Consider the following 72,089-nt stretch of genomic DNA (forward strand, 5'->3'; position numbering starts at 1 on the left):
ATGGAGGAAGAGAGTTGGGGGGAAAAGGAGGGAGAAGGGAGGGAGGGTGCCTAAAGGAAAGGACACCGGAAGTGGGGGGGGGCAGGATCAAAGTTGATAGGAGGGGTAGATGGAGGGGAGGAGGATATCATCAGGGAGGGGGAGCTGGCGGAAGCCACCTTGGGAGAGGGTAAGGAGGGTGGAGAAATGGAGGCCGGGTGGGACGTGGGAATACAGCTGCGGCAGCGGGCGGGGGTGGGATGGGCGAGACAAACAGGTGAGGAGGATCGAGTTTGCGGGAGGTGTACAGGATCCATATCCTTTCAAGGAAAACGAGGAGGTGGGGGAACGGAATGAGATCGTACAGGATCCGCGTGGGGGAGGGGAGACGGATGCGATAGGCGAGGCGGAGAGCATGGCGTTCAAGGATTTGAAGGGATTTATAAAAGGTAGGGGGGGCGGAGATCCAGGCCAGATGGGCGTAACAAAGGATAGGGCGGATGAGGGATTTATAGGTGTGGAGGATGGTGGAGGGGTCCAGACCCCACGAACGGCCGGAAAGGAGCTTGAGGAGACGGAGTCGGGAGCGTGCCTTGGCTTGGATTGTCCGGAGATGGGGAGTCCAGGAGAGGCGATGGTCAAGGGTGACGCCAAGGTACTTACGGGTGGGAGTGAGGGCGATAGGGCGGCCATAGATGGTAAGATAGAAATCAAGGAGGCGGAAGGAAGGGGTGGTTTTGCCTACAATGATCGCCTGGGTTTTGGCAGGCTGAGCGGGATACAGGCCCTTAAGTACTCTATCGGGGACACCGCTATTGGCCGCTGCAAACACGTGTTCCTTTGTGGCGCCCTCACTCTAAATGCGGGCCAGGAGGCGCGCGCCGCCACAGCTTACGGCCTGATGGTGCAGAGACCCCTATGGGTCTTCGACGTCCATGACGTCTGATGGCCATTCAAATTCCACGGCGCTCGGTACCAGAACTAGTAAAAAGGAAATTATACAAAATACATGACATCAAATATAACAGAATTTGTTATAGCACAGTAACCGCCATCTCGCGTGGCAAGTGAGAGGTACAAAGTTCTTAATTTACGTAAAATATTACGTTGAAACCGGGAAGTCAAATACAGAAGTAGTTGTGATTGTGCAATACATGCCACGATTTAACGGGTCAAATTGTCATTAAACACAATTTTCTTTATAAAACAATATTTTAGTGTGCAGACTAACAATCTTTTATCTTATTTAACGACATGACGATACATCTCATTCATCCCGTTTGGACATGTTACCACAAAACAACATGTCCAATGTCCAATGTCCAGTGGACATGTTATTATGTGGTAACATGTCCAAAGGGGATGAATGAGACGTATCGTCATATCGTTTATCTTTTTTAACTCCCTACGGATAGAAAATATCAGGTCGATCGTACCTCTTTTTACTTATTCGATTCAGTGAAATTCTTTCAAACATACCATAAGGGATATTCCTCTGCAGTTTCAGCAAAGCCCTTTATTGCCTTTTTTGAAGATGGGAACAATGTCTCCTCCAATTGTGAGGTATTGTACTATTTCTCCACACACTTGACAGTACTCTATACAGCCACTGCATTCCCACTGGACCAGCTGATTCTTCATCAAGTTCAAATGGCTCCGAGCACTATGGGACTTAACTTCAGAGGTCACCAGTCCCCTAGAACTTAGAACTACTTAAACCTAACCAACCTAAAGACATCACACACATCCATGTCCGAGGCAGGATTAGAACCTGCGACCGTAGCGGTCGAGCAGTTCTAGACTGTAACGCCCAGAACCGCTCGGCCACCTCGGCCGGCTACTTCATCAGGTTCTCGGGCTTTCCCCCCATTCATCTTCTTCAGAGCTATTTCTATTTCTTCCCGTGTAATTTGCCCAAATTCTGTAAAAGCGGTGGCTCGTTTTTATTTTACATGTTACTATTTCTTGCTGTAGGGGCTGGGATTTTTGTTATTTTTTGTCTAAACCAGCAAGGCAAAACAGAGGCCACTACTTCCACCACATCGAGTGGATTTAGCGCTCACGTACTCACACTGAGCCGTGAACACTTCCCAGTTTATCAATGGGGAATAGTTGAACTGTTATCGATGCCATGCGTGCAATGGTCCTGCCAGGCGCGCGATCTTTATACTATCGTTAGTATAACACTAGGGGTGAGTTCACGTAAGGAAAGAGAGAGAATGTAAGATTAACGGACTCATTTATTCATTTATTAAACAGTTGAGAATCGAACAATAATACAACCAAATGGGGGTGGGGGAAAGAAAGATTCGAGTTCAGCAGCCTACCCCAACGCACGTTCATAACACGCCACGATAGCAGGAGGAAAGGAATTTTAGTAACGATCGCCGTATTATCAAATAGAATCCCATTTAGTAAAGGAAGGGGTTGCGGGCATGCAACGACCACCACCAGGAATTAGCCTAAAGACTAATAAGATGCTACTGTGCGTGAATCGCGAGGTAGTCTCCCGTATTGAAGGAATAAAACCCGCAAGACGCGAAACTATCCAGAATGACCTATCAGGTTCCCTCTGGGCCACAGGGCGTGAATCTACAGTGCACGTCGGCGCTCATGCTTACCGAACTTCATCTCCTGGAAGCGGCACCTCCGGCCTCCAGCACGGTCACACTAGAACTGCCCTACTGCCCCTTTGTCCACTCGCCATCCGCGGAGGGCGGCTGGCGCCCACCCGCGAAAAACGGGCCCGCACCTGAACTGGCCAATCATAGGGCCGGAATTTCACAGGGAGGCGACCTCGCGACGTTAAAATTGAGCAGAAATAAAGTTTACGAGGTTGGTAAGGCAGGTTGGGGAACTGAGAACAGGAGAAACTTTGGCCACTACTGAACTTTCACAACGACACCACGTGCTACCCTGGCAATCGGAAAAGGGATGGGAAACGGGGAGCCATCATGGCTGCTAGGAAGACTGCTGCCCTCACCCATAAATAAAGAAAATTTCTAGCGACAAGCTCCTCTCACAGATCAGCGTGAGGCATGCTGTAAAAACCGTCAAATACATCAGGCAACCCATACACATTATTAATATTACCTGAATTATTACTTTACAGAGTACCAGAATGCTGGGATTAGAAATACGAAATACGAGCACTGAATGGTGAATGAAGTGCACGGCCTTCATCTGGTTCCCAACTTCTCTCAGTTTCTCCATTATTTGTTGTTTTCTCGTGTACCTGCTCCTCGGCGTTTAACAGTTTCTTAAAATGATCTCTCCAGTGATTTTTTTATATTCCCTGGATCTTCAGTCATGGTACCAGCCCCTGTTCCCATCTTTACTGGTATTTCAGAAGCCTTCCTTTTATTTTTCATCATTTTATAGAACATTTTCTTACTGCTCTTCACATATTCTTGAAGTATTTTTATAAACTGTTCCCATGGGAAGCATTTGCACCTACGTCCTCAATTACGTGCGGATGTATTCCAGCCTCTGTCTTCCCCTGTAGGTTTGACACTCTGCAGCTCCCCTGTAGTACCATACAAGTAATGATGCCTTAACACGTGTGCTGTAGTCCCGTCCCTTCTCCTTGTCAGCGTCAGAGCGCTGAATACGGGTGGCGGGAGTGCGTGAGCAGCAGCCGCTGTCCATCGTTCGCTTCGCCACGCGTCGCGGATGCACGCGGGCCGCCGTTTCCACACTCGGTATTCACGCGGCGCTCATTCGCCGACCGAGGAGAGAAAGTCTCTCTACAACTTCGCCACAACGTGGCAGCGCTAATGGTCACGTTAATCGTTGGAATGTTTTAGAATTAGAACATCTATATAGCTGTTCTTTTCTACGAAGAATGTGGTTCCTATACACCCGAAATTCACCAATGCGAGTGAGTATGACTATGTATAATAAAAATCAAATTAGTAATCGAATACTACATGTTATTGAAGATCATTGCTTTAACTGCGGAACTGTAATCTTGGGTGAAAGAACAGCTAACGAAATAATGCTCGAAGGAAGGAAGGAAGGAAGAAAAGATCAGATTTAATGTCCCATCGACATCATTAGAGACAAAACACAAACTCGGATCGTGTCAAGGATGGGGATGGAAATCGGTCGCACTCATTCAAAGGAACCATTCCGGCATTTGCCTGGAGTGTATTAAGAAAAACACGGAAAATCTAAATCTGGATGGTCGTCATCCATTTTTTTTTTTTTTTGCGCGACGAGTACCACTTTTTTTTCACACTGCTCGCTCACCCAACAGTACAATACCGCGACCAGTTTTAATTTTTTTTTTCTTTTTTTCCCCCGACACAGAAAACACACCGAAATAATACACTCAAATGGCAGTGTATTCCTTCAAAAACGAAAATATTCACTCTTTTTTTTCCAACGTACTTATTGAAGGCAATCAATTAAAGTAAAACAAAAGAAGTCACTTCCACGAAAGCAAAGGGGTGAAATCAGAAAAACGTATAGGAAGGAATGGGGCCTCAATTTTAACGTACTCACACATTCTTTCTTCCTTCACTTCTATATGGTGGAACATCTAAATGCACAGAAGTGTCCACAAAAATAAAAAAAAAAATTAAAAAAGGGGGGGGGGGCATGGCAACTCATCCAACGCAATGTCGATGAAAAACAAGATACAACATATTAGAAAAAAATTCACTATAACGGGGCATTCTGAGCCACGTCCAAAAAGCAGTGGTCTTATATTGGGAAAAGGCACACGGATCTGCGTCATATCCACTCACCATCACTTAGTGGACATAATGAGCAACAAGCCACATGATGGAATCGTTCTTCGATCGAGGAAAGAAGGTTGGTTGGTTTGGGGGATTAAAGGAACCAGGCTGCTACGGTCATCGATCCCTTTTCCCAAAATTTCAAACAGCCACACAAAATAAAAACGAACAATGGAAAAAGACGGCAGACGACACAGCACAAGAAAGACTTTGAGAGGGACTAGACAAAAGGAATTAAAATCACATAGAGTGTGACAGTGGTTGGCCGACCATAGAGACAAAGAACGAAAAGCCAACCACCGAGAAACACATTAAAACTCAGTCTAAAATCGTAGGCGAAAGGTCAGACTCAAGACAAAAAAAGACAAACACTTAGATTAAGTGATAAAAGCCCCCTGCCCGAATAAAACTCAAAACTAAGCCTGCCATAGCAGTATCATCTTTTAAAAGGGCAGGGAGCGTATCAGGCAGCGCAAACGTCTGCCTGAGCACATTTAAAAGGGGACAGCTCTACAAAATGTGGACCACCGTCAAAACGGATCCGCAGTGACAAAGGTGGGTCCTCACGTCGCAATAAGTGGCCGTGCATCATCCATGTGTGCCCAATGCGCAGCCGCCAGAGGACAACAGACTCCTTGCGAGAGACCCGCAAGGAGGAGCTCCAAATACCGGTAGCCTCCTTGATGGCCCGAAGTTTGTTTCGTGAAGGCAGGGCACGCCATTCAGTGTCCCAAAGTTAGAAAACTTTGCGGCGTAAGACCGCTCGCAAATGAGTCTCCGGGAGGCCAACGTCCAGAGATGGGTTACTAGTGGCCTGTTTCGCCAGGCGGTCAAGATGTTCATTGCGTGGTATCCCAACATGGCCTGGGGTCCACACAAAGACCACAGAGCGACCGGAACGGGCAAGAGTATGGAGGGACTCCTGGGTAGCCATCACCAGACGAGAACGAGGGAAACACTGGTCGATAGCTCGTAAACTGCTCAGGGAATCGCTACAGATAACGAAGGGCTCACCTGAGCAGGATCGGATATACTCTAGGGTACGAAAGATGGCGACCAGCTCAGCAGTAAATATACTGCAGCCAGCCGGCATGGATCGTTGTTGGTAGTGCTTTCATAGACTTAGAGCATAACTGACCCGACCAGCAACCATCGAATCGTCAGTGTATACAACGCAGGAGCCCTGATACGTGGCAAGGATGGAGAGAAAGCAGCGGTGAAAGGCTTCTGCATGGACTGAATCCTTTGGGCGCTGTGCCAATTCGAGCCAAAGGCAAAGGCGGGGCACACACCATGGGGGTGTACACAAAGGGGAACGGAAAGGAGGTGAAAAGAGGGAAAACCCCAAGCCCGGAGAGAAGGTCTCTGACACGGACGGTGATCGTACAACCCGACCGGGGCCGACTTTCTGGGAGATGGACGACCGACTGAGGAAACAGGAGACGATAATTAGGATGCCCGGACTAGCTACAAACATGTGTAGATAAGTGGCCAGTAAATGTTGGCGCTGTAGCCGCAGTGGAAGGACACCTACCTCCACAAGTATGCTGTCCACAGGGCTGGATCGAAAGGCACCAGTAGCAAGTCAGATCCTGCTGTGAAGGATTGGATCCAACACCTGCAACGCAGAAAGGGATGCTGAACCATAAGTCAGGCTTCCATAATCCACACGGGACTGGATGAACGCATGGTAGAGCCGTAAGAGGGTAGTTCGGTCAACGCCCCAGCTTGTGAGGCTCAAGCATGGCAGAGCATTAAGATGCTGCCAACAAATCTGTTTAAGCTGCCGAATATGTGGGAGCCAAGTCAACCAGGCTTCAAAAACCACACTCAAAAACCGATGTGTCTCCACCACAGCAAGAAGTTCGCCAGCAAGATAAAGCCACGGCTCAGAGTGAACTGTTTGTCGCCGGCAGAAATGCATAACGCAGGTCTTGGCAGCCGAAAACTGGAAGCCATGCGCTACAGCCCAAGATTGTGCCTTGCGGATAGCGCCCTGCAGCTGACGTTCAGCAGCTGCAATGCCAATGGAGCTATAGTAACAGGCAGAAGTCCTCAGCATACAACGAAGCTGAGACAGACGTTCCCACCGCCGCAGCGAGTCCGTTAATTACAATTTAAAAAAGGCAGACACTTAAGACTGACCCCTGTGGTACCCCGTTCTCCTGAACTCGGGAGGAACTATGGGAGGCCGCGAATTGCACGCGGAAGGTACGATGCGACAGAAAACTTCGTAGGAAAATCGGCAGCGGACCCTGAAGACCCCAACCATGAAGTGTAGAGAGGATGTGATGGCGCCATGTCGTATTGTACGCCTTCCGCATGTCAAAAAAGACAACGATGACGTGCTGACGGCGGGCAAAGGCTCTACAGATGGCTGACTCAAGGCTCACCAGATTGTCGGCGGCAGAGCGGCCTTTATGGAACCCACCCTCAGACGGAGCCAGGAGGCCCCGAGACTCGACTGCCCAACTCAACCGCCGACTCACCATGCGTTCGAGCAACTTGCAAAGAACGTTGGTGAGGCTAATGGGGCGGTAGCTGTCCACCTCCAAGGGTTCTTGCCAGGTTTCAAAACGGGGATAACAATGCTTTCCCGCCATTGCGATGGAAACTCACCCTCGGCCCAGATACGGTTGTAAAGGTCGAGGAGGCGTCGCTAGCAGTCCACTGAAAGGTGTTTGAGCATCTGACAGTGGATGCGATCTGGCCCAGAAGCTGTATCAGGGCAAGCGGCTAGGGCACTGTGAAATTCCCACTCACTGAATGGAAAACTGTAGGATTCAGGATGGCGAAATGACAGGCTCCAACGTTCCATCTGCCCTTTAATGGAGCGGAAGGCCAAGGGGTGATACGCAGAAGCGGAACTCAGAGCAAAATGTTCTACCAAGCGGTTTGCAATTACGTCGGAATCAGTACAAACTGCTCCATTCAGTGAGAGTGCAGGGACGCTGAGAGGGATCCGATAGCCATAGAGGCGCCTAATCTTGGCCCAAACCTGCGATCGAGAGATATGGAGCCCAATGGTGGAGACATACCGTTCCCAGCACTCCTGCCTGCGTTGGCGAATAAGGTGGCGGGCCCGCACACGCAGCCGTTTAAATGCGATGAGGTGTTCTATTGATGGATGTCGCTTGTGACGCTGGAGCGCCCGCCATCGATCTTTAATCGCACAGTCCTCCGCCGAGGGGACCCAGAAGAACGGGTAATGGCAGATTCTGCAGCAGTAAGGATACCAGTGGTGACCGAGTGAACCACCGCATCAATGGCTTCATTAGAAAGAGGTGCAATAGCGGTCATGGAGGAGAACAAGTCCCAGTCAGCCTTATTCATAGCCCATCGGCGAGGGCGCGCAGAAGAGTGATGCTGTGGCAGTGACAGAAAGATCGGAAAGTTGTCACTACCACATAGGTCGTCATGCACACTCCATTGGACAGAAGGTAAGAGGCTAGGGTCGATTGCGGAGTAGGTGCCATGTGGCACACTGAAATGTGTGAAGGCACCATCATTTAAGAGGGAAAGGTCGAGCTGAGCCAGTACATGCTCAACGGTAGCGCCTCGGCCTGTTGCCACTGATCCACCCCACAGTGGGTTATGGGCGTTGAAGTCGCCCAGTAACAGAAACGGGGGCGGCAATTGGGCTATCAGCGAAGCCAGGACTTGCTGTAAGACATCACCATCCAGTGGGAGATAAAGACTGCTAGTAGTAACAGCCTGTGGCGTCCACACCCCAACAGTGGCAGCCTCTGAAGGTGTTTGTAGAGGCACAGATTCGCTGCCAAGGGACTGAAGGATGTAGATGCAGACACCACCTTCCATAAGCTGCCCAGTTCCTATAATAACCCCGATAGCCATGGAGGGCTGGGGTTCGCTTTGCCAGACACCAAGTTTCTTGAAGAGCAATGCAGAGGAGAGGGTGAAGACTGATAAGCTGTCGGGGCTCAGCAAGATGTGGAAGAAACCGCTGCAGTTCCACTGGAGGATGATATTGTCCATGGCTGAGAAAGGCATGAAGGGACTGGGGAGGCAGATTGCGCCGCTGGGCCACCTGCTGCCCCCGATTGAGCACCTGTGCAAGTGCTATCCATTGTGTCTGAGGGACCGGCGAGATCGAGGTCCTCAGCGGACGCCATGATCTCCAGCTCATCCTCAGACGCAGAGCTCAAAGGGTGCGGTGGTGTGGGTGCCACCGCAAGTTCTTTGGCCTTAGAGGTCTTTCTCTTGGACTTCTCTCGCTGAACCATGGGTTTCACCAGCTGGGAGGGCTCCAACGATTCAGTCTCCAGGACGGAGGAGAATTGCGAAACCCTACAACCAGCCGCTGGTGGGAACTTATGCCACTGTCGGGCATCATTCTTCCCGCTGGTGGAAACTTGGGAAGGGAGGGACCGAACGGACCCCTTTCGAGCGAGAGTAGCCAAAGAAGTTGGGGGGAGGGTGTTGCTCCTGAGGTTGGTGGCGCAGGAGCAAAATTGTGGGTAGAGCCCTCCACGGGCAAGGAGGCATGTGGAGTTGTTCGGCTCAGTGATTTTGCTGGAATATGCTAAACTGATGGGGCTAACATGGTTGTCGTTGCAGTGGCATAGGAAGAAGTCATTCACACAGGATGGAGGCGTTCATATTTCCTCTTAGCCTCAATATAGGTCAGTCGGCCCAGGGTCTTATATTTCATGATTTTGTGCTCTTTCTGTAAGATCCTTCAGTCTAGCGAGCAAGGTGAATGAGGCTCTCCACAGTTGACACAGACTGGAAGCGGGGCACATGGAGTATTGGGATGTGATGGGCGTCCGCAATCTCGACATGTGAGGCTGGAAGTACAGTGGGAAAACATATGGCCGAACTTCCAGCACTTACAGCACCGCATTGAGGGAAGGGCTTGATGTCAGAACGGTAGACCATCAACTTGACCTTCTCCAGTAAGGCACCGGTAGCAACCTGATTGTCCCTCGGACCATGATGAACACTCTGGATGAAATGAACACCTCGATGCTCTAAGTTGGCGCGCAGCTTGTCTCCAGACTGCAAAAGTAGGTCCCTATGGAAAATAACACCCTGGACCATATTTAAACTCTTATGTGGTGTGATGGTACTGTTAACATCCCCCAACTTGTCACAAGCAAGTAACCTGTCTGACTGGGCAGAGGATGCTGTTTTCATCAAAACTGACCCAGATCGCATTTTGGACAAGCCCTCCGCCTCCCCAAACATGTCCTCTAGATGCTCTACGAAGAACTGGACATGAAAGACTCCCCATCAGCTCTCGTACAAACTAGGAACCAGGGCGAATAATTGTCACTGCCATCCTGAGACCTATGCTCCTCCCACGGTGTGGCCAGGGAGGGGAACGTTTTCGGATCGTACCTCTGAGCATTAAATTGAGCCTGAGAACGCTTAGAGGCTGCTGGCGGCTGGCCACCAGCAGGAGATGATGTACCACGCTTCATTACGGGTCATCCGCCCTGATGCCACCACTCCGACCAAGGGCCCTCCCCACGGGCGCCACCCAGCAAGGGCCACCTGGCAGGATGGCCATTGCCGGGAGTCCCGATGCCCCAGGGAGATAGGCATCTACTCCTTGGCATTCGTGGGGAATTAACGGCGCAAGCATCAGAACAGGGTACATGGTGGCCCCACCACAATGTACTGGCTACTGTGCTGGATCTTAGGTCCAAAAATGTCCAAGGTCGTCGTCTCAACAAAAAGCAACACTCCACAGCGCATAGTGGTAATCGCATCCAGGAAGGTATCCTCGCTCAAGAGATGGAAAACGAGCGGGACAGCACTGCAACGACGAGAAAGTCGGCTAAAGGTCTTAAAGCACGACGGATACAGTGCACCACGTAAGGCGCCCTTCCCCAATTGGCTCGCTCTTCGGAAGAATTTAGAAGGATGGAGGTCAAACCCGAGACAGGACCATCACGTAAGACCGAAACTTTTGAGACTCCTTTTAGTCGCCTCTTACGACAGGCAGGAATACCGTGGACCTATTCTAACCCCCAAACCCGCAGGGGACGATCGAGGAAAGAAGGTTGAACCGGGACGCACGAGAATCTCCCCCGAGATAGCTGCCTCCGACGTCCTGAGGAGAAAAGCTAGTTGTCGGCGAAGCCATCTCCAATGGTCATGACCGCAGGAAATCAACCAATGAAATAATGTATCAGTTTCATGGCAACGATTGCAGCGACCCGTTACACTGAGGCCAATACGAAAAAGTCGCACGTTGGTAGGTACAATATCATGAACAACTTGGTACCACGAGGACGCCACTTCCTTCAGGATAATCGGGAGGCTGATGTTAGACCAAACAACCTTCCAGTTCGTTTCTGGCGACGGGGCTTCCACAGAGGGAAGACTATAAGGAACTGGCCAGCGGCTTAGCTGCATTTTTAGGGAGAGATTCGCTTGGGAAAGGATATTTACTCCTAAATAACTGACCTCAAGAAAAAATTCCTAGACATGCCGTAATTTATAACTAATCCTACCAATATCTACTGGAGGTGTTAAACTCGACGGTCGGATACAGTCATAAAGGCGAGCTGTAAGTGACTGTGGAAGGGGGGGGGGGAGGGGGGCGTTGACACGTTAACACGGCGCGATGGATGAATAAGGCAGAAGCCTTAACCCGAATGTCAGGGAGAACCAAACCTCCCTGCAAACGACCGCTACGGTCGCAGGTTCGAATCCTACCTCGGGCATGGATGTGTGTGATGTCCTTAGGTTAGTTAGGTTTAAGTAGTTCTAAGTTCTAGGGGACTTATGACCACAGCAGTTGAGTCCCATAGTGCTCAGAGCCATTTGAACCATTTGAACCTCCCTGCAAACGGGGCCGCGCCGTGACCCCAAAACACACGCGAAATACAGAGTGGCGCCAGATAAACCTGCCAGTTAAACGTTGCAACTTGCGGGATATCATCGCAGGAAGTGGAAAGATTTGTGCAATAAAATAAGCCTGATTTAACACGTACGTTCCCATGGCCCGAACCTTATAAAGAAGTGAGAGGGATCGACGCTCGTGTTCATAATTGCACCCAGAATCTTACCGTGACAGACTTCCAGTTTATCGTAGCCATATTTAGTGGACAGCTGTCAATTATAACACCCAACGATCGATATCGGGTGACCTTCGAAGCCCATGGAATTTCAACAGCGTCAAATCCTCGCAAATTGAATAAACGACAGTTCTGGTCATTAACCCGCGCTCCCGTATGACGACAAAAGGCATCCAAAACATCCTTCGGCAGTGGTATATCAACATGGGTACGGAGAAGAACCATAACGTCATCAGCTTATGCACGAACGGTAAACGTTTCTCCCAGCAGCGACCAGCCACTCAAACGAGCAGCTATAGTTCGCAATAATGGTTCCAGAAACAGCACGTAGAGCGACATTGATAATGGACTCTCTTGAAGGACACCCTGACACACCGCGATGGAGGATGTAAGACGGCCATTTACGTCAATGGACGCCCGAATGCCAGTGATCAGGGAGCTAAACAGCCGTCGTACAGCATTGTTCAAACCAACAGGCGTCAATACTAGCATAAGGAAACCACGATTGACGTGGTCGAACGCTTGGTGAAAACAAAGCGCATGGCACGCGAATGGTGGAAGCAATCGCAATTAGCATAAAGCTCTGACTAGTGCTGGCAAAGTTCACGCATGGTATCAGATTGGGAGGACCACTCACGCCCATCTAGAGAACGAATGGTATAAAGACACGTCCTTTGAGATCGCTTGTGAAGCCGGAGAAGATGATAGAGGTCAACTTATCCTGTACGATAGAACGAGGCTGGGAACGCAGTCGGACCCCATCCATTTGCCTACGTTTGAGTTGGAGAAGTTTTGCCTTCACACGGTGGACGCCGACGACCCTCAAGGGGGCATCACGAGCGTTATCGTAAAGGTCGCGAAGGACTGCACAATAAAATTCCCTAGTGCTCCTTATTTAAGGCGCTTTTTCAGCGCTAAAATGCTTGTGTGTATTTCGAATCCGGGGTTTAGCAAAGGAAACCCATCATTCGAGAAGTGAGGAATAACGCGTCTGGGACTGGGTTGTCCGCCGCCATACGTTTGCGATGTCTTCCAGAGAGGGGTCCGTGAGATGTAGAGAGTTTAGCTTCCATAAAGGGCGCAAAAGATGGACCCGCTGAGGGACGTGGTTAAAAGTCATGGAAATAGCACAGTGAATTACATCAATCACAGGGATTACACCAATCAATAGAAGCTGACTACATATGGGGGCTGATAAATAAAAGCGGTCCAATCGGCTACTTGAAGTAGCTGTAAAAAACGTAAACCGCACCAATGTAGGATATCGGGAAACCCAAGCATCCTGGAGATACAAGGACGTCACCATATCATTAAGTTCACGATAAAATGAATAATTGGGGCTCTGATCAACACGGCGTAACACGCAGTTAAAATCGCCCCCTAACAAAACCTTGTGCGGGTTTCGTCGGAGTGAATAAACAACTTCTTCCTTATATACCGCGCGCGATCGGATGAACGACCGGATCCAGACGGAGCGTAAACAAAAATTAAGGTGAGGTCATAAAAACTACAGCATATTCCGCGACCATGATCTAGCATTTCGAAGTCCGTCAGCGGGATTCCATCTCGATAAAGAAAAGCCATATTGGTAGAAGTTTCAGGCGCGACACTGAAAAACATAGAATATCCAGGAACAAAATAACTCATGATGGTCGAAGTAGAGAGGATATAAAATTTAGACTGGCAATGTGAAGGAAAGCGTTTCTGAAGAAGAGAAATTTGCTAACATCGAGTATAGATTTAAGTGTCAGGAAGTCGTTTCTGAAAGTATTTGTATGGAGTGTAGCCAGGTATGGAAGTGAAACATGGACGATAAATACAGTAGTTTGGACAAGAAGAGAATAGAAGCTTACGAAATGTGGTGCTACAGAAGAATGCTGAAGATTAGTTCGGTAGATCACATAACTAATGAGGAGGTATTGAATAGAACTGGGGAGGAGTTTGTGGCACAACTTGACAAGAAGAAGGGAACGGTTGGTAGGACATGTTCTGAGGCATCAATACACTAAGCAGATTCAGAAGGATGTAGGCTGCAGCAGGTACTGGGAGATGAAGAAGCTTGCACAGTATAGAGTAGCATGGAGAGCTGCATCAGACCAGTCTCAGGACTGAAGACCACAACAACAACATCCAGGAAGACAAAACACACCAAATAATACCTCTTGTAAACACACGATAGCTTGGAAATCATGCAGTGTTTTATTTTTTTTTTTTTCATCTGTCTGCTGACTGGTTTGATGCGGCCCGCCACGAATTCCTTGCCTGTGCTAACCTCTTCATCTCAGAGTAGCACTTGCAACCTACGTCCTCAATTATTTGCTTGACGTATTCCAATCTCTGTCTTCCTCTAAAGTTTTTGCCCTCTACAGCTCCCTCTAGTACCATGGAAGTCATTCCCTCATATCTTAGCAGATGTCCTATCATCCTGTCCCTTCTCCTTATCAGTGTTTTCCACATATTCCTTTCCTCTCCGATTCTGCGTAGAACCTCCTCATTCCTTACCTTATCAGTCCACCTAATTTTCAACATTCGTCTATAGCACCACATCTCAAATGCTTCGATTCTCTTCTGTTCCGGTTTTCCCACAGTCCATATTTCACTACTATACAATGCTGTACTCCAGACGTACATCCTCAGAAATTTCTTCTTCAAATTAAGGCCGGTATTTGATATTAATAGACTTCTCTTGGCCACAAATGCCTTTTTTGCCATAGCGAGTCTGCTTTTGATGTCTTCCTTGCTCCGTCCGTCATTGCTTATTTTACTGCCTAGGTAGCAGAATTCCTTAACTTCATTGACTTCGTGACCATCAATCCTGATGTTAAGTTTCTCGCTGTTCTCATTTTACTACTTCTCATTACCTTCGTCTTTCTCCGAAAACCATACTGTGTACTCATTAGACCATTCGGTTCAGCAGATCATTTAATTCTTTTTCACTTTCTCTCAGGATAGCAATGTCATCAGCGAATCGTATCATCGTTATCCATTCACCTTGTATTTTAATTCTACTCCTGAACCTTTCTTTTATTTCCATCATTGCTTCCTCGATGTACAGATTGAAGAGTAGGGGCGAAAGGCTACAGCCTTGTCTTACACCTTTCTTAATACAAACACTTCGTTCTTGATCGTCCACTCTTCTTATTCCCTCTTGGTTGTTGTACATATTGTATATGACCCGTCTCTCCCTATAGCTTACCTCTACTTTTTTCAGAATCTCGAACAGCTTGCACCATTTTATATTGTCGAACGCTTTTTCCACGTCGACAAATCCTATGAAAGTGTCTTGATTTTTCTTTAGCCTTGCTTCCATTATTAGCCGTAACGTCAGAATTGCCTCTCTCGTCCCTTTACTTTTCCTAAAGCCAAACTGATCGTCACCTAGCGCGTTCTCAACTTTCTTTTCCAGTCTTCTTCATATTGTTCTTGTAAGCAGCTTCGATGCATGAGCTGTTAAGCTGATTGTGCGATAATACTCGCACTTGTCAGCTCTTGCCGTCTTCGGAATTGTGTGGATGATGCTTTTCCGAAAGTCAGATGGTATATCGCCAGACTCATATATTCTACACACCAACGTGAATAGTCGTTTTGTTGCCACTTCCCCCAATGATTTTAGAAATTCTGATGGAATGTTATCTATCCCTTCCGCCTTATTTGACCGTAAGTCCTCCAAAGCTCTTTTAAATCCCGTTTCTAATACTGGATCCCCTATCTCTTCTAAATCGACTCCTGTTTCTTCTTCTATCACATTAGACAAATCTTCACGCTCATAGAGGCTTTCAATGTATTCTTTCCACCTATCTGCTCTCTCCTCTGCATTTAACAGTGGAATTCCCGTTGCACTCTTAATGTTACCACCGTTTCTTTTAATGTTACCAAAGGTTGTTTTGACTTTACTGTATGCTAAGTCTGTCCTTCCGACAATCATATCTTTTTCGATGTCTTCAGATTTTTCCTGCGGCCATTTCGTCTTAGCTTCCCTGCACTTCCTATTTATTTCATTCCTCAGCGACTTTTATTTCTGTATTCCTGATTTTCCCGGAACATGTTTGTACTTCCTCCTTTCATCAATCAACTGAAGTATTTCTTCTGTTACCCATGGTTTCTTCGCAGCTACCTTCTTTGTACCTATGTTTTCCTTCCCAACTTCTGTGATGGCCCTTTTTAGAGATGTCCATTCCTCTTCAACTGTACTGCCTACTGTGCTATTCCTTATTGCTGTATCTATAGGTTAGAGAACTTCAAACGTATCTCGTCGTTCCTTAGTACTTCCGTATCCCACTCCTTTGCGTATTGATTCTTCCTGACTAATGTCTTGAACTTCAGCCTTCTCTTCATCACTACTATATTGTGATCTAAGTCTATATCTGCTCGTGGGTACGCCTTACAATCCAGTATCTGATTTCGGAATCTCTGTCTGACCATGATGTAATCTAATTGAAATCTTCCCGTATCTCCCGGCCTTTTCCAAGTGTACCTCCTCCTCTTGTGATTCTTGAACAGGGTATTCGCTATTACTAGCTGAAACTTGCTACAGAACTCAATTAGTCTTTCTCCTCTTTCATTCCTTGTCCCAAGCCCATATTCTCCTGTAACCTTTTCTTCTACTCCTTCCCCTACAACTGCATTCCAGTCGCCCATGACTATTAGATTTTCGTCTCCCTTTACATACTGCATTACCCTTTCAATATCCTCATACACTTTCTCTATCTGTTCATCTTCAGCTTGCGACGTTGGCATGTATACCTGAACTATCGTTGTCGGTGTTGGTCTGCTGTCGATTCTGATTAGAAAAACCCGGTCACTGAACTGTTCACAGTAACACACCCTCTGCCCTACCTTCCTATTCATAACGAATCCTACACCTTTTATACCATTTTCTGCTGCTGTTGATATTACCCGATACTCATCTGACCAGAAATCCTTGTCTTCCTTCCCCTTCACTTCACTGACCCCTACTATATCTAGATTGAGCCTTTGCATTTCCCTTTTCAGATTTTCTAGTTTCCCTACCACGTTCAAGCTTCTGACATTCAACGCCCCGACTCGTAGAACGTTATCCTTTCGTTGATTATTCAATCTTTTTCTCATGGTAACCTCCCCTTTGGCAGTCGCCTCCCGGAGATCCGAATGGGGGACTATTCCGGAATCTTTTGCCAATGGAGAGATCATCATGACACTTCTTCAAATACAGGCCACATGTCCTGTGGATACACGTAACGTAGCAAGCCGTAATTGGGAACGTATCTTATCAACTTTGTGGGTTAGAAGTGTAGACGCCTGGATCCGCTAACACATGTAAGGTCAATAAAACAACATCAAGGAAAAAGCACTATCACGTCCGTCCGTCCCCAACGTCTGGAGGCGCGGAAAATAAGGTACAGTCGTGGACAAAACGAGCGATACCCCTCGCCTTTTCGTTATGCTGATCCGCACGGCTTTAAAGTCTGCTACACAGCATAACAGGCAAGGCGACGAAGTGCTACCAACATACTATGCACTTGCGTGAAATTGACAAACTATCTGAACTTTTTTAGGCTGTTTTCAATAATTTGTAAGACTATATTAATGCTGATTAGTGTGTTAAATACAACACGTAAATATAAGACAGAATGAAGGAAGAAACGCTAATTGGTATGAACTGTACCAATAAAAATGAATTTCAACTTATCGAGATAACATAACTGTTTTAGTAAGACAAAGAACGCCGCATCGTTACGAATTAGCAAAATATTATCCGCTTTCGGCCGCGAAACGGTCTGTGTCAACGTTCAGACCAGTCATACTGGATTACCGTTGCTGACCTACCATGAAAGTGTGCAAATTTAGCAATGCGTGAAGATTCATAACGAAATTCAGTTAAAAATCATTCAGTGCCACACTTAAGTCAATTCCATTATTGACAGAAGCGGAAAAAGTAGGCAGTAACAAGTATGAAATTCTACAAGAGCGTCATATTGACATGCACAGGGCGGCATTACAGAATAAAGGTAGCGATAAAAAGTATTGAGGGCGCGAGAATTTCTTAAAATTGCTTTACTGATATTCTACCTGCCTCCATCGAGATTAGAACCGAAAACAAACCAGACCTTCCTTTCACTACGCTAGCAGACAACCCAGGCAAACAGCCCTCTATTATTACCCCAGACATGAATAAGCCGGCAATTTCGCAATGAAAATGGTAAAATGATCTACAGATTCTGTTCCATAGAGCTTTCTGGGCTCAAAAACATGAATTTTCTTCCTTTATGTCACCGCTTATGTGATAATCATTCGGGATGTTTATCGAAATAACAAAATACTCTTATTAGAGGGTAAATTTAGTGGGATAATTCTGCACCACCTCAGGAAATAAACGGCTACATAGCTGCCAAACATATTCTACACTGTTTCGAATTCTCCACTAGACTCGCCACAGCCAGAAAACGTTCATTAGCCTAAGTGTTTCTTAAGCTACCTAGCAATGGGAATGTTCGCACTTCTAAAACACGGTAGCATTAATACTGGGATGTGAATTACAACGTGTATAGGCAAATGGATTCTATTTGCATTCCTGTAAACGTGATTTGGATCGAAAGCGTAGCTACGATTAATATGCTGATGTATCGACTACAACTAGAACATTTCGAATAAAGAGTAGGGGGTGTTATTTATGCGGCTCTCATCTTCAGTAGCTGTCGTAGCTGTTTTCGTTGTTAGGATTTCGTCACCTAAACCGGTAAAAACGGAACCCTACTAGTCTCACTTTCTTGACCGTCTATCGGTCTACCCAACCTTTCAAACCCGTTTACCTCCAGAACGGGTAGACATAATAAGCGGAAATGTATCGCACTTCTTGCGGTAACCGGTGCCTTGGTGGTTTAAAAAAGTGAGCTTCTATGTCAACGCAATCTGAAGATACGGCCGTTTATGTAAAAAAATTTACGCGAAAGGTCAAAAAATGGCTTCAAGAACTATGCGACCAAACTGCTTATGTCATCAGCCCCTAGACCTAGAACTACTTAAACCTAGCTAGCCTAAGGACATCACAGTCCGCATCGACTACTCAGTTTGTATATTTTGCTTTTTTTTCATAGTTCCACACAACTTCTTCCTGTTTTCTCGATTGATCTGTGTTCAGTTTTTCAAGGCCTATCCACTGCGCCAACTTATAGGGAGGTTCCCTTGTTAGCTATGAAACAACTGTAGCGAAACGGAGCATCCTCGTTATCCATGTGATGGATAAGACGACTAATTCGCATCATAAATGTCAGTGTAAGCATCAATTTATGTTGGAACGTGCTTCCTGGACCAAATAACATACGTTTCCTACGTCTTCAATACGAATCATGAAGCAAATGTAATTTAAAGGACATAAAAATATCGAGTGATTTTACTAACATAATTATAAACCACCTACGAACATAAATCGATGATCACATAGTTGTAAAAAAGTAGTCTACAGTATTGCCATTGTCCATTAGACTAGCAGCAGGAAGAAAACGTACGCTCAGCTGTGATGAGATATCTTGCACTGACGAAGCTCGCGCTTCGAAGACAACACAACATCGTCTGCCACCATTTCATGGGAAACGAAATATCTCAAGTGTACAGCCTTAGACATAAAAACACCGCCGGCGCAAGCACCGTGCGATCCGCGATATGACGCCGTTGAAAGCACGGCTAACCCGCGCCGGAAAGCTGTTAATATCATCTGATGTTGCTAACAAGTTATTTACTTCTGGTGAATGATTTTCTGCGCAGTTCATTTAAGATAGAATAACTAAAATATATTTGATGTTACGGAAGACGAAGGACGCCTAATTCATTTCCCTCTCTTTACTTATGATGTTACATTCGCAATCTGAGCATACGTATTATCCATAACCACACTTTAGCGCCACACAGATACGTGAATGAAACACATTGGAGTACAGTTTTAGACATAAAAACTGACCGCCGGCCGCCTGCCACAGAGACTAAGTCCGAGTCTATTCACTTAACGTAGCCAATAAAACTGACTGGCCATCTGCACAATATGGCAACACTGTAAGATGCGGAAGCGTTAAGAGGAAGTGTTGTCTACTTCCGAGTTGTTCTCGGATTGTGTGAGCCCGTGGTCCAGTGCTAGCCGGCACGGTAGCTCAGCGTGTTCGGTCAGAGAGCCGGTTGGCCTCTGTAATAAAAAAACTGAGTGGAAGGATCAACCACCGAACTTGAACAGGATGTCCTGCGACGTCCGCAACGACCAAACACAACGATCAATAATGAACAATAAGAAAAAAAAAGAAAAGAAAAAATGGTAATCGTCATGCATTCTAAGCTTATGGTCGCCTGTTCGTGTCCAACTATTTTTTTTTACCACATTTCGGTCTAAAGTTATGATTCTGACTGAGCATCGAAGATAATTCGCTTAACATTCTACCCACCAGCAACGACAAGTATTCCAGAAACAATTCCGCAGGACAGCTCGTGGCTGCGCCGCGATCATAACAGCTTCCGTTCGAGCGTTTCCTCGCGCTGCAGCGGCTACCGGCCACCGGCCAGACGCCACCCGCCGCCTGAAATCCGGCGCCGCCCATGTGAACGCGGCGCCGCGTTGTCAGTGTATGTATCAACCGTCATTTTCGAATTTGAAGTTCTAGTTATCATCTTGCAGTTAAGCACTGGATTTTGCATACTTGAAAATCATGAACTACAGTTAAGCATTGTAAAATTGAGTCGCAAGTGGAAAAAGGTGTAACATCTGCAACACAACGTTTACTTTTGGTGTAACAGAGGGGTGAATGCAGTGGAGGCAGCTAGAAAGATTTGAACTGTGTTTGGAGCGAGTGCTTTTGGTAAAAATACGCCAGAAAAAGATATTCGTGTTTCAACAAAGATCGTTCTGGCATGAATGATTTTCCACATTAAGGAAGTCTCGACTACTGATAGATATGATAGATTACTATTTAACCATCATGCGATGTTTGCATTCAACAGGCAAAGTTCAGAAGTCTGGTGTAGGAGTACTGCATGATCTAATTCGAAACAACAAAAATCAATGGAGTGACTATTATTGAACGTCATCAGGTCACTCATCGACCATTCCTATGCAGTACTGTTACTGGTGACGTATTTTGTTGCCTTTATTGTCAACTTCCTAAGAAGAAATAAAGGCTGTGCCCCATCAAAAGACGTAAACTCGAGGAGAGAGTAACGTGAACATGATATTTTACATCTGATAATTCCAAAAGTGTGTTTTGGGCTACGAATTCTGCCCCCAGGGTGTGTGCAACACAGCTGGCATTTGTTGCCACAACTGAGACACCTTTCTTTCGCAGTGTAAGAAAATCGAGCAACAAAACTACATCACCTGTGCTACTGTATGATAACGCACTATGTTGATTTGAGAAACAAAACAATCCAGGAGATTGATAGAAAAGTCGTCTGTCAGGCACTTGTATTGATAGGGAAGTCCTCTCTCAAGCACTTGTCCCTCTCGTCATATATTTGTAAAATTTTACCTTTCCCGCTCTTGATCGATCAACCGTCAAGGCAATTCATTTCTAGACGGAAATACTCTTAAAACTACTCTGGTTTAATGACATCGTTAGAACCAGTAGGTTTCTACAGGCGTAGAATTTGTAAACAACTTTAGCATTGTCAGATCGTTTTAGATATCGTGAAAGAAAATTCTGCTGCTGATTAATTTCTCTTTGATAATTACTGTTGCGTTTAGTAAACTAATGGAAAATGCAATTAAAATATTCACTGTACTAATACAAATTAAATTCAGCTTCCTACAGAAACATCACGGCGGCAGTCTATCTTAATAAATTATTAAGTGTCTGTGAGACGATTGAACCTATTTTAACACGAATTAGTAGGATATTACCAACTTTTGACTTCGAAAAGATCTGTATTTATTTCATTTCCTGTACCATTCGCAAGTATTATGAAAATGTGACATTTCATAGGTAAAATTATGTATTCACAACAACAAAAAATATGTCGGTAGAAAACAAAAGTGGCATTATGAATTTGGCAGTACCGTAACGTTTTCGCTCTGACACTAAGAGTTACTGAAAGTAGCAAGACGAATTTTGCTCGAGCGTTGTCTTACGATTCCCTTATTGAGTTTTTATCAGCCTGCTTGTAGCTGTGCTACAAAAGAATTAAAAATCTGGCTTTCAGCGAGTCGCGAATGGCGAACGAAAGCAGCTTGCACTTGTTAGCTAAGCATGTTACCTGGGAACTGGTTTTTTCCTAAACTGGGAAGACGTCCATTTGTGGTTGAATTGTTGGCAAATGTCAGTCAGACGTGTGGCGTTGGTCTAAGCGTTTCGGTGTGTAGAATTTGTACCAAAGATTTTTCTACAGGTTTTTTCTGCCCAAATAGAGAGTTGAAGTTTCCCATTAGTATTTTCACGTCATCCTGGTGAATTTTGCTCATAGTATTTTCGACTTGGTTCCAGAATTTTTCCCATGCACTTCTAAGCGCTACAGTCTGGAACCGAGCGACCGCTACGGTCGCAGGTTCGAATCCTGCCTCGGGTATGGATGAGTGTGATGACCTTAGGGTAGTTAGGTTTAATTAGTTCTAAGTTCTAGGCGACTGATGACCTCAGAAGTTAAGTCGCATAGTGCTCAGAGCCGTTTGAACCATTTTGAACCAGAATTTTTCGACATTTTCGGTGTTTTTCTTATTTTCGATGTTGGTGGGGACACGTGCATTGATGAGTGTATATTTTTTACTGGGGCTCTGAAGGAGCATAGTACCTAAGCTTACACACTACTTAACCTAAATTATCCTAAGGACAAACACATAAACTCATGCCTGAGGGAAGACTCGAACCTCCGCCGGGATCAGCCACACAGCCCATGACTGGAGTGCCCCGACCGCTCGGCTAATCCCGCGCGGCTACTAAAAGTATACTCGTCCACAAAACCCATGTGGACAATTATCTGATAATCGGTCAGGCTTCGCTTTGTGGCAGCTCTTTAGCATACAAGTCCATTTACTTTCAGGCTCCTCCTTACAATTCTTGCAATGCAAGGTAATTGAAAAATCCCATCCACTCGACGCCAACTGAGGAACTGACTGGTGCATGTGTTGTTCAACACACAGTAGTTGTCAGCCTCACTAGAATCAATGACTGTGTGTCTGTGTGTGTGTGTGTGTGTGTGTGTGTGTGTGTGTGTGTGTGTGTGTGTGTGTGTTTTCGTTTTCATGCACAATCTGAATCAATACTATTAACATTAGAGATAAAACCAACAATAAATAATTCATCAAATATGACTGTAAAGTATTTTAATGCGATGGGAAATTACTAACTGAATTTTCACCCAACCCACGTCCTGCATATTACGTTAAGTAAGATGTATTAACTCCATAGTATCGTTAGCAGAGACAGTGCGCTCTTGTTGTCGCGGCTCGCGACAAGCGCAGCGATCAGCAGTGCCCAATGCCGCCGCGATTTGTTTATGTTGGCTGAGCGTGGACACTGCAGCAGACGCTTCGCCATAAACAGAAAGAAATCACCTTGTCTCTGACCGCAGTGAGCGGATATCACTGCCTGCGTGTTCTTATAGTAACCAATGTGAGACTCTCCTCACAGGAGCCATGGAGCAATTGCAATGGGTATCATGTCATTAGTCATCAGAATATTAACCAGTGATGAAATGTCCACTCTATATGAATCTCAAGAAAATAGGAACCTTCTCACAAAGGAATGTGAGGTGATATCAAAATTTATCCAATATACAAAAATTAACTGCAGGGCTTTCATGTATGCAGTATTAGCACACAAGAAAATATTATGTCTTGGAAACGTATATTTCATTTCCTCTTCTCATTTTAACGCCCTTGTTTTAGTATGAAGTGGGAAAATAAACACGAAAAACTCTAGTTCCTGAGAAGCATATAAGTCATTTCCTCTTCTCATATCATAACTTTTGTTTTAGTATGAGGTAAAAAAATAAAGAGTTTAAGGTTCTGAAACATAATATGACACCAGATTCTTATCGTAGGCGCTATCGGAAACGCAAAAAGCAGGGAGCTGTCCATTGTTTTGTCCAAAAGTCTGTTTCCTTTCATGCATTACTCACGTTAGGAGATTCTTATCTAAGGACTTGTGGGCATCAAGTTCTTCAGCGGAACAAGCCTTATGTTATTGTGCTAATTACGGTATGGAAAAAATGCAACAAAGACGAGTTCCCCTGGAGCACATGTCTGTATTCAGCAATGACCGCCAGCTGCCACAACACTTCACAGAATCCTTGCGGCGGGCAACACAACTGTGCGTGCACTTCAGACTTCATTCAGTAAGACGTCAGGAGATGGATGGAAACGTCAAATTAACGTTTCTTTCCGAGTCGTATTCAACCCAGAATGAGGTGTTATTAAGGGAGTTGAACGTTCTAGCAATTACACTTATATAATTCCAATATGAGTATTCAGATAGCCAAAAGAACCCGTTAGTGCGAAACCATCTGGAACTGCATTAACATCAAACTGCAAGAACTTGAGACAATACGTGGACTCTTCTCTTCGCTAGGTGACCTATTACTGATATTTAGGATTCTCACCTGCCTAGGCGTAATGGAAACGGAACTTCAGAGGCGCTTTCCGCTATTCTTGACAAACATGAGAAACTTGTAATCACTGCGAGTTACAACTGCGTGATGATAATGGTTCAGGTTGTCAGTAGTTGTGGTGGTGTTATGCTGTCAAACTGCTTACAGCAACGTTAATGGTGGCGCACATAATTTAGCGCTGACTACCTACCTAAGTAAAGATAGTGTTGTGGCGTCGTCGCTTGTCTTTATTTGGCCTCAGCTTGAGTAATCCGATTTAACGAACATAGTACTACATTCGCGGGCTGCTAATGATACAGTATGACTACAGGGATCATCGTGCGGGTATTACATTAACTAACCTAAGGACATCAGACACATCCATGTCGGAGACTGGAGTCGAACCTGAGACCGTAGCTCTCGCGCGGTTCCAGACTGTAGCGCCTAGAACCGCTCGGCCACCCTGGCCGGCATACTTGTATACTGACCACTCGTTATTTGACTAAATATGAACTACAATCTAATTCGCATGTATATGGCATTGGTTAGCTCCGGCACGAAGGTATGATTAAGGATTGGCTTCCGTTGGAGTCCCGTTATTTTGATGGCAAGACTAATGTTCGCAAATCACCTCTATTGCCTCAAAAAACAATTGCATCTTAAATATCGAAGGACCGACGTCCGCACTGTCACAGCGCGTTGAAATACAGCAACGACAGCAGATGAAAATTTGTGACCGACTGAGCTTCGAACCTAGACCTGCTGCTTACTAGACAGACGTTCTGACCACTGCACTATTACTTTTTTTTAAAGTTTGAGAAGAATTTCAGCACCAGGTAGGCGGAGGCAAAGAGGGCAGGGGTCGAAAATCCGAGGCCTGGCCACAGTGCCTCCCCCATACCTGTCACTGAGCAGCTGCATTATTCACATGTATTCCATGTTTGCACTCATATATTCCTTTAAATTGTTGAATAAAATTGAAGTAGTAATTAAGGTAAAATAAATTACAGATTGTCGCCTCCAATCGCGTGCGATCCTTGTGGAACATAACTTATAACAGTGAACAGGGTGACGGAAAAATAAATAACAACCATTCATTCAGAAATATATTCACAATTTAAGTTATTATGCACTGGATGCATATGAAGTCTGTAAGGAAGCCATATATCTTTCAACAAATGGAAGAAGTTTCGGAGCCGGAGGGGGTTTGCCAAATTAGAACAGTTGTGATTTAAGAACCGACGTAAAAGAATATTCCAGGAATAAAAAAAAGTGACAGAATAGTATTCTGCTTCTAATCAATAAAACTGTCCATCTCTTTGTAGCCCACATAAAGCAATAGATAAAATTTTTTTTAAAACATTCCTTATATTTGTTATTCTTCTTCAGCTTAAAATGTTCTTCTGCAATATAAAACATGCACTCTTCTAAGTTCTAAGTTTTGTTTATTACGACGTACTACACAAACTGTACCAGAAGCCACGAATAACTGTTATTCTTTGCGGGCGGGTAACATTTCCAGTCAGGTTTACAGCTTCAGTTATCGGTATATGACTTTCTGCGGTTCTGTGGATAGTGCTAATTTCTTCGTAGTTCAGTTCCAAATTCTGATTCTATTTTCACATAAGAAGATGTGCGCTACAGTTTCTAGAAGCCCACATTTGTCGCAGTATGAAGATGGTCTCAATTTGATTTTTCATAATCGTTCCGCTGAGGGTATGGTTTCGTTTACAACGTCGCACCATACGGCACTGACTCTAGTTGGTATAATTTTATTGTTGATATTTTTCCAGACGTTTCTCCAGTTTTTTGTAGGTTAATTCACCGGAATTGGTTTGTGTAGACGATGTCTGGTAATATAATCATAGACGGTTCTAGTGTTGGTTTGTGCTGGTGGAAGTCTTATACAGCTCCAATCGCCATAGTACTTTCGGACGTAATCTAGGCTGGCGTGCTACATTAACAGGAGCGTTCCTATCTCCAGGATCTAGCGAGAGGAACAGAAGTTTCGTGATGCTTGTCTTAGTGGCATCTATTAGTTCAAAGGCACGTCTTTAATTCCATGTCCTCTGTTTTGCCTGTGCAAAGTCGCCGTGTGGAAGGGTACTTTGAAGATATTTTGTTTCCACACATACCAAGAGGCTACAGCTAATATTTTATGTGCAGTGACCTGCAGTATCGGTAAGACAGCTGTGACATGATAAATTTTGCTACGTATGTATGTATTTATAAACTGAACTTTCTGCAGTCACTCTAACGATCGCATATCATGGTCCTTCAACACGGTTCCGATGACATTAAGTTTCCGCTCCCAACTGTTCGTGGCCATTCGCTTGGGGTTCGCCCTTAACCACAATCCGAGATGGAGACTCACTTCAGTTACATCTAACCAGTGCGCACTTATTGCACTATTGTAGGAACCGAGATGCAGTATTTTGGATTTAAAATTTTGTAAATTTGTGGTGAGAACGTATGGGACCAAGTAAGCTTACACACTACTTAATCTAACTTAAACTATGGACAATGCCGGAGGGAGGACTCGAAGCTCCGACGGTGGGCACTGTCGGGACACAGCAACCAACCTCTCTGCAGCACATATCTACACACGCTCCTCATCAGACGCGAATTCCCATCTTTGCCGTATACCACATGTGCGGTACTCCCCCCTCCCTCCCCCACCCCCCTCCTCGCCGACCATTATTCCACTCGCTCGCGGCCACACTGTATTCCCGCGAGGGTTCGGACGATGTCGTGCGTCAGGGTTCGGACGATGCCGTGCGTCTAGCACTGAAAACTTTAGATGACCCGTCGAGAGCCAAATAATTATACAGGATGTTTCAGGAGAAATAGTAATTATTGTAGGAGATGGTAGTATAGACAAATTGCAGAAACAATGACATATAACATGTGTCCAATTTTTATTGAACATACATATAGCTGGGTTGTAATGTATCTAGAGGTAGCCCTAGATGGAAAAATATTATGAACACCTCACATAAATAATTTGTTCCACTGCGAAAGACAATCTTATAAGCACTAGAAGCTGCTGTAGGGTAAAATTGGGTCTAAACCCAGTACTTACTGGATATACACCTCTGTAAAAAGACCATTGGTAATTTATAGGCCTATAATATGAACAAAGTCGAACAGAAGGTGGCTGCTAGGGAGTCTGGCAAAGTGCAGAGACTGATCTGCTTTCACAAACAGATGGAATTAGCAGGACATCCACTCTTGGGATTGATATTACGCTAGACATGCCAGCCTTACACCTGTGGCTTAAAATGGAGACAGCGGCAGGGACATAAAGGCTAAAAATTGGAAATAGCTGGATATAGTTAGAATATACGGAATCCCAAATTAGTATGGCGCTGGCTCGGGAAATGCCGACTAACTATACAATAACTTGTAGCTGTTTCAATAAACCCTGCCATGTAACAGTTGGAGGCAGGGAGCAGTGGAAGAACGAACCACTAAACCGTGCGGGAGACATAATATAGTGGTTTGCTTAGAGGTCGAGAACAGATGAATGTACCAGGTCTGGTGTACTGCCTAGAATCTCTTTAGGGAAGATGGCCACAGTATTACATGACATCTTCTATCAGCAAGTGCACGGAGGAGAATTAGAGTAGACCCTACAAAAATCGTAGCATCCACTTTTATTCAGACAGCCAAGCAGCTCTGAAATCTCTATCAGCCCGTACAACTAGATCGAAGGTCGTTGCAGAATGCCATGCAACATTTTCTTTCGGACGTGTCCGAAAGAACAGACATCACACATATATCCATATACAGGGTGTTTCAGGAGGAAAAGTAGATATTTTAGCAGGTGGTAGTACAGACGAAATGCATAAAAAAATTCCATATAAATGCGTCCACTTTTTATTGAGGACAGAGATACAGCTGTTAGTATACTCTTTGACATAAAACTCGACCGGCGGCCGGCCGCTTCAGAGGCTCTAGGCTGATTACGCCTGTGGTCTAGCGGTAGCGTGCGTTGTTTCTGTTCATAAGGTCAGTGGATCGAGAGCAGCTGGCATAAAATATTTTTATAGCCTCTTCTGTCTGAATGCTGAAGACGTGAATGTAATGGTAGCGCAGATTCAATCTATTTCGCTTTGTGACACACCGATATCAAAATTTTATCTAGTAACGATTTTGCGGCAGATTTCCTGCAGACTGTCCTCCTCTGGACGCCGTATGCGGCAAAGCTCCGGGGTCCATTTGCTGGCTACTGGCAGCGGCCGTGGCGACAGCAGCGGCGCTGCACTCCCCCGTTCTTTATCGAAAGCGCCTGCTACCGCTCATCGCTTTTGATGATTTAAAACGCTTTATTATTAAATGTTGCTCCACAGAAAATTTCTACAATTTCCATTCACGCTCAAAAGCAACGGAGACAGACGCCCTGATTAGTAGGCGGGTAATCGGCAAGAGCTGAGTATGGCCCGAAATTAATTTTATAGACTGGGACGAAATTAAACCACCTCACTACATACGATGAATTTATAAATGCTTCATACCTCGTTTCTTTTCCTTTCAAACTTAATTATTTGTGCAACTTTTGGTCAATGTTTGGATGTTTTCGTCAAGCCAGAGTGAGCGTCTGTGGTGTAAAGTGTATTACAGTTCTTGTTTCATTCCTTATGGTAAGGAAACCAGAAAAATTTGTCGTTTTGAAGGTTTCAGAGAACGGAAAGGAATTGCTAACGCCGGTGTTAGAAAACGTCTACAGTTAAATGCTATTGCAAAAATTTATAAGGTGGAAACTATATTAATGAACAGGTGCACTTCATAAACAACCTTCCGACATGTTAGACCTATATGACGAACATAGCTCAAATTTATATCGTTGACAGTCGGTTTGAATCTTTTCAGGAGCCCGCATCTCGTGGTCGTGCGGTAGCGTTCTCGCTTACCACGCCCGGGTTCCCGGGTTCGATTCCCGGCGGGGTCAGGGATTTTCTCTGCCTCGTGATGGCTGGGTGTTGTGTGCTGTCCTTAGGTTAGTTAGGTTTAAGTTCTAGGGGACTTATGACCACAGCAGTTGAGTCCCATAGTGCTCAGAGCCATTTGAACCATCTTTTCAGGACCTATTTTACAGTGAAGCACCTTGGAATTTGCAAAGCAGAAATCCATGATATTAACTTAATTTACTAAGTCGAAATCGGACGAAGATTGATGTTTAAAGGCATTCTTCAGATTTCGCATAAGAAATTTTTACTAGCAGTTTGCAACTCCATTAATTAAAATGGAAAATAAAAGGTTGTAGTCAGCGGCTTCTACCGTGATTCGAACTTATAGTACAAGCACTGCAACGCACAAGGGAACCTCTGAGCTAACGACACACTGGCGGCCAGAGGCGGACTATAGTCACTGCGATGTTGCCTGAGCCTCAAAACGCAACCTTAAACACACAAACAGAGGAGGTGGAGATTACTGTTTTAACGTCCCGTCGACAACGATGTCATTAGAGACGGAGCACAAGCTCGGATTAGGGAAGGATGGGGAAGGAAATCGGCCGTGCCCTTCCTAAGGAACCATCCCGGCATTTTCCTGAAGCGATTTAGGGAAATCATTGAAAACCTAAATCAGGATGGCCGGGCGCGGGATTGCACCGTCGTCCTCCCGAATGCACACACAAACAGGTGTTACTTATGTGAAGAACGCCGTTCTTGGAGTCCAGAAATTAAATATACTTTCTAATTGTGTCATCTTGCAGTGGATTATATCGTACGAGTCTTCGATGTGGAAAACGAATGTCAAGTGAATTTAGAGAGGTAACGCCGACCTACACCCGGAAGTAAATGCACTATCAGAGTGTTGACAAATACTTGCTACGACGCTGCCATTTCTCGGCTCTCTGACGAGGCAGCTATCTTCAGCGAAATGCTTGCCGTGATTCTCCGATACGGTTCTTCAGAGTGGAGACGCGCGCGCACGTTTGGTTTTTATGCGGCGTTCTCCCCTGATGGTTTCTGACGTCGCCTTGTGGGCTATGTATACATATGAGACATTCAATTATCATTAGTCCAGAATGATACAAGTTTCAGCTTCCGGCGTGGAAGAAGGCTGTTGACGCCGACATTATATCATTTCAACGTAGGGAAAGCAAAACGGATCATTCAATGTTTCTCATTCAACATAAAGCATGTGAGATAAATTTCCGTAACGTTCATAATCATCTAAAAATACAAACGAAGTAAAAATACACCGGAAGCTTATTCGAATTGAATATAATGTAAGATACCAAACGCTTTGCACCTCGATGTCGAATTTGTCCACTTGCAATCGTTTGCAGCATGCACATAGAATGTCATGATTACCACGAGAATGAAGAAATATGTTGGTAAGGATGGAAGCACGAAGAGACGCAGTCAACAAATATTCTATTCCTCATGGCATTCATTTCATTTGACACGTAAGAAGAGGTAAGGCGGGACTTTACTTTCGTTAACACGAAAGATATGCGGCACATATTGATAACGAGGAAGTCTGCGTCTTCGTACGTTTCCTCGTTGAAATCTGTATGCTCTATTATATACTAAGTAGCCCGATCATTGTTTCAGTAATGTTACCCTCTTGTTTGACCCCGTAACGATGAACAGATTCCAAATGCATGTCTCTGCGTGAAAGTAGCTGTTCGAACCCTTCCTGGGTTGTTTTTGTGTTTTATTGCTTGGAATTCCTGAAGCAGACCACTGTGCCTTCCCCCCTCGTGGGTTAGGTCTCAAAACTAAACCGCTTTGTATCCAATGGCATAATTTATTCATACAGCATCAGCATAAGACTCTTCCGAGTGAGAGAATGACAATAACAATCGTAACAAGAACAAGCAAATAATGAATGATGTTTCTTCCAACGCAGAACGAGAATGGCTTTAAATATAAAAATCTATATCTATATCCATATCTATTGATCTTTGAGTTGGCACAATGCAAATATATTCTTAGCATTTAGTTACTGAATTTAGTTCTGGATGTTTGCAGAGAAAAGGAAAAGTCGGTACTTCTCGCTAGTGTAATATAATGTGAACCAGCAACTACCCTTTCCTTAGAACACGACTCAAGCAGGTCCTCAAGCAGGCACTGCTGCATTCTGTTCCCTGACATTGCTCTGATGACGGTTAATGCAGATAGTTCCGATTATGAAATACAAAACGTATTGTAGGTTAGTTCCTAGGATAGTAACATTGAATTTGCGTTGTAGATGGCACATGAACGTGATGACTATCCATATTACTCATCAATATAAAAAGACAATATTTTGGGAATTTAGCGGGATTACTCAAAATGAATTCTGAAATTGGGTGACTGATCGCACAGGTGCTAAACGTCGTCAAGAGTATACGATGTCCTAATCGCATTAGGAATATGAAGATCGTCTTCGACAGCTCGCAACTTTCACATTGCTATCTCCACCCTACTCCAGACAGCTCTCGGTGGAGTTGCACTACGTTGCCGATGTTATGGAAGGCCTTCAAACCGACAACATACCACATATTGAAAAATACAAGCGAATTCTCTTGCATCGTAAGCTTATTGTAACTAATCTAAAAATTATTGGAGAGGAACATTGTCCTATTCAAAAAAAGTAAAATGTTACACACCGTTGACGTCAAACGGACATTATCTATGACCTGTCTTGTGTCCTACTCATCTATAATATCGTGTACTATGAAAATGATTATATATAATGGATTATTAGGTAATGCATTGATACCAGATGGTGGGGGCCGGCCGATGTGGCCGTGCGGTTCTAGGCGCTTCAGTCTGGAACCGCGTGACCGCTACGGTCGCAGGTTCGAATCCTGCCTCGGGCATGGATGTGTGTGATGTCCTTAGGTTAGTTAGGTTTAAGTAGTTCTAAGTTCTAGGGGACTGATGACCTTAGAAGTTAAGTCCCATAGTGCTCAGAGCCATTTGAACCATTTGAACTATTTAACACAAAATGACATTAAAAATTTAAGTTATTCACGAGCAGCTAGTTGAGAATATGTATGAACATTAAATGACACGACGAACCGTCTTGTTCTGCATATGGATTCAAACCCAGCTCATGCAGACTAAGCAAAGATTTCGTGACTGACGGAAACTAACAGTCATTCCTGATTAGGCATACAGAGAGTGATATACCTCGATTTTAGACAGTATCAGTTAGCAAATATCAACTTTAAATTGCATAACGCAAACACTTTTAACAGACGCGAATTCCTACCCACCATCTATTGTCCCTGTTAACGAACTACGAGAGATGTTAAATATTGCTTCTTCACAAGTAACTTACTTGAAATGCCGTGAGGTAAAGCTGTGTGTTGGACACGGATTCGAACCCGGAACCTAATCGGATTGCCATCGAAGCACAGTCAAATGTGACATATCGGAATTTCGCGGCAGTAACTAGATGTTTTAACTGAAATGACGAGACGAAACATTAATTTTTTCCTTCCCAGGACTCCAACCCGGCACCTATCGCTGTTATATTCTAGAGAAAACTAACGCTAAATATGGGTTTGTTGCACCAGCAGTGACATGTGAGCATGTTTGAAATGAAATAATATGACGAAGAGTTCAGCGCTCACTGGGAATAGAGCCCCACACATATCGTTGTTGACTACACACAAAGAGACGTCAGCTAACGAATTTTTCTCCACCAGCTGCTCAGAATAGCATCTTGAACTTACAGTCATCTCGCAAATAGTTCTGTGTCTCACTGGGAGTTAAAAACGTCGGATATCGTTAGTGTTGACAGCGAATGAAAATACATTAAAAATCAAAATTATTATCCACCAGCAGATAGGTGTTCTCATGCTAGAGCTTGATAATACATAATTAAATCTTTATTGCCGGGCCAGGATTCGATCCCATTCACGCATAATATGTGAAGGTGTTGAGGAATCTGCAGTTTTGAACAAACAACAAATTGTAGTCGAGCTGTATTGCCACGAAGGGATCAAATTCCGCGTTAAGGGCGGTCTGAGTTGCTTTCCCAGTTCAGAACCAATTTTATCGACATACAGAAGCCCAAATAAAAGATGGAATAAGTGTCCTGTGACCATACATAGCGTTTGTGTCGTCACTTGAAATAAATAACTAGTATAAGAAAGGTTACTGGTGATAGAGTTTCTACATGTCGCCACTCCAGACTTTATTGTGGTTCAACCTACCGTCTACTTGGTAAAGAAGGAATATCATCTTTAATGTGAATTTTCAGACCACGCAGCCATTATATCTCCTTCACTTGGTGTAGCCAGGAGAGAATGGAATCTGTCTCTCCCTATCTAAAATCATTGACAGAAGTGGGAATCGAACCCAGACCATAGGTATAACAACCTACCATCCGTCCAACAGACCACGAAATCCGCTTCTCTGCGAGTCATTTTTCTATCGTAACGCAGTTGCGCCACACTGAATGAGAATTCTGACACACAGGCTCCCTGTAGTAATTTGCAGCATGTTCAGTAAATTCATTTACTTGGTTGACCGAATCACCATGAACTAGCTGCCTCGGCTACCCAGTGCATACATTCGACTATTTTGTAATCACAGAAATAAAACCACGTTACTGCCACCTACACACAACTGCCAACATTGTAGGATGCAGAAGTTTAAATAGGAAGTGTTCCTTTCCACTTGAGCTATTCTATTGCGCTATCTGTTACTAGAAAACGTCGTTCAGTCCAAAAGAAAAGCTGTAACTGTTTGTCTCTCAGAAGTCAAGACCTGGCCATATGCATAATCTCACAGTTCTGTGGAATCCAAAAGTTCTGGAGGAATAGTTGCCGAGCTCTGGAGCTGTTGTAGCTACGTGTCAGCTTGTAGCACAGATAAGATGTCGCGATTTCGAATACATGCAGTACTACATTTTTTAAAACGCAATTCCGCTCTCTGCTGAAGTTATCAATCTAATGGAACTTTGAACATAATTCCCTTCACTTCTCAACCCAAAGTAGTCGCATGTGGAAAAAGGACTAACTACTGTGACATTTTGTTCTATTCAGGTTTAATAGACAGCAGGCAGCAGATGCATCTCGAAGATGTGCAGGGAGAGCGCATCGTGCCATAATATATCAGAAAAGTATTTTCTACATTAGCCGTCGTGTGGTAGTGATATTTGATTCTTCTTCAAACTTTGATTGACAGCTTTAACTCAGAACAAATTTTCTACATGCATGTAATCAATAAACTGCATGTGCATTGTCAGACTGTCATAGGTAACATCAGAGAATTCGCATATATCGCTGATGATTAATTTCTCTCTCATATTTACTATTGTTTTAACAACACTAAAGGAAACCTTACGAAAATTGTGCACTGTATTATAAGAAGTGAAATAAAACTAACCATGATAACCTTACGACGAAAGTATCTGTACACAAGCATGCCTCTATCGACACGAATTAATAAAATTCTACTCACTTAGATTTTGATTGGGTCTGTGTTTAATTGGTATGCTGTGTCATACTCAAGAGGTATGCAAATGTGGCATTTCATAAATATAGTTACGTATTCCTAGAAACCCAAAATTCGCTTGTCAGCAGCGGAAAGAGGCGTTACCTGTTGTGCAGCATTGTAAGTTTTTCAACATTGCACTATGAGCTGAAAGCATTTTCTTGCGATTTCCTTATTGATGTTTGATCTGACTGCTTGTAGCTCTTTCACAGAAGGGATAAAAACGTTTCAGTCAGTGTGACTGGAACTGCGAACCGTAACAGACGCTGTTTCACAGGTCAGCACGTTACCACAGAGCTGGCGAGGAGGTATGGGTCTCAGCTTCCTATTACGACGGCAATAGTAACTAGATCTCGTAAACCGCTATTTAAAGGTCGAGATTAGTTGCGATTTCCACCTGCAACGACTTTCCTGGGCTGAAAACCGTAAATTTTCAATCTTTTGTTACCCTTCAAGTTATAATAACTCAGATTATTCAATGGAAATGACAGGTAAAATCAAGTGAACTTTGAGGCTTAATTCCGTGCACACCAGGAAGTAACTCGTCGATCACAGAGTTGCCAAACATACGTTGCCTTGTTGCCAAATATCAGTTACAGTACCAGCAGGAAGAAGACGAACCGATGTGATCCTACAGCGGTCTGGGAAGTGACCATAGCTGGTGTCTCCAAGTCGCGGCTGCTACGGCCTGGAATACGTAATGCGTCTGATTCGCTTTCTGTAACTAGGTTTAGGGACTGGAGCGTAGTTACTAATAATACTCAGAACTGACTGCAAACTGAGCATCATAAATCAGTAACTCTCATTATTGTTTTTATATTTCTTTAGTAAGTGCACTCAAAACTAAGAAAGTCATTCACAGGCGTTTTCGTGCCTCGCCGATAGTCGAGCACAACATACAAATAAAGATAAAATAGAATGTGTGTGTGTGTGTGTGTGTGTGTGTGTGTGTGTATGTGTGTGTGTGTGTGTGTGTGTGAGAGAGAGAGAGAGAGAGAGAGAGAGAGAGAGAGGAATATAAAGCAATGAGAGAGAGTGGAAAAAATTGTTGTAAAGAAATTGAATCATGGTATTTAAAGAAATCTTTCATTAAAATGGCACGTTCCACATCATTACGAAATGTCGTATTCATGATCTATGGAACAAGAGTTAATCTAATGTAATCTAATCTAATCTAATCACATCATATTGATGATTAGCCATGAAGAGTCATGAATTACCGAAAGTTTTGCCAATACCAGTAACCAAATCTAAACTTGAAAATAAAAGACGACAATTTTTGTAATAAACCGTGACTCCTATCAAGACCCTTTCATCCCTGTTATCTAACCACGAAAGATGTCTGATATACCTCCATTCTGAAGTAACAAAGTGTGCATGCATTTAAAGATGAAGTGCATGATGTGAAGTTCTGTGACGGAGATACGAACCCAACACGTAATCCGATTGTTAACTAAGAAAAATCACATGTTACGTATCGGTTTTTCTTACGAGCCGCTAGGTGTCTGAATCTAAAATAAGGATACAAACTTTTGTGCCTAAGCGACAATCGAACTGCACACCTACCGTGCATCCACGAATATAGCTTAAGTATCAGTTGCTTACTCATGAACAGTAAGATGTGTGCGTGTTTGACCAGAAATAACGACACCTGTTGCGATTGTTGGCAACACATGAACAGACATTGAAATTGTGCGTTAATTTTCACTAGCAGGTGGGTGTGCACTTGATAAAGCTAGAAATGAAATTATGAATATTTTTGTACTGGATCAGGTTTCAGACCCACATACTTACCTTTGGAGGAGACCTAGAGAAGATTGCAGTCTTGGGAAAAGGAACGAAATGACTGAACTATACTGTTCCGAGAGATTCAGATCCTCGAAAGAGGAGATACGAATTCGAATCACAGTCCAGCACCAAATTTTTAAACGTCTCTAGTTCAATCAAGTACAAGTAAAATAAGAGCCCTGTCCCTTTAAATGGCTATCGGTTCATCAAATAAAATAAAATTTTCTAATGTAAGTAAGCTTACTGGCGACTGTATTTCTTTTTACCATGACTTCCGCTGTGTCACGGTGGAAAAAATGCGAGTCTATTAAATGCTCAAGTAGAAGCAAGCTTCTGACGCAGAGATTATGCTATTCTCATGTCAGCAGGATGTAAAGACTCTTCTAGGCATCATAGGCTGGATGTGAAGCCATTTTGATTTTTCACAAATTCAGCAAATTTTTTAGTTCGAGAAAATCCACTGTGAAGTGTGAAGTTGCATTTTTTCCACCGTGACTAATTTTGTAAGCTAAGCACATCATCCGTTACAGCACACTCCTGGGTCTGGGTAATGTGGCCACAATGGTCTGGTGGAACGAGCTATCACTGGTGCAATGCGTGGGTTCAGGCATTTACTTTTAAGAGGCACAAACAGATTTATTTTACCTCTGGTAACCTCAAGAGAAAGACGTTATAATCCAGAATCCGCATTAAACATCACGTTCCTTCATTACCAACTGGGCAGAGCCGGTTTCGTTGGGAAATGACACAGCGGAAGTCATGGTAAAAAGAAATACAGTCGCCAGTAAGCTTACTTACATTAGAAAATTTTATTTTATTTGATGAACCGATAGCCATTTAAAGGGACAGGGCTCTTATTTTACTTGTACTTGATTGAACTAGAGACGTTTAAAAATTTGGTGCTGGACTGTGATTCGAATTCGTATCTCCTCTTTCGAGGATCTGAATCTCTCGGAACAGTATAGTTCAGTCATTTCGTTCCTTTTCCCAAGACTGCAATCTTCTCTAGGTCTCCTCCAAAGGTAAGTATGTGGGTCTGAAACCTGATCCAGTACAAAAATATTCATAATTTCATTTCTAGCTTTATCAAGTGCACACCCACCTGCTAGTGAAAATTAACGCACAATTTCAATGTCTGTTCATGTGTTGCCAACAATCGCAACAGGTGTCGTTATTTCTGGTCAAACACGCACACATCTTACTGTTCATGAGTAAGCAACTGATACTTAAGCTATATTCGTGGATGCACGGTAGGTGTGCAGTTCGATTGTCGCTTAGGCACAAAAGTTTGTATCCTTATTTTAGATTCAGACACCTAGCGGCTCGTAAGAAAAACCGATACGTAACATGTGATTTTTCTTAGTTAACAATCGGATTACGTGTTGGGTTCGTATCTCCGTCACAGAACTTCACATCATGCACTTCATCTTTAAATGCATGCACACTTTGTTACTTCAGAATGGAGGTATATCAGACATCTTTCGTGGTTAGATAACAGGGATGAAAGGGTCTTGATAGGAGTCACGGTTTATTACAAAAATTGTCGTCTTTTATTTTCAAGTTTAGATTTGGTTACTGGTATTGGCAAAACTTTCGGTAATTCATGACTCTTCATGGCTAATCATCAATATGATGTGATTAGTTTAGATTAGATTACATTAGATTACCTCTTGTTCCATAGATCATGAATACGACATTTCGTAATGATGTGGAACGTGCCATTTTAATGAAAGATTTCTTTAAATACCATGACTCCATTTCTTTACAACAATTTTTTCCACTCTCTCTCATTGCTTTTTATTCCTCTCTCTCTCTCTCTCTCTCACACACACATACACACACACACACACACACACACACACACACACACATACACATTCTATTTTATCTTTATTTGTATGTTGTGCTCGACTATCGGCGAGGCACGAAAACGCCTGTGAATGACTTTCTTAGTTTTGAGTGCACTTACGAAAGAAATATAACAACAATAATGAGAGTTACTGATTTATGATGCTCAGTTTGCAGTCAGTTCTGAGTATTATTAGTAACTACGCTCCAGTCCCTAAACCTAGTTACAGAAAGCGAATCAGACGCATTACGTATTCCAGGCCGTAGCAGCCGCGACTTGGAGACACCAGCTATGGTCACTTCCCAGACCGCTGTAGGATCACATCGGTTCGTCTTCTTCCTGCTGGTACTGTAACTGAGATTTGGCAACAAGGCAACGTATGTTTGGCAACTCTGTGATCGACGAGTTACTTCCTGGTGTGCACGGAATTAAGCCTCAAAGTTCACTTGATTTTACCTGTCATTTCCATTGAATAATCTGAGTTATTATAGCTTGAAGGGTAACAAAAGATTGAAAATTTACGGTTTTCAGCCCAGGAAAGTCGTTGCAGGTGGAAATCGCAACTAATCTCGACCTTTAAATAGCGGTTTACGAGTTCTAGTTACTATTGCCGTCGTAATAGGAAGCTGAGACCCGTACCTCCTCGCCAGCTCTGTGGTAACGTGCTGACCTGTGAAACAGCGTCTGTTACGGTTCGCAGTTCCAGTCTCACTGACTGAAACGTTTTTATCCCTTCTGTGAAAGAGCTACAAGCAGTCAGATCAAACGTCAATAAGGAAATCGCAAGAAAATGCTTTCAGCTCATAGTGCAATGTTGAAAAACTTACAATGCTGCACAACAGGTAACGCCTCTTTCCGCTGCTGACAAGCGAATTTTGGGTTTCTAGGAATACGTAACTATATTTATGAAATGCCACATTTGCATACCTCTTGAGTATGACACAGCATACCAATTAAACACAGACCCAATCAAAATCTAAGTGAGTAGAATTTTATTAATTCGTGTCGATAGAGGCATGCTTGTGTACAGATACTTTCGTCGTAAGGTTATCATGGTTAGTTTTATTTCACTTCTTATAATACAGTGCACAATTTTCGTAAGGTTTCCTTTAGTGTTGTTAAAACAATAGTAAATATGAGAGAGAAATTAATCATCAGCGATATATGCGAATTCTCTGATGTTACCTATGACAGTCTGTCAATGCACATGCAGTTTATTGATTACATGCATGTAGAAAATTTGTTCTGAGTTAAAGCTGTCAATCAAAGTTTGAAGAAGAATCAAATATCACTACCACACGACGGCTAATGTAGAAAATACTTTTCTGATATATTATGGCACGATGCGCTCTCCCTGCACATCTTCGAGATGCATCTGCTGCCTGCTGTCTATTAAACCTGAATAGAACAAAATGTCACAGTAGTTAGTCCTTTTTCCACATGCGACTACTTTGGGTTGAGAAGTGAAGGGAATTATGTTCAAAGTTCCATTAGATTGATAACTTCAGCAGAGAGCAGAATTGCGTTTTAAAAAATGTAGTACTGCATGTATTCGAAATCGCGACATCTTATCTATGCTACAAGCTGACACGTAGCTACAACAGCTCCAGAGCTCGGCAACTATTCCTCCAGAACTTTTGGATTCCACAGCACTGTGAGATTATGCATATGGCCAGGTCTTGACTTCTGAGAGACAAACAGTTACAGCTTTTCTTTTGGACTGAACGACGTTTTCTAGTAACAGATAGCGCAATAGAATAGCTCAAGTGGAAAGGAACACTTCCTATTTAAACTTCTGCATCCTACAATGTTGGCAGTTGTGTGTAGGTGGCAGTAACGTGGTTTTATTTCTGTGATTACAAAATAGTCGAATGTATGCACTGGGTAGCCGAGGCAGCTAGTTCATGGTGATTCGGTCAACCAAGTAAATGAATTTACTGAACATGCTGCAAATTACTACAGGGAGCCTGTGTGTCAGAATTCTCATTCAGTGTGGCGCAACTGCGTTACGATAGAAAAATGACTCGCAGAGAAGCGGATTTCGTGGTCTGTTGGACGGGTGGTAGGTTGTTATACCTATGGTCTGGGTTCGATTCCCACTTCTGTCAATGATTTTAGATAGGGAGAGACAGATTCCATTCTCTCCTGGCTACACCAAGTGAAGGAGATATAATGGCTGCGTGGTCTGAAAATTCACATTAAAGATGATATTCCTTCTTTACCAAGTAGACGGTAGGTTGAACCACAATAAAGTCTGGAGTGGCGACATGTAGAAACTCTATCACCAGTAACCTTTCTTATACTAGTTATTTATTTCAAGTGACGACACAAACGCTATGTATGGTCACAGGACACTTATTCCATCTTTTATTTGGGCTTCTGTATGTCGATAAAATTGGTTCTGAACTGGGAATGCAACTCAGACCGCCCTTAACGCGGAATTTGATCCCTTCGTGGCAATACAGCTCGACTACAATTTGTTGTTTGTTCAAAACTGCAGATTCCTCAACACCTTCACATATTATGCGTGAATGGGATCGAATCCTGGCCCGGCAATAAAGATTTAATTATGTATTATCAAGCTCTAGCATGAGAACACCTATCTGCTGGTGGATAATAATTTTGATTTTTAATGTATTTTCATTCGCTGTCAACACTAACGATATCCGACGTTTTTAACTCCCAGTGAGACACAGAACTATTTGCGAGATGACTGTAAGTTCAAGATGCTATTCTGAGCAGCTGGTGGAGAAAAATTCGTTAGCTGACGTCTCTTTGTGTGTAGTCAACAACGATATGTGTGGGGCTCTATTCCCAGTGAGCGCTGAACTCTTCGTCATATTATTTCATTTCAAACATGCTCACATGTCACTGCTGGTGCAACAAACCCATATTTAGCGTTAGTTTTCTCTAGAATATAACAGCGATAGGTGCCGGGTTGGAGTCCTGGGAAGGAAAAAATTAATGTTTCGTCTCGTCATTTCAGTTAAAACATCTAGTTACTGCCGCGAAATTCCGATATGTCACATTTGACTGTGCTTCGATGGCAATCCGATTAGGTTCCGGGTTCGAATCCGTGTCCAACACACAGCTTTACCTCACGGCATTTCAAGTAAGTTACTTGTGAAGAAGCAATATTTAACATCTCTCGTAGTTCGTTAACAGGGACAATAGATGGTGGGTAGGAATTCGCGTCTGTTAAAAGTGTTTGCGTTATGCAATTTAAAGTTGATATTTGCTAACTGATACTGTCTAAAATCGAGGTATATCACTCTCTGTATGCCTAATCAGGAATGACTGTTAGTTTCCGTCAGTCACGAAATCTTTGCTTAGTCTGCATGAGCTGGGTTTGAATCCATATGCAGAACAAGACGGTTCGTCGTGTCATTTAATGTTCATACATATTCTCAACTAGCTGCTCGTGAATAACTTAAATTTTTAATGTCATTTTGTGTTAAATAGTTCAAATGGTTCAAATGGCTCTGAGCACTATGGGACTTAACTTCTAAGGTCATCAGTCCCCTAGAACTTAGAACTACTTAAACCTAACTAACCTAAGGACATCACACACATCCATGCCCGAGGCAGGATTCGAACCTGCGACCGTAGCGGTCACGCGGTTCCAGACTGAAGCGCCTAGAACCGCACGGCCACATCGGCCGGCCCCCACCATCTGGTATCAATGCATTACCTAATAATCCATTATATATAATCATTTTCATAGTACACTTGATATTATAGATGAGTAGGACACAAGACAGGTCATAGATAATGTCCGTTTGACGTCAACGGTGTGTAACATTTTACTTTTTTTGAATAGGACAATGTTCCTCTCCAATAATTTTTAGATTAGTTACAATAAGCTTACGATGCAAGAGAATTCGCTTGTATTTTTCAATATGTGGTATGTTGTCGGTTTGAAGGCCTTCCATAACATCGGCAACGTAGTGCAACTCCACCGAGAGCTGTCTGGAGTAGGGTGGAGATAGCAATGTGAAAGTTGCGAGCTGTCGAAGACGATCTTCATATTCCTAATGCGATTAGGACATCGTGTACTCTTGACGACGTTTAGCACCTGTGCGATCAGTCACCCAATTTCAGAATTCATTTTGAGTAATCCCGCTAAATTCCCAAAATATTGTCTTTTTATATTGATGAGTAATATGGATAGTCATCACGTTCATGTGCCATCTACAACGCAAATTCAATGTTACTATCCTAGGAACTAACCTACAATACGTTTTGTATTTCATAATCGGAACTATCTGCATTAACCGTCATCAGAGCAATGTCAGGGAACAGAATGCAGCAGTGCCTGCTTGAGGACCTGCTTGAGTCGTGTTCTAAGGAAAGGGTAGTTGCTGGTTCACATTATATTACACTAGCGAGAAGTACCGACTTTTCCTTTTCTCTGCAAACATCCAGAACTAAATTCAGTAACTAAATGCTAAGAATATATTTGCATTGTGCCAACTCAAAGATCAATAGATATGGATATAGATATAGATTTTTATATTTAAAGCCATTCTCGTTCTGCGTTGGAAGAAACATCATTCATTATTTGCTTGTTCTTGTTACGATTGTTATTGTCATTCTCTCACTCGGAAGAGTCTTATGCTGATGCTGTATGAATAAATTATGCCATTGGATACAAAGCGGTTTAGTTTTGAGACCTAACCCACGAGGGGGGAAGGCACAGTGGTCTGCTTCAGGAATTCCAAGCAATAAAACACAAAAACAACCCAGGAAGGGTTCGAACAGCTACTTTCACGCAGAGACATGCATTTGGAATCTGTTCATCGTTACGGGGTCAAACAAGAGGGTAACATTACTGAAACAATGATCGGGCTACTTAGTATATAATAGAGCATACAGATTTCAACGAGGAAACGTACGAAGACGCAGACTTCCTCGTTATCAATATGTGCCGCATATCTTTCGTGTTAACGAAAGTAAAGTCCCGCCTTACCTCTTCTTACGTGTCAAATGAAATGAATGCCATGAGGAATAGAATATTTGTTGACTGCGTCTCTTCGTGCTTCCATCCTTACCAACATATTTCTTCATTCTCGTGGTAATCATGACATTCTATGTGCATGCTGCAAACGATTGCAAGTGGACAAATTCGACATCGAGGTGCAAAGCGTTTGGTATCTTACATTATATTCAATTCGAATAAGCTTCCGGTGTATTTTTACTTCGTTTGTATTTTTAGATGATTATGAACGTTACGGAAATTTATCTCACATGCTTTATGTTGAATGAGAAACATTGAATGATCCGTTTTGCTTTCCCTACGTTGAAATGATATAATGTCGGCGTCAACAGCCTTCTTCCACGCCGGAAGCTGAAACTTGTATCATTCTGGACTAATGATAATTGAATGTCTCATATGTATACATAGCCCACAAGGCGACGTCAGAAACCATCAGGGGAGAACGCCGCATAAAAACCAAACGTGCGCGCGCGTCTCCACTCTGAAGAACCGTATCGGAGAATCACGGCAAGCATTTCGCTGAAGATAGCTGCCTCGTCAGAGAGCCGAGAAATGGCAGCGTCGTAGCAAGTATTTGTCAACACTCTGATAGTGCATTTACTTCCGGGTGTAGGTCGGCGTTACCTCTCTAAATTCACTTGACATTCGTTTTCCACATCGAAGACTCGTACGATATAATCCACTGCAAGATGACACAATTAGAAAGTATATTTAATTTCTGGACTCCAAGAACGGCGTTCTTCACATAAGTAACACCTGTTTGTGTGTGCATTCGGGAGGACGACGGTGCAATCCCGCGCCCGGCCATCCTGATTTAGGTTTTCAATGATTTCCCTAAATCGCTTCAGGAAAATGCCGGGATGGTTCCTTAGGAAGGGCACGGCCGATTTCCTTCCCCATCCTTCCCTAATCCGAGCTTGTGCTCCGTCTCTAATGACATCGTTGTCGACGGGACGTTAAAACAGTAATCTCCACCTCCTCTGTTTGTGTGTTTAAGGTTGCGTTTTGAGGCTCAGGCAACATCGCAGTGACTATAGTCCGCCTCTGGCCGCCAGTGTGTCGTTAGCTCAGAGGTTCCCTTGTGCGTTGCAGTGCTTGTACTATAAGTTCGAATCACGGTAGAAGCCGCTGACTACAACCTTTTATTTTCCATTTTAATTAATGGAGTTGCAAACTGCTAGTAAAAATTTCTTATGCGAAATCTGAAGAATGCCTTTAAACATCAATCTTCGTCCGATTTCGACTTAGTAAATTAAGTTAATATCATGGATTTCTGCTTTGCAAATTCCAAGGTGCTTCACTGTAAAATAGGTCCTGAAAAGATGGTTCAAATGGCTCTGAGCACTATGGGACTCAACTGCTGTGGTCATAAGTCCCCTAGAACTTAAACCTAACTAACCTAAGGACAGCACACAACACCCAGCCATCACGAGGCAGAGAAAATCCCTGACCCCGCCGGGAATCGAACCCGGGAACCCGGGCGTGGTAAGCGAGAACGCTACCGCACGACCACGAGATGCGGGCTCCTGAAAAGATTCAAACCGACTGTCAACGATATAAATTTGAGCTATGTTCGTCATATAGGTCTAACATGTCGGAAGGTTGTTTATGAAGTGCACCTGTTCATTAATATAGTTTCCACCTTATAAATTTTTGCAATAGCATTTAACTGTAGACGTTTTCTAACACCGGCGTTAGCAATTCCTTTCCGTTCTCTGAAACCTTCAAAACGACAAATTTTTCTGGTTTCCTTACCATAAGGAATGAAACAAGAACTGTAATACACTTTACACCACAGACGCTCACTCTGGCTTGACGAAAACATCCAAACATTGACCAAAAGTTGCACAAATAATTAAGTTTGAAAGGAAAAGAAACGAGGTATGAAGCATTTATAAATTCATCGTATGTAGTGAGGTGGTTTAATTTCGTCCCAGTCTATAAAATTAATTTCGGGCCATACTCAGCTCTTGCCGATTACCCGCCTACTAATCAGGGCGTCTGTCTCCGTTGCTTTTGAGCGTGAATGGAAATTGTAGAAATTTTCTGTGGAGCAACATTTAATAATAAAGCGTTTTAAATCATCAAAAGCGATGAGCGGTAGCAGGCGCTTTCGATAAAGAACGGGGGAGTGCAGCGTCGCTGCTGTCGCCACGGCCGCTGCCAGTAGCCAGCAAATGGATCCCGGAGCTTTGCCGCATACGGCGTCCAGAGGAGGACAGTCTGCAGGAAATCTGCCACAAAATCGTTACTAGATAAAATTTTGATATCGGTGTGTCATAAAGCGAAATAGATTGAATCTGCGCTACCATTACATTCACGTCTTCAGCATTCAGACAGAAGAGGCTATAAAAATATTTTATGCCAGCTGCTCTCGATCCACTGACATTATGAACAGAAACAACGCACGCTACCGCTTTTTTGTTTTTTTTTTCTTTTTTTTAATCAAAAATGAGTCTCCTTCGTCTAGTTGGCGAAGAAGCAATCCTTTGGAACAAAAAAAAAAAAAGTTTCTCAAAGTCAAAATCAAAGTTCGTTTTCCTTTAAGAACAAACTATGAGGAAGAAATAAGGAAAAGCTTTTTAAGTCGTCATGCGACTTGTAGTTAAAGTCCAGTTCTTACAGGAGCTCCTGAAGTGTCCGCCTACAGCATGCCAGCTCATCCAAACGTGTCTTGTCATGGCGTTGGCATGAGTTCTGGGTGGCAGATCTATTCAGTTCGGTTCGTTTTATACAGTTTTCAGCTTCTCAGGGCTTGGACGTTCCAGCTACTAGGTGGGTCATCGAAAGTGCTCCGTAAGAAATTAGAAATATATTGTTTATAGCGTGGGTTGCGTATCAGGACGCAGTGTCGTTCGTTGAGATAAGTCCAATATCCTAGCGTAGACTTGTCGCCTGAAGTAAAAAGATAGCGGATCGTGTGGCCACAGATCCAATTCACAGAGTTAGTTTTGGCAGAGGGGTAGAAAGTCTTATCGGGGTACAAAAGCATGTGGACGTCGATCTGAGCCGGTGTCTGGCGAGTAAGAAACGCCAAAATTCGCCGCGCAAGTGTCCAGACGTCTAGCGCTGTGCCACAGTGGAACCGGTGGACATCCGTGTCATCCACGCCACAGTGGGTGCAGACGGATGAATCGGCGAGATGGATGCGGTGCAGACGATCTCGGTTAACTTGTTTGCCATTCACGGTGATGTACCACGCTGATTGAACGTCTGATTCGAGAAAACGTGCATGGATCGCCTTCCATATGTGTCGCCACACGTACTGTGGATACTTACGTTCGATGGGGTTGGACGGGCGGCACTGTTGTAACAATTCGGAGACGGTTTTCGTGAGGTACAAACGTGTAAGTGGTAAGGACCGGTAGATATAACTGAACTCCAGGAAAAATCATTGGATGTAATAAAAGGGGGTTGGAATGGTCGATATCAGTACTGGGGCGGACAAGGAGGCCGGTGCAAAGTTATGAAGCAGGAGGCTAGTAAGGCTCTGCGGGCAACGATGCCAAAGTTTGAGTTGGGAGCTGACGTATAGTGCCTTGACACGAGTCGGCACGTGGATGAGTCCCACCCCGCCACGATCTCGTGGCAGTGCAAGGGATTCATACTGCACCTTGAATAACATCCCCGAGCTGACGAAGGAGCCGAAAGCCATCAACAGTCGTCGCGCCAGGAGATTTGGGACTGGTAGTACTTGAGCCACGTGTGGTATACGGGAAGCATGATACATGTTCACGTATTGCGCGCGTTGGATAACGTCGAGAGCTCGTAGCTGGTGATCGGCGAAATTTGCCCTGATTGTCTGTAGCAAGCGTCTACCATTGATAGCCGCCGAGCGGCGCAGGTCTGCTGTGAAATCAAGTCCAAGACACCGTATGCTGGCGGCGACACTAAGGGGGGCAGCGCATCTCTCCGGCAAGCCCTCACCAATGAGCAGGACCTTGGATTTTGACACGTTGATGCAGCTCCCCGACGCTTCGCCGTAAGTCGCCACCCATGTCAGTGCTGCTCGTACTTCATCTTCACTGCGCAGATATAGTACTATGTCGTCTGCGTAGGCTGTACAACAAAAACGGTGGCCTTGCACAGCCATGCCTTCCAAACGTTGGCGCATGCCCTGGAGCAGGGGTTCCAAGGCGAAAGCATACAAAATCGTGGAAAGAGGGCATCCTTGCCGTACAGATCGTGTTATGACCAGGGACGGTGTAAGACGACCATTGTACATGATTTTAGAGGTTGCACTACTCAACAGGCGCATAACCACTGTTACAAAACCGCCAGGAAGACCCATATGCTGAAGAACTGTCCGTAAATAGAAGTGGTCAACACGGTCGAAAGCCTGGCTAAAGTCCAGTGAAGCCAAGGCGCCAGGGAGACGCTGATGATGCGCTAATGCTATCATATCTCTGTAACGGCAAAGGGCCGTACGGATGTTGTTGTCGCCTCCTAGGGAAGTCTGGTCGCAGGATGTGACGTAACGTGCGACCTTCTTGAGTCGCGATGCCAGTAGCCGTGTGAATATTTTCATGTCGCTGTTGAGCAAAGTAATTGGTCGATAGTCCTGGACCCTCGATAACCCGCGCGGTTTATGTACGGGGATAATAATTCCTTCTAGAAAGGCGCTCGGGACCACTGTCCTCGGTGACATCAGCTCTTGTGCGATTGCCGTCCATGTGGAAGCCAACAAATACTGAAAACTTTTATAAAATTCGATGGGTATACCGTCAGGTCCAGGAGACCTGTTATCGGAACCCGCCTTGATAGCATCTACCACTTCATCTGTGGTTACGTCGTCTTGGAGGTCATGCACTGCATCCTCCGGAAGAGTGTTCGTAGTGAGCTGAGCGACTTCTGTGATCAGTGCTGCAGAATGCGGTACGGCTGCGTATAGCCCGGCAAAATGAGCATGGAGAGCACGACCGATGCTTTGTTGGGTGTCGTGCCGGTGCCCTTCCACATCAGTGAGGACTTGGATCAGAGCTCGTCGTCGTCGTTGTCTTTCCTGAAGGAGGTGGTACATCGACGGACGTTCTTGAGGGAGTCGATTAGAAGCTCGAGAACGGACTACAGTGCCTTCCAAGTTATGCCGCATGATCAAGGAGATCTGCGCCTTCGTGCGATGGACCATCGACTGCCGGGCTGGCGAGAAAGGCATCGTCGCACAGTCACGTAGAATGGTGTAGTAGAAGTGCAGGGTATTAGTTTGCCACGCCTTTAATTCCGTCCCAAAACTCATCAGAGTCTTCCTGAGGGTCGGCTTTGCACAGGAGAGCCACCATGATAAGGTGGAGTCATAGGCTTCTCGACGATGGTGGCAGCGTGCCCACGCTTCTTCGACCATACGGCGACAGTCTGAGGAGGTCAGGTGAGCGACATTGAGTTTCCACAGACCACTACTATGCCACACTTGCTGTCGGGCGAGAGTGACGTCACAGAGGTATGCATCATGGTCTGAAAAGGCCAAGGGCCAGACTTCCGCATGACGTGTGCCATCAGCAAGGGAGCGGGTAACGTAGATGCGATCTATACGGCTGGACGAGTGAGAGGTGTAGAATGTATAGCCCGGTTGAATTCCGTGGAGCTTCTTCCATGTGTCAACAAGTCGGAGACGGTCGATGACTACAGAGAGAGATGCACAAGGGGAGTGTCGCGGGAGTTGGTCCGCGGGCTCTTGGGTCGAGTTAAAATCCCCACCGAGTACCAAATCGTCCTGCGGACCGGTGAAGAGGGGTGTGACGCTTTCAGCAAAAAAAGTTTGTCGGTCATGACGGCGGCCAGTGCCGGACGGAGCGTAGATATTAATAATACGCACGCCGAACAGTGTGAGGGCCATACCTCGCGCAGTGGGGAGGTAGATGACGTCCTCTGCAGGGAGTCCGTCGCGTAGCAGGATGGCGACGCCGCTACCGGTATCGGATGCGGGGGAAACATGGGCGTTGTATCCGGTGGGAACTAGGAAGTCAGCCACAAACACCTCTTGTAAGAGTGCTATATCCACATCCGCAGAGTAAATAGTGTCTCTGAACATGGCCAGTTTATGGGGGGCACGAATGGTGGCAAGATTCATCGTGGCGATACTATAGTGCTGTGTGCGGCCATCCTCAGTATTTGCAGAACGTGCGGTAGAAGTACCCGGCAGGTGGAGACCCGCCGGTGGTCCCGCAGTGGTGATAATTACTGGCGAGGCGCCAGCCCCAGTGTCGCCGAGGTGGACTCCTGTGCAGACACGCTGGCAATCTGTTCCGCTTCTTCTTCAACGTCATCAGCCCAGGAAGCTGACGACGTGGACATGTGACGGTCACGTACTTCCGGAACGGGTGTTGTGGATTCCGCAACATGAGTGGCAGGGGGACCGCCGTCATCATTCGTTGACAACGGCGAGGACACGTCCCTGGCTGGGAGAGTAGGCGTCACAGGAGGGGCTCCTGTTGCTGCCACATCGCGTGACTGGACGCAATGTGGGAGATCACCGTCAGACATCAGGTCGACATCTCGTGGGGCCGTCTGAGAAAGGGCGTCATCGGAAGGCGTTCGTCGTCGTTTCCTGTGTTTGCGAGGCGACCGCTGTTTTCTGATGTGGCCTTCTGAATCAGAATGTGGTCGCCCGTCGTCTGACGCCGAACCCGTCTGGTCAAAGGCAGACGTCGGCACGACACCGAGGTCGACGTCCATGGTTCCAACAGGAACATCGGTTTCGGTCTGCAATCCGGACGGTCCTGAAGCGAGCACTGGAGGTGACGCCGTGCTTGTGTCCTCGGCGCGTTGTGCTGCGGCGGGTGGCGTTGACGATGCTGCTGGCGCAATCGAGATTGGTACGACGGGGTCCTGTGCAACCTTGGCGTAGGTGATGTGTAAGGACGTGACCGTCGAAGCCTGGGTCTCTTCACGTAACGGCGTCTGTATTAAACGGCGGTGTAAGCATTCGGAACGTACATGTCCCTCCTGGCCACATCCTGCGCACGTTCGTGGCTGTCCATCATACATGACGATGGCCCTCACACCGCCAATCAGCAGGTACGATGGGACATGTTTCGTCAGCTCAATTTTTATTTGCCTGACGCCATTTAATACGGGGTAGGTCGTAAATGTTTGCCACTTCTCCGCGACGTGACCCAAGACGGTGCCATATGGTTGGAAAGCGGCAATGACCACATCCTGAGGCACCTCGAACGGGAGTTCAAACACCCGCAATGTCCGGAGACCGAAACCAGCATGGGCGACTGTCACAGCACCCATATGTCCATCAGAGTGTTTAAATTTCAGTCCGGTGGCATGACGGTGAATTATGTCATTGCAAATTTCCTCCGTCGACATCTTGATGTAGACAACACTTCCAGTGATGGAAAAATGTATGCCGATTACGTCCTGGGGGTTCAAACGTAGATCCTCACGTATGAACTGTTCGACTTCGAAAGCTCTGGGTCGTGGATGTTCGGCCTGAAACGTTACTTTGATCGTTGCACGGCGGTACGAGTGCGCCATGGTGTACGTTAGTACTGGACTCGATAGACACAAACACCGCGACGCGGAAGTAAACACCGCCAAGAGCGGAGCGTCACACGGCGCGCGGAGCAGCTCCGCACGCTAGCACGGCTGCAAGCCGACTGATCGCTAGACCACAGGCGTAATCAGCCTAGAGTCTCTCTATCTTGGGACAAGTTTTCCTCCAGGAAGTGCCGCAGTCTACAGTGTTGCCAGATTGTGCAGATAACCGGACTTAGAGAATTAGCGAGTTGGCCAGTTTTTTTGTCCCATGTCGCGATCGGCGCGGACTTAGCCTCTGAAGCGGCCGGCCGCCGGTCGAGTTTTATGGCAAAGATTGTACGTAACCCTAACAAACTCAAATCAAAGGCAAATGAGGACGTTCAAAGTTGATTTTCAAAAATTTCCCCACCAACTTCAATGCACATTTGACTTCTCTTGATAACACCACGTCTAGATCTTCTGAGGTCGTCTTTGCGTTCTTTTATGAGGGCTGCACTATTCATAATCCGAACGATCAAATCGGCTCTTGGGTTTACTTTTTCTTTATAGACTTCGCCTTTAACCATCCCCACAGGCAAAAATCCAAAGAGAGAACGTCCAGGGACCTTGAAGGCCAAGAAAAGTGCCCATATCTAATGATCCATCTTCCAGAAAATGTTAGGTTTGGATAATGTGTCACCTGACGCCTAGAATTTGCAGGAGCCCCGTCATGCTGGAGGAACATAGGCATTCCTGTAGCCAAATAAACCTCTTGCAATAACGCTGGAAGTCATTTTCAAGGAAATGTAGACAACTGGGTCCTGTAAGGACCAACATACGAAACATAAATGCATTCAACCCAGCTGTATGTACGAAATAAAAATTGGACACATGTAATATGGCATTTTTTCTGCAACTTGTCTATACTACCACCTCCTACAATATTTATTATTCCTCCTGAAACTTCCTGTATAATTATTTGGGTCTCCGCGGCTCATCTAAAGTTTTCTGTTCTAGGAAGAAATTAGCACTATCCACAGAACCGCAGAAAGTCATGTACCGATAACTGAAGCTTTAAACCTGACTGGAAATGTTACCCGTCCGCAAAGAATAACAGTTATTCGTGGCTTCTGGGACAGTTTGTGTTGTACGTCGTAATAAACAAAACTTAGAACTTAGAAGAGTGCACGTTTTATATTGCAGAAGAACATTTTCAGCTGAAGAAGAATAACAAATATAAGGAATGTTTTAAAAAATGTTTATCTATTGCTTTATGTGGGCTACAAAGAGATGGACAGTTTTATTGATTAGAAGCAGAATACTATTCTGTCACTTTTTTTTATTCCTGGAATATTCTTTTACGTCGGTTCTTAAATCACAACTGTTCTAATTTGGCAAACCCCCTCCGGCTCCGAAACTTCTTCCATTTGTTGAAAAATATATGGCTTCCTTACAGACTTCATATGCATCCAGTGCTTAATAACTTAAATTGTGAATATATTTCTGAATGAATGATTGTTATTTATTTTTCCGTCACCCTGTTCACTGTTATAAGTTATGTTCCACAAGGATCGCACACGATTGGAGGCGACAATCTGTAATTTATTTTACCTTAATTACTACTTCAATTTTGTTCAACAATTTAAAGGAATATATGAGTGCAAACATGGAATACATGTGAATAATGCAGCTGCTCAGTGACAGGTATGGGGAAGGCACTGTGGCCAGGCCTCGGCTTTTCGACCCCTGCCCTCTTTGCCTCCGACTACCTGGTGCTGAAATTCTTCTCAAACTTTAAGAAAAAGTAATAGTGCAGTGGTCAGAACGTCTGTCTAGTAAGCAGCAGGTCTAGGTTCGAAGCTCAGTCGGTCACAAATTTTCATCTGCTGTCGTTGCTGTATTTCAACGCGCTGTGACAGTGCGGACGTCGGTCCTTCGATATTTAAGATGCAATTGTTTTTTGAGGCAATAGAGGTGATTTGCGAACATTAGTCTTGCCATCAAAATAACGGGACTCCAACGGAAACCAATCCTTAGTCATACCTTCGTGCCGGAGCTAACCCATGCCATATACATGCGAATTAGATTGTAGTTCATATTTAGTCAAATAACGAATGGTCAGTATACAAGTATGCCGGCCAGGGTGGCCGAGTGGTTCTAGGCGCTACAGTCTGGAACCGCGCGAGAGCTACGGTCTCAGGTTCGACTACAGTCTCCGACATGGATGTGTCTGATGTCCTTAGGTTACTTAGGTTTAAGTAGTTCTAAGTTCTAGCGGACTGACCACCTCAGATGTTAAGTCCCATAGCACTCAGAACCATTTGAACCATTTTTGATGTATAGAAGCATTTACAAAGAGAAGAAGCAGGATTGCAGCGAACTGATCACTTAACCAAGTGCAACATAGAGTACCTGTGTAGTGAGTCGTTCCAGCTGCATAGCTGAGGGTAACATTTTTTAAGCAATTCATTGCAGAATTAATGTAATACCTGCACGATGATCTCTGTAGTCATACTGTATCAATAGCAGCCCGCGAATGTAGTACTATGTTCGTTAAACCGGATTACTCAAGCTGAGGCCAAATAAAGACAAGCGACGACGCCACAACACTATCTTTACTTAGGTAGGTAGTCAGCGCTAAATTATGTGCGCCACCATTAACGTTGCTGTAAGCAGTTTGACAGCATAACACCACCACAACTACTGACAACCTGAACCATTATCATCACGCAGTTGTAACTCGCAGTGATTACAAGTTTCTCATGTTTGTCAAGAACAGCGGAAAGCGCCTCTGAAGTTCCGTTTCCATTACGCCTAGGCAGGTGAGAATCCTAAATATCAGTAATAGGTCACCTAGCGAAGAGAAGAGTCCACGTATTGTCTCAAGTTCTTGCAGTTTGATGTTTATGCAGTTCCAGATGGTTTCGCACTAACGGGTTCTTTTGGCTATCTGAATACTCATATTGGAATTATATAAGTGTAATTGCTAGAACGTTCAACTACCTTAATAACACCTCATTCTGGGTTGAATACGACTCGGAAAGAAACGTTAATTTGACGTTTCCATCCATCTCCTGACGTCTTACTGAATGAAGTCTGAAGTGCACGCACAGTTGTGTTGCCCGCCGCAAGGATTCTGTGAAGTGTTGTGGCAGCTGGCGGTCATTGCTGAATACAGACATGTGCTCCAGGGGAACTCGTCTTTGTTGCATTTTTTCCATACCGTAATTAGCACAATAACATAAGGCTTGTTCCGCTGAAGAACTTGATGCCCACAAGTCCTTAGATAAGAATCTCCTAACGTGAGTAATGCATGAAAGGAAACAGACTTTTGGACAAAACAATGGACAGCTCCCTGCTTTTTGCGTTTCCGATAGCGCCTACGATAAGAATCTGGTGTCATATTATGTTTCAGAACCCTAAACTCTTTATTTTTTTACCTCATACTAAAACAAAAGTTATGATATGAGAAGAGGAAATGACTTATATGCTTCTCAGGAACTAGAGTTTTTCGTGTTTATTTTCCCACTTCATACTAAAACAAGGGCATTAAAATGAGAAGAGGAAATGAAATATACGTTTCCAAGACATAATATTTCCTTGTGTGCTACTACTGCATACATGAAAGCCCTGCAGTTAATTTTTGTATATTGGATAAATTTTGATATCACCTCACATTCCTTTGTGAGAAGGTTCCTATTTTCTTGGGATACATATAGAGTGGACATTTCATCACTGGTTAATATTCTGATGACTAATGACATGATACCCATTGCAATTGCTCCATGGCTCCTGTGAGGAGAGTCTCACATTGGTTACTATAAGAACACGCAGGCAGTGATATCCGCTCACTGCGGTCAGAGACAAGGTGATTTCTTTCTGTTTATGGCGAAGCGTCTGCTGCAGTGTCCACGCTCAGCCAACATAAACAAATCGCGGCGGCATTGGGCACTGCTGATCGCTGCGCTTGTCGCGAGCCGCGACAACAAGAGCGCACTGTCTCTGCTAACGATACTATGGAGTTAATACATCTTACTTAACGTAATATGCAGGACGTGGGTTGGGTGAAAATTCAGTTAGTAACTTCCCATCGCATTAAAATACTTTACAGTCATATTTGATGAATTATTTATTGTTGGTTTTATCTCTAATGTTAATAGTATTGATTCAGATTGTGCATGAACACGAAAACACACACACACACACAGACACACAGTCGTTGATTCTAGTGAGGCTGACAACTACTGTGTGTTGAACAACACATGCACCAGTCAGTTCCTCAGTTGGCGTCGAGTGGATGAGTTTTTTCAATTACCTTGCACTGCAAGAATTGTAAGGAGGAGCCTGAAAGTAAATGGTCTTGTATGCTAAAGAGCTGCCACAAAGCAAATCTTGACCGATTATCAGATAATTGTCCACATGGGTTTTGTGGACGAGTATACTTTAAGTAGCCGCGCTGGATTAGCCGAGCGGTCTGGGGCGCTGCAGTCATGGGCTGCGTGGCTGATCCCGGCGGAGGTTCGAGTCCTCCCTCGGGCATGAGTGTGTGTGTTTGTCCTTAGGATAATTTAGGTTAAGTAGTGTGTAAGCTTAGGTACTGATGACCTTAGCAGTTGAGTCCCATAAGACTTCACACACATTTGAACATTTTTTTATACTTTTAGTAACCAACCCACCCACGATCATTACGTAAGATTTCTGGAAGGCTTAGGGAATTGATTTCATTAAGTCGTCGACAGTGTAGCGTGATGGTTTACTTCCCAACATATGTTTTCTATATTTGTCCAAAGGTCGCTTGCTTTTGTAGATCCACGTGGCAATGGCCTTGTTACCTCTGCCCACATATTCTCTATCTGGTTGATGTTTGGTGATCGTGGAACAAACGGCAACAGCTTTATCCTCTCTTGGGCCTGAAACCAATCACGCACTGCTCTGCTATGATGGATGGGGCTCTGCTCCTGTAAATAAACTATTATCTCGTTAGTCCATGTATTTATATTTAAATAACGTATTTGTAATAAGCACATTGGATTATTATTTTCCACAGTGTTTAAGAATTCAGGCCCTGTCAGAGATAAGTGATCTATATTCAACAGTCCGATTAAGAATGTGATTTGCCCAGTCTATCACATGATGAGAGTCGTAGTCAGATATCCACATTAAGACTGCCTAGCTGAATCCGATTAGCACTATCTGGTATCGAAACGAAATTACAGAAATCGGATAATTTGAACGTCTGTATTGCAACAATGCTGCGCACATAAATTCCTATGATGGAGTAACAGGTAGCAAGTGGCTAAGAAAAAGTGAGAAATATGTCTTCTAGCCGCAATGTAACGTAATTATAACCCACATTTATGTGATGGAAATACTGAATCGAACAATACTCATCTATTTCAGTGGTGGGAAGATACACCATATCGGATTTGCTGATGACATAATGACAATAATAATAATAATAATAATCGCGTGTGGCGGATAGGGGAAACACTCCCCCATATGGGTGGTACCGAGGAAATCAAATACTAGGAGTGAACCAAATACTAACACAATCCTGAACGGCTACCAAATCCGTTGAACCCAAAATCCAGACACGTCTGAGTGAAATTCACCGCTACTATGGTCACCGTCTCTTAGCTCTATGAGCTTGGCTGAAAATATTTGCTTTCAAAGGCTTCAACACCCTCTGGTCCTGTCCGGTCCTCGTATCACCCAAGCCAAACCAATGAAACACAAGCAAACATGAACTATGCAAGCAAAGTCAACTTTACCCCAGGTGGTACACAACCCGGCTGTCGACAGGCGGCAGTTGGATTTTCGGATTCTGGGGAGTCCAGGTTAGCACGGCAGAGAATATCGAAGATCTCTGGTAAATTTCCCTACAAGGAAGAAACATACATTTAAAAGTAAACATCGATACAATGATCCAAACACGAAAACTAAATAATCTCACAAAAGAAATCCACCGACAAAAAATTCTCATCCTTGCTCTTCAAGAACCACGACTAACTGACAATGAAACCTTGCATTAGGGAAACCATTGCGTCTTCAAAAGCAAAATAAAACAAAAGGTAGCGAAAGGCGTACCAATCTTCGGCATTGCATTTCTCGAACACAGATCTATCATCAACTCTGTCAAAGAAATCACACCCATCAACAATGAAAAGGTTCAAATGACTCTGAGCACTATGGGACTTAACACCGGAAGTCATCAGTCCCCTGGAACTTAGAACTAATTAAACCTAACTTAACCTAAGGACATCACACACTTCCATGCCCGAGGCTGGATTCGAACCATCGACCGTAGCAGTCGCGCGGTTCCGAACTGAAGCGCCTAGAACCGCTCGGCCACCGTGGCCGGCCCATCAACAAGCGACTTATGACTATGCTCGTTCAGAGTCACAGTAAAAAATATACACTCATCAATGCACGTGTCCCCACCAACATCGAAAATAAGAAAATCTCCGAAAATGTCTAAAAATTTTGGAACACACTCGAAAATACTATGAGCAAATTTCACCAGGATGACGTGAAAATACTAGTGGGATACTTCAACTCTCTATTTGGGACAGAAGAAACCTGTAGAAAAATCATTGGCACAAATTCAACACACCGTAACACTTAGACCAACGCCACACGTCTGACTGACATTTGCCAACAATTCAACCACAAAAGGACGTCTTCCCAATTTAGGAAAAAACCAATTCCCAGGTAACATGCTTAGCTAACAGGTGCAAGCTGCTTTCGTTCGCCATTCGCGACTCGCTGAAAGCCAGATTTTTAATTCTTTTGTAGCACAGCTACAAGCAGGCTGATAAAAACTCAATAAGGGAATCGTAAGACAACGCTCGAGCAAAATTCGTCTTGCTACTTTCAGTAACTCTTAGTGTCAGAGCGAAAACGTTACGGTACTGCCAAATTCATAATGCCACTTTTGTTTTCTACCGACATATTTTTTGTTGTTGTGAATACATAATTTTACCTATGAAATGTCACATTTTCATAATACTTGCGAATGATACAGGAAATGAAATAAATACAGATCTTTTCGAAGTCAAAAGTTGGTAATATCCTACTAATTCGTGTTAAAATAGGTTCAATCGTCTCACAGACACTTAATAATTTATTAAGATAGACTGCCGTCGTGATGTTTCTGTAGGAAGCTGAATTTAATTTGTATTAGTACAGTGAATATTTTAATTGCATTTTCCATTAGTTTACTAAACGCAACAGTAATTATCAAAGAGAAATTAATCAGCAGCAGAATTTTCTTTCACGATATCTAAAACGATCTGACAATGCTAAAGTTGTTTACAAATCCTACGCCTGTAGAAACCTACTGGTTCTAACGATGTCATTAAACCAGAGTAGTTTTAAGAGTATTTCCGTCTAGAAATGAATTGCCTTGACGGTTGATCGATCAAGAGCGGGAAAGGTAAAATTTTACAAATATATGACGAGAGGGACAAGTGCTTGAGAGAGGACTTCCCTATCAATACAAGTGCCTGACAGACGACTTTTCTATCAATCTCCTGGATTGCTTTGTTTCTCAAATCAACATAGTGCGTTATCATACAGTAGCACAGGTGATGTAGTTTTCTTGCTCGATTTTCTTACACTCCGACCGAAAGGAATGCTCGATGAGTGACCTGATGACGTTCAATAATAGTCACTCCGTTGATTTTTGTTGTTTCGAATTAGAGCATGCAGTACTCCTACACCAGACTTCTGAACTTTGCCTGTTGAATGCAAATGTCGCATGATGGTTAAATGGTAATCTATCACATATATCAGTAGTCGAGACTTCCTTAATGTGGAAAATCATTCATGCCAGAACGATCTTTGTTGAAACACGAATATCTTTTTCTGGCGTATTTTTACCAAAAGCACGCGCTCTAAACATAGTTCAAATCTTTCTAGCTGCCTCCTCTGCGTCCACCCCTCTGTTATACCAAAAATAAACTTTGTGTTTCAGGTGTTACACCTTTTACCACTTGCGACTCAATTTTACAATGCTTAACTGTAGTTCATGATTTTCAAGTATGCAAAATCCAGTGCTTAACTGCAAGATGATAACTAGTGCTTCAAATTCGAAAATGACGGTTGATACATACACTGACAACGCGGCGCCGCGTTCACATGGGCGGCGCCGGATTCCAGGCGGCGGGTGGCGTCTGGCCGGTGGCCGGTAGCCGCTGCATTGTGAGGAAACGCTCGAGCGTAAGCTGTTACGATCGCGGCGCAGCCACGAGCTGTCCTGCGGAGTTGTTTCTGGAATACTTGTCATTGCTGGTGGGTAGAATGTTAAGCGAATTATCTTTGATGCTCAATCAGAATCATAACTTTAGACCGAAATGTGGAAAAAAAAGAATTGTTGGACACGAACAGGAGACCATAAGCTTAGAATGCATGACGATTACCATTTTTTCTTTTCTTTTTTTTTATTGTTCATTATCGATCGTTGTGTTTGGTCATTGCGGACGTCGCAGGACATCCTGTTCAAGTTCGGTGGTTGATCCTTCCACTCAGTTTTTTTATTACAGAGGCCAACCGGCTCTCTGACCGAACACGCTGAGCTACCGTGCCGGCTAGCACTAGACCACGGGCTCACACAATCCGAGAACATCTCGGAAGTAGACAACACTTCCTCCTAACGCTTCCGCATCTTACAGTGTTGCCAGATAGTGCAGATGGCCGGTCAGTTTTATTGGCTACGTTAAGTGAATAGACTCGGACTTAGTCTCTGTGGCAGGCGGCCAGCGGTCAGTTTTTATGTCTAAAACTGTACTCCAATGTGTTTCATTCACGTATCTGTGTGGCGCTAAAGTGTGGTTATGGATAATACGTATGCTCAGATTGCGAATGTAACATAATAAGTAAAGAGAGGGAAATGAATTAGGCACCCTTCGTCTTCCGTAACATCAAATATACTTTAGTTATTCTATCTTAAATGAACTGCGCAGAAAATCATTTACCAGAAGTAAATAACTTGTTAGCAACATCAGATGATATTAACAGCTTTCCGGCGCGGGTTAGCCGCGCTTTCAACGGCGTCATATCGCGGATCGCACGTCTGCTTGCGCCGTCAGTTCGAATCCTTCCCCGGGCGTGGATGTGTGTTAAGTTAGGTTGGTTTAAGTAGTTATAGGGCTAGGGACTGATGACGTAAGCAGTTTGGTCGCATAGTTCTTGGAGCCATTTTTTGACCTTTCACGTAAATTTTTTTTTCATAAACGGCCGTATCTTTAGATTGCGTTGACATAGAAGCTCACTTTTTTACACCACCAAGGGACCGGTTACCACAAGAAATGCGATACATTTCCGCTTATTATGTCTACCCGTTCTGGAGGTAAACGGGTTTTAAAGTTTGGGTAGACCGATAGACGGTCAAGAAAGTGAGACTTGTAGGGTTCCGTTTTTACCGGTTTAGGTGACGAAATCCTAACAACGAAAACAGCTACGACAGATACTGAAGATGAGGGCTGCATAAATAACACCCCCTACTCTTTATTCGAAATGTTCTAGTTGCAGTCGATACATCAGCATATTAATCGTAGCTACGCTTTCGATCCAAATCACGTTTACAGGAATGCAAATAGAATCCATTTGCCTATACACGTGGTAGTTCACATCCCAGTATTAATGCTACCGCGTTTTAGAAGTGCCAAGATTCCCATTGCTAGCTAGCTTAAGAAACACTGAGGCTAATGAACGTTTTGCGGCTGTGGCGAGTCTAGTGGAGAATTCGAAACTGTGTAGAATACGTTTGGCAGCTGTGGAGCCGTTTATTTCCTGGGGTGGTGCAGAAATATCCTACTAAATTTACTCTCTAATAACAGTATTCTGCTATTTCGATAAACATCCCGAATGGTTGTCACATAAGCGGTGACATAAAGGAAGAAAATTCATGTTTTTGAGTCCAGAAAGCTCTATGCAACAGAAACTGCAGATCAATATGCCATTTTCATTGCGAAATTGGTGGCTTATTCATGTCTGGGGTAATAATAGAGGTTTGCATGGGTTGTCTGCTAGCGTAGTGAAAGGAAGGTCTGGTTTGTTTTCGGTTCTAATCTCGATGGAGGCAGGTAGAATATCAGTAAAGCAATTTTAAGAAATTCTCGCGGCCCCAATACGTTTTATCGCTACCTTTATTCTGTACTGGCGCCCTGTGCATGTCAATATGACACTTTTGTAGAATTTCATACATGTTACTGCCTACTTTTTCCGCTTCTGTCAATAATGGAATTGACTTAAGTGTGGCACTGAATGATTTTTAACTGAATTTCGTTATGAATCTTCACGCATTGTTAAATTTGCACACTTTCATGGTAGGTCAGCAACGGTAATCCAGTATGACTGGTCTGAACGTTGACACAGACCGTTTCGCGGCCGAAAGCGGATAATATTTTGCTAATTCGTAACGATCCGGCGTTCTTTGTATTACTAAAACAATTATGTTATCTCGATAAGTTGAAATTCATTTTTATTGGTACAGTTCATACCAATTAGCGTTTCTTCTTTCAGTTCTGTCTTATATTTACGTGTTGTATTTAACACACTAATCAGCATTAATATAGTCTTACAAATTATTGAAAACAGCCTAAAAAAGTTCAGATAGTTTGTCAATTTCACGCAAGTGCATAGTATGTTGGTAGCACTTCGTCGCCTTGCCTGTTATGCTGTGTAGCAGACTTTAAAGCCGTGCGGATCAGCATAACGAAAAGGCGAGGGGTCTCGCTCGTTTTGTCCACGACTGTACAATGCTAGTCCTCCCCACCTGACGCCGAGGAATCCTCGCCTTTCTTCTTACGACGCGTCGCGGCACGGGCAGGTTGAAAACGCTGTTTCACAACACTCCGTGAAAATATACACTCTTGATGTGGAGGGGTTGGGGGCACGTCAAGCTCCGATTTGACAGAGGAGCCGTCGTCACCGCACTTATCGGAAATCGGGGAACACAACTCAGAACGATGACAGCAACATAAGGTAGAGAAGAGACAGATGATGCAGTTCCGGTGTCGGGTGGCATCTCCTGAACATCAGGAAGTGAACCCCTAGAGTCCTGTTGCTCGACCGTGTCAGCGTGGAGGAGGGGTGGTACTGCACTGTAAAGGCTGGTCAACAGGCAATGTCTGCGGGAACAACGGAACCCACGGGAACCGTCACGTCGACGGGTGCAGTGGGGGACGCAGATTGAACGCACATTTCATCATCAACGGAAGCAGCTACATCCTCTCTGGTAATACTGTAATCACAATTATCATCAGTAGACAACGCATTACCGCCAGAAGGTGCACCCTATGTCAACGTCGTGTCAGAAGAACGAGACTAGAGTGGGGCGTCCACGAAATCTGTACCGTCCTCAGTCCGCCGGCGTTTGACGTGCGCTGCAGGAGCCGTCGTCCCCTCGTGGACAGAGGCCGCACTGGTACGCGTCGGTAACGGTGGAAATTCGCGAGCAGTAGGGGGTAATGTTGCCCCTACATCGCTTAAACCTGGAGACTGACTGACAGCTGACTGCGAAGTTACTATGTCTGCTAACGTTAAAGGAAGACGTTTTTGATAACACGACGTCAGAACAGTAGTACGGCGCGGGCAGTCAGATGTGAGATGACCGCTTTCGTTACAGAGAAAGCAAGTTCCTTCTTGCCCTGTATACGTAACATGGATGCGGTAACCACAAAACAGTTAAGTGGGAAGGAATATTCTTTTTAACGCACATGTCAACAGTCCGGATACCATTATAACACTGGAACCGATGTTGTGCTGACCAGCGTTCCCATCGGATATGCCGTCTGACTCCAAACGGAAGCATCACTGTTTTAAGAAGTGAATCGTCCACTTCAGGAGGAAGGATATAAATTGTAACCGGAGTATACTCGAGTCCCGCTTTTTCAAGGAGGACTTAACTAACGGAACCATCGCGATGTGTAAACAACACTTTAGAACCAACCCTGGGGAGAAGTCTTACTACTTGAACGGGATCATAAAACTTCACAAAGAATGCATACAAATCATAATCAAAGTAAGCAGTATCTACCTGATCAGGTGTAACACGGATAACATCAGCCAACCAATCGTGAATTTCTAAGGGGCCAGGTTGAACACGACGCGTACTCTTGTCAAAACTGAAACGAACAGTAGCTCGACGAGGAACAGATTTAGGAGACTCGACAGACGCCATGGCGCAGGCAGAAAACACCGCCACCAAGAAGAAAACGACAACAAACTCCGCTACGCTACTACGATGTGACTGCAGCCGATACACCAACAAGACTGAGTAGCTTCGACACAAGCGGCGCTACGGCTCAGGCGGAAGTTAACGACATCCTGCTGTCCTGCTCGCTCGACGCGCAAGGCTACACTCTACCCGGTTGGGAGTCCAGTGCGCTAACCACTGCGCCACCTCTCTCGGCAACGCAGTGTTCGGATCCACTCTGCTGCTAAAAGCACTGACATTGAGACTATTTTGGACAGAACTAATGAAAAAGGTTTGTGTTGAAGAGTGTACCCAACAGATTGTGTTTGTCCACTTTGTTTGTTATTAACAAAATAAATTTATACAGCTACACTGTAGGCTGTTGTGTGTAAATCGAGCAAACGAACTAATATGACTTGTTACAGTTGATAACAGTAACTGCAGTGAATGAGAAGAGGAAAGAAGCAAAATTTGTAATGATAAGAAGAGATGGTCATTATTGGAATAAAATCCTGTCTACATAATTATTCGAATAAGTAGATCACTCAGCAAAATTTACTTGTGAATAAATTATTTGTGTCTCAAATAACGAATCAAGTAGAACGCCACTGTATTTTCTTTATTTGTTTCCTGTAACGAATTCTACGACTAATGATCGTTACGTTGGCACAATGTAGTTTACATTTGATAAATAACTTTTTAATACACTGTACACAAACGCGTTTGGGTAGCTGACTGGGTTGACTTCAGAACTACAATGCCAAAGATTTTCTGCTCGATCCACCGTTGGTTTTACAATTTTTTTCGGTTACATATCACTTATTTACGCTCTAAGAATGAAAAAAAAAATGCCAATTCAGGTCGCACCGTGTTTTGTATGACATGTTGAACTGTAGGGTCTCCTCTAACTGGATCTGTGGTAGGATGGGGCCAAGGACACACACGATGCTTAGTCTAGCATAGCAGTATTCCAGCTGGCCTTTGCGTTGAGCACAGCTTGAGTTGCTTTATAGCATAAGAAAAACAACAGGAAAATACTTCACAGGCGGACAGCCTTAGCAGTTACGCTACCGAATTGCCTATGTAGTCGCTAGCACTTCCCTCTGTCCCCAATAACACGCTGAAGCGTACTACTTAAGCAGCCAGAGATGAGAATGCAGCCAACGGAAACTCTTAATCTGTAGCACCTTCCTCCGTTGTAGCAACATTGCTAACGCTATAGGATACGGGCCTCTCACTGGTATATTCGTACGTAATCACACAATTGGCTCCTGTATGTAGTGCTACGAAATGAGAGAAAGTAGTTCGAGGACTCAGTTGGTAGTGGCTAAAATCAACAACCTTAAAATCTGAAGAACTCCTGAAACGTTTGTGGGACGCTGCTGGACGTCCAAGGTCATCCGAAAATGTTTTAGGATTTATACTCAGTAAGCTGTCCGATATTAAACGGAATAGTTTGTCGTTTCGACATGTACCTATGCGGTGACGTAGAGCTTCGAGATTCAAAAATTTCTGAAGGCACACTGTGTCTCAGTACACAAATAAGTTAACTATATTTCAGCATACTGGCAAGTTTTTTTTTTTTCATCGAGAAAGTGTCAAGGAAAGATAGAAAGACGCTATTCTCCCTTCTATACCATCTGCAGTTATTGCAGTAATGTCTTACCTTCGATTTAAAAACAAATCGTTCGTCTGTATTGCTGTCTATGACAAAAGTGAGTTACAACAAACTGCAGATAAGTAACATCCAAAGAAATGTCGAAGAAATCGGATCACGGGTTTCAAATGATGCTCTGCCGTAAAAAGATAATTTTATTTTGAATGCAATTTGGAATGTGAAGATAACATGGAATCACAATAAATTATTTGCCAAAACTGCAGAGTGATTGATAGTTTCTCCGTTTTTGCTGACGAAGATTGTGAGTTGAGAGTGACATATCGTTGTCGTCAAATGGCGAGGATTTCAGCAGTTCTAACGCATTTTTCAAGTGTACACAACGGCCAGCATTCGAAAATCAGACACAGTTCTTGAGTAAATGCCTGATAAAAACAGTTATTCTGAGAACTAATTTAAATGAAACAAAAAGTACATTCGTGGCAATAAATGCCAAAGAACTGGAGCAATAAATGTCATTGGATTTCAGATTTATCTATGTTTCGTAACACTTTTTATTCACAGAAGACGAATGAACGTATTTATTTGTGTAAGTGAATAATGTATGAAATAATATTTGTTACTCACGAACTACAGTTTTTATCTGTATTGGTTATTCTTTACTCAAATAAATTTCACCCGACTCAGGTGCTAAGTGAAACGCATCGCGCATTCGCACGCAGCAAATTCGCAGCGTATGTGCAAAGGGAGTGAAACGCGTGACGTCCACGTGGCCGTCAACACGTGCACACACGGCATCCGCAGGGGCGAAGCTCGTACAGGGGCTTAGGGTAACACGACCTGGGTTCGCTGCCGGGCCTGTCGGCGTGCTGCAATTTTATCATCATCTGGCTTTGTTACTGAGTGACATTTAGTCTTCCAAGTTCGCTTTCGTTTCGGAGTTAACAGGAGCTGGTTTCTACATACTTGCTACGACTTTTCTGGTGTATTGCACTCTTTGAATTACGTTATAAATGAGTTGTTCGTATTCTGATTGAGTTCTGTGCACATCCGCAGTACTGGGTACTTAAATGCAAGTTAAAGTGCACATTGCTTTTACTCTACTTTCCTTTTGTTTCCATCCGTTTTCCGCACTTCCTCGCGTTTAATGGAGAACTCCATGTTGGCAGGTTTTGACAGTATTGTTATTGAACTTTGCTACATGCCGTCACGGAATGGGTATATAATTCTGCTTTGAATGGTGTCGCGTTTATTGCTACTGAGTGCCATGCACTTTACAGTGGCTTGTAGAGTATTGATGTAGATGTAAATGAGTATGATTTGTGGTCTTGGTGACTGGAGCATTCTTCCCGCAAATGCTAAAGTGCGACATTAGCTACGCAAATGTTTTCACAGATTATCAACACGTATTATAAACAATACATTTTAGCACAAGCCAGTGAAAATGGGAAAAAATAACGTGGAATACGAGCAATGTATGTATAGTACACTTAAATCCAGAGGATATGAGTCGACAGAATATCATGCGAGGATATCAGCTTTTGTTTTACACGAAACGAATCCAGATATGGAATTATTTACCCCACCCACTACAATGGATGAGAACAAAAGTTAATCAGAATACCGGCAACATATTTACAACACAATTGACAGAGTGCAGTACACGCGAGAAGGTCGTAGTCAGGAACATAATTTGCTCTCAGTAGCAGCCATTCTGTCGAAATTACAGTAATGGGTCTTACAAATAAAGACGTTTTACCATCTACATCGATCCTTCGTAATCCACCTTACGGTGTGTGGCGGAGGGTACCCTTTACCACTACTAGTTACTATCTATATGCTTCCGTATGAGCCGTAATTCTGTCATATACTATCTTCGTGGTCCTTACGCGCATTGTATTTTGAAGGCATCAGAATCTTTCTGCACTCAACTTCAGATGCCGGTTCTCTAAAATTTCACAATAATGTTCCTCGTAAAGAACGTCGGCTTGCATCCAGTGATTCCCATTTGTGCAACCGAAACATCTCCATAACACTTACGTGTTTTTCCAACATACTGGTAGCAAATCTAGCAGGCTCACCACTGAGCCGGCCGCAGTGGCCAAACGGTTCTTTGGCGCTACAGTCTAGAACCGCGCGTCCGCTACGATCGCAGGTTCGAATCCGCCCTCGGGCATGCTTAGGTTTAAGTAGTTCTAAGTTCAAGGGGACTGATGACCTCAGAAGTTAAATCCCATAGTACTCAGAGCCATTTTGAGCTCACCACTGAATTACTTCGATGTCTTCCTCCGATTTAATCTGGTACAGATCCCAAATACTCAAAAAGTACTCAAGAATAGGTCGGACTAGCGTCCTATATGCGTTGTCCTTCACATGTGAACCACACTTTCTTAAAATTCTTCGAATAAACCGAAGTCGACAATTCGCCTTTCCTACCACGGTTCTCACATGCTCCTTCCATTTAATATCACTTTGAAAAGTGACGCCCATATATTCAGAGGACGTGATTGTGTCAAACAGGACACTACGATTGCTGTATCCGAGCATTACAAGTTTGTTTTTCCCACTCATCAGCATTAACTTACATTCAGTCAGTCATCAAACTAGCCAGAAATTTTGTCTGAGTCATCTTGTATCCTCCTATAGTCACTCAATTTCGACACCTTACCGTACACCACAGAATCGCCAGCAAACAATTGCAGAATGATGTCCACCCTCTCCGCAAAATCATTTACGTGTATAGAGATTAACAGCGGTCGTATTACACTTCGCTGAGGCACTCCTAACCCTAGCCTCCGATGAACACTCGCCGTCACGGACAACATGGTGGACCCTATAACTTCAGAAGTCTTCGACCTACTCACGTATCTGTGAACCTGTTCCATATGCTTCTACCTTCTTTAACAGCCTGCAAAGGGGCACCGTGTCAATTGCTTTCCGGAATTCTAGAAATATGGAATCTGCCTGTTGCCCCTCAAAGATCACAGTGCCAGACTCACCCAGAAATTATAACTGGAAATATTGTCATCTAGGACACATATTTCGTCAGGCAAGAACACAAACTGTCCGCCATATTTTCCAGAATTCGAAGTTGACTACCAGCCCACTTGGAGCGCTATTGTCAGACCTTGTTTCCATATCGTAACACGGATTTGCACTTTTGATAATTTGGTGTTCTGTGGTGCCTACTACGTTGCTGTGTACAAGTGATCTCTCCGCTGTTATTACACCGAGAGGCATCGGTGGTTTTCGGCAACTTTCGCAAAAGTATGAGGAGCGTACTCGCGATCACTCTGGCACACCGTAGAGCACCTGGAGAATGGGGGTCACCGGCGAGTGCTGGGGAAGAAGTGCTGAGCGCTGGAGCACAAGTGGCACTCCAAACTGAAGGCCGCATTCATATTTATTTTATAAATATTAAGTGCAGCACCTCCATGACACCACTTGCACGGTGACCATTCAAGAAGATATGCCACATCTGCTTTGGTTAGTATCTAAAAGGAATTCCGCTGTAAATGCAGCTGTAAAAGCAGTCATATCATTTGTAACTTCCAGAGAAGCGTCATGAGGGGCGAATTTTGAGTAAAACCTACACATTTCTTTTACTGCCATGTTAAAATTTGCTTCTTTTGCCCAAACACAGAGAAGTTTACACAGTGCCCCCTCATTTCACAGACACAACTGCAAGATAATTTTGAAACAGTGGTTTCTAGTGAAGAACTGAGGAAAGGTAAGGCCAATAGCTTATAAGAAGCACATCCTCAGTGTAAGAGCAAACGTGTGTTGTGTTAAGTTGTGTTGTTCCAAAGCACATTTCTTGTTTCACTAGCCGTCGACGGCCCTTACAAATTACATTACGGAGAAGTCTTTAGCTTGTAGAATAAGACGATAGGTAATGAAGTTTTGTGTAATAACCATACGACACTCTCGTCTTGGCGTGCTATCATTTGTCGAACTCTCATTTAGATGTCTCAAACCGTTTATGAAATATGAGGAATGTTGTGGATATTTCATTCAGGGTTTATCGCTAGCATGCTATTGCAAATGAGTGTGCTATGTGAGATCAATTTTCTCTAGATTGGTGACAGATAGTGACCTCAACCCAAGCTCAAAGAAAAATTCAGTATGTTAGCTAAATGCCATTCACAGCAATGTATTACGCAACATGTACCAAAGGCAAAATCATAGTGACAGCTATTTTTCATTGCAAACTTCTTCGGATTCTGCGCAGTAGTTAGATGCGAATATCACAGGAACTATGACCATTAACGAAATGATGGGGACATCATCACGAAGCCGACATATAAAGCAAAATGAATTTTTTGTACCGAATAGTTTCTTAAAAACCGTGTAAGAAAGACTGCAGCGAATGCGCCATGATTCTGTCATCGGCGACACGCCGGAAAGGGGCAAACAAATATTGCTCATTCCAACCAAACGAATGAACTCGCCCAGGCTTTGGACGAAAACTAACCACTGAGCATCGGCCACCGTATCCTGCGCGGACTCTTAAACACGGGCCGCGCACTTTTGATATTTTGGTGTTCTGTGGTGACAAGCGCTCTCTCAGCTGTCATTAGCCCAAACAGCATCGGTTGTCTTCGGCAGCTTCTGCCAAAGGACTCAAAATGCACTGCCTCTCTCTCTCTCGTACACGGTACAGTGCCTGTGCGCCCCCCCCCCCCCACCCCCCACCCTCCCTCCCACCACACACACACACACACACACACACACACACACACACACACACTCACCACGCCACGCCACGGACAAGCAGCCGCGCCTGCGCCCATCAGAGCTCCGCGCCACAGGCGCCACACACGGCGCGCCTCGCCAGCTACCTGCTACATCAAACAGAGCGCCGCTGCCTGCGTACATAATTAAATCTGTGCGGCCGCGGCCGCGGCTGCGCCACAAGCCGCCCTCCGGAGCGCCTTTGTCCCGGAAACAATAACGCCGCGCCGCGCCGCGCTGCGCGGCCCACGCCGCTGCCCGCCCGCCAATCGCGCCGCTCAGGGAGCAGCCGCCGCCGGGGACGCAAGTGGCCCGCCCCCGCCGCGGAACAGTGCGAGCCTGCCAAACTGCCAACGTGCCCCGTCATGTATGCTGTACACACCGTTACTCTATTTGGGATCCAACCAACGACCGTGAAGCACTGCGACATTCAGTTCGCAGAAAATCGGTACCTACGGTCTGGTGGTTTAAAAAATGGGCAGAGCAAGGACCTAAGAGAACGGACTTCAAAGAACGTCAACTTCAAACCATTACGTAAGTAGTTCCTTATAACATAGGGGGTGCATCATAGTTAATGGTGGGAAAACAAACAGTTCGAAGCACATGTTACTATATTTCGTTCATCAAAAGAATAAACCTGATGTAAATAAATACAAACGCGTCAGCAGCCGTAGCAGACGTACACTGGTGTCGTTACGGTCCTGGAGGGAGGTCTACTACTTACGTGTTAGATATCTTATTACTATGTTACACTAAATGACACTTTAAGATATTCTAATGTATTAACAGCCATTAACATTTTACAATAAACACTCTTTAGGTATGTCGTTTCTATTTTAAAAATCGCGCACAGTCTGTACTGTTGTACTGTGATTGTCACGCTGCTCATACGCAGTGTGAAAACGGCTGACGCTGCTTCCTGGCCCGTAGCGAATTATACGCGCGAACAAGGCTAAAAAGCGGCGAGAAACGTGTTATTCTTAACGTTTTCGTAGATTTGCAGGATCAATCAGCTTTGAAGTTTTCTGAGTAAGTGTGTGTACTAAGGTTAAGGGAGCTTTGCAAAACTGATGAACAGCTGGATCGGTACGTCGCAGAATGATAAATCTGTACAATGTATAGATCGGTGGTACAAATCTCGCCTTCGTCTTTTTCGTTCAGTTTAGAATACTTAAATCGTTTGAATGCAAAATTCATCAAATATATAAACCCAACGGAACACAGCTGACCTGGAACCAAATTAACGGATCCGTGGCGAGAAACAACAATACATTTAAACTGTAGCACGTAGTGCAACCAGAGTGCCATTTGTGCTTTTACCAGTGGGGGGGGGGGGAATGTCTTAGGGGGTTAGTAGAATTAAATATGTTACTAGCTTGGACCGTGGCGTTACGCATGGTTAAACAGCTATTTATAAATAGATGTTAATGCCGAAACTCACTATTGACGCTTATCCACTATCAGAAAAGCCATCCCTTGTTATATTTTTAAAAGTACATTACAGGTAAAGCTTATTTACAAAATCATCTACATACAGGTACAGATATACGAGGGGAATTCAATAAGTAGAGGCACATTTGTGAAAAGTTGTACTTATTCTGATGATAGAAAACTGAAACAGATTAATAGTATTAATAGTAAAACTTTCAGTGTTCGGCTCCACAAATTTAAATTATATGTAAAGTTTTGCTCCAGTGCTTGGAAAATAAACATCCCAGAGGAGGGGATGGTCTGATGCAGAGGGAGGGGGGGGGGGTCCCCCCCATCTCCCCCCTGCAAATCGCACACTGAGTGGAACTAATGCGCAAACCCTTGGTACGCGTCAGTTTTGAATGCTGACGGGATTCAGAGCAGCACGTCATAAAATAAGCGGAGAATATGTGCCGCTCGGTTGGCTTCACGGTTTCCGTTATACATCTACTCAACAACAATGTAGCAGATGACAGTTGCAGTACTGAAACGTATTTCTCGGATTTGGATATGGGAAGAGTTCAGAGATTACCAGCCGATTGACAGTAAACAGTACGTTCAGTGGATTTGGTATTTTACTATACGGTGAAATTCTCGAAGTGTCACGCATATCTGGCGCAGAAAATGTCCCCTCTGCTTAAGTTAGGAATTCTCAGCTCTGTTGTCTTTAATTTCAGTACTGTGTTAGCTAAGAACGAGAACATATTATGCTTTCCATCTGGTCCCCCAAGAAGCGTGCGGTATTGGAAAATTAAGTGACACTCGTCCATATATTGATTCTCTACTCGTCTCTTCTTGCGTCTGAACTACAACTGCCCGCATCGCTGCACATAAAGCGGACCCTTTGACTAGCCTGCGCTGTCCAAGTTAAATGCACCGCTAAAGCTGTCGTCCCGTGGCCTAACGCACAACTAAAACTTATCCTCATTATCGTATTTTACTGCACTCGAGACAGCTTGGCTTCCGCTGCACGTGAAACGAAATCGAACGCGGAAGAATACATGGTACAATGTTTACACCAGACTTATTCTTATGCTGAACACAGTATAGAAGCAAAGCTGTCTCGGTAAACATGGCCACTAAAGTGTACAGATTAAGAGCTTTGAGTACTTCGATACTATGAAACATATCTCTTATAGAGATATTTTGACAGAGCGTGTTGTGGACCGAAATAAGGAAAAACGTCCGCAAACATGAGCTCTAAAAGGCGTACCTTAACACGTAT

Source organism: Schistocerca cancellata, chromosome 6, assembly GCF_023864275.1.
Source record: "Schistocerca cancellata isolate TAMUIC-IGC-003103 chromosome 6, iqSchCanc2.1, whole genome shotgun sequence".
Classification (NCBI taxonomy): Eukaryota; Metazoa; Arthropoda; class Insecta; order Orthoptera; family Acrididae; genus Schistocerca; species Schistocerca cancellata.